Genomic DNA, 60948 nt, shown 5'->3' with positions numbered 1-60948 from the left:
CTAATGTCATGCTTCCGAAAGGACAATTCGAAGGCTAGTTGTCAGTTGTCAATATACTATTCGTAATTCAGTTGATTTTAATGACGTCAGATTCACTCCCTCATTACTGTTCAGGTCAGCCTGATCTGTATTAACTATTTATAATAAAGGAAAAATAAATTAAACACGCAACAAATGCCATGGAGTTAGAATTCTAAACTCTTTCCCGTTCCAATTTTATTTATTTATTTTGACCAACTAAATGTATTTTAAATTTGGTGTTTTAGAAAAATAAGAAACTATAATTACTTATTCTTCATTCTATCCTTATTATTAGTGGAGGATTAGTAATATGCTATTTAAGGATAGATTAAAAATAATCTTACCAAATATTTTTATGATTAATATCATTAGTATTAATATTTTATTTAAATAGATACAAAAATTGTAAAATTAAATAATATGAACCCAAAAGTATTTAAGAAAGTGAGAAATAAAAAATGTAATGGACGGTAGATGTGGAAAGTGAGAAAGGCTCCCAATTTGCACAGGCGCATTAAATTATTTTAAAATAAACTTTTGTTAACAATATATATAAACGAAAGTTAGAAATGGAAATGCTCTTGTGCGAATTGGAGGTCCTCCATCTTCCCCCTTCTATATATATCTCCTCTTTTAGTCAAATTACTGTTCGATACTTTCATTGATAGGAACCAATTCTTTTTGTAGAGCCGTTTTGAGCTTCAAGTTTTGGATTGCTACCAATCAGAGAAAGGAAAAGTTGCAAAGGAGTAAAGAGAGCTAAGGAGCTAAGCTCAACATTAATACTAGATGAAACCAGTCCACGGTACTCTCACCTTCCCTTGTATGGAATTCAGAAAATAGCATTTATTGACAAACAATGAACTAACTCCCCACCAACGTCAACTGCACCCCCTTTAATTCCCTCAATAAATTGTCAAACTCTCCAACTTTTTTTCTTCTTCCTTTTTCATGTCTAATTAGTTCATTTTCATTTCCTCTTTGCTTGCAGAAGCCCATGATTGCTCTCTTTAATTCAATTTCCAACCATGGTATTTGATCATCAGATAAATATTATATTCGTCTTCTCTATTTTATTGGTATCTGCTGGGGCTACTAATTCAACTCAGTGTAATCAGCACTGTGGATTTGGTTCTAATGGTCCGCGTGTTCCTTATCCATTTGGGTTCTCAGAGGGTTGTGGGATTCCATTAAATTGTACTGAAAGTACCGGAGAGATCAAACTCGGAGAATATCTAATACAGAATGTTACTTCAGATACTCTAATGCTCCATTTTCCGATAAATTGTAGCCGTCGGATTGAGGATCTTCACCAATTGAATGGAGTCAACTATGTTATGACTTGGAGAAATGGACTTGTTCTACAAAATTGTAAAGCCCGTAGAAGCGAGTGTACAATACCATCGGAACTTCCAAACACGCGTTTGAACATACAGTTATGTGATATGAAGAAAGAGAATGCTAGTTGTTATTCACAGGGGATTGCTGATTATTTGGATTACAATAAGCTGAGGAAGACAGGGTGTGGAGTTGTGGTTTCTTCTATATTGATCGGTGTGGATAATGATACAAAGAACACTTCTCCCATGTTTCTGGAATTTCAAACGATGGAATTGTCTTGGGGATTGCAAGGAAATTGTGCATGTGATGATGATGCAAATTGTACTAGCATTTCACTTCCAGAGAATCGAAACGGTTTCCGGTGCCGGTGTAAAGATGGATTTACCGGTGACGGTTTTCGCGACGGTGATGGGTGCCGGAAAGGTTAGTTGTTCAATTTTCCGTTTTAAAAAATAAAAATAAAAATAAATTCCTCTTATTTTTAGTCAAATGTTACTTAAAACAATTATCTGCAACATTATTCACTGTCTATGGTTTTGAATTTTGTGGATTATCTATACTAGATGGTCAAACGCTAGAGATAGCACACCTTTATTTATTATGAACAAGTAGAGATAGATTTAGAATTTAAAACAGATGAGCTCAATATTTAATTTCTTCGGGATGGTTTGGTATGATGGATAAGTAAAAATAGTGATGGGATAAAAATTTAGTATCACCTTATCCTTTGTTTGGTTACTAATCGTGGAATAAGTTATCCCAGGATTAAAAATAGTGTTGGGATAACTTATACCCATCAGAGAGTGGAATAGTAATCTTGGGATAACTTATCCCAGGATAAAACAGTGAAATTGACTAAAATAGCCCTGAGGTTCTCAAAATCCTTTTTCTACTACATAAGGTGGAGGGTATTTTTATAAACAAATAACTTTTTCTTAAAAGTTATGCAATGCATATTACTTTTAATCAACAAACCAAACAATCAATAAGAAATAATATCAGGATAACTAATCCCAACATAATAATTCTCAGTATAACTTATTCCAATATAATTAATCCCATCATAACTTGTGTTCAAACCAAACAATCCCTTAATGTTAAATTCAATGACCATTGAAATTATAGGTTCAATATTTAATACATATTGAAATTTTAATTTTATTTCACATAACATATGTACTTTTCATGTCAAAAATACTAGGTTAAGATGAATCCGGTAAATTGAGCTCCATCCACCTTGAGGTATAGGTCGATATTTTAGACTTTAAGTACCTCGACATATATATAGCATTAATGGATAATGTTGAAAGTAGAACTCAAAATGTCTACTAAATTTGGTACTATGGCAATTCAATAGAGACGATGTTTATCAAATTAGGGTTAAAATTCAAAGTTAATTGCTAGATGGCCTAATTGTTGTTTGACTATAGGCAAGATGTGACGTGAGATATGATAAGACGACTAGTAGTTTTTAAATTTGGTTTGACCAGTAGCGACACGCCAAAGAAGAAAGGCTGTTGTTGATTTCAATGGAGGCTATGGGTATTCATTGATACAATCATGGATTTACATGAATAGACTATGATTAAACTAGTGATTAAGTTTGCTAGGAAATCCAAATATTCCACAAGTTGCGTTTAAAAGTAGTGCATACGCGGCTGGTGTAGTCAATAAAGGATTTTGATTTGGTCGAATTTGCCTTGTAAGCTGTCGACCGTTGAATGTCTCCTCAATGACTTGCACACTTGTTTCTTTTTCTTTTTCTTTTTCTTTTTTTGGTTAAGGGACTTGTTTGGTCTCACTTACTTTTTCCTCACCAGGTTCCTAACTTCAGCTGCCACTTTCCTTTCTTCTTCCTGCACATGGACATAGGACAACTATATTCTTATTTGATTGGAAGATACTCCCTCCGTCCCATAATAAGTGTCCTCTTACCCAAATTTTTTTATCCCATAATAAGTGTCACCTTAGGAAACCAAGACATAAAATGACTAATTTTTTCCAATTCTACCCTTGGACAATAAAATAGCATCTAAATGATGATTGGAAAAGTCACATAGTAACTTGGTATTGTTGGATTCCCAATGTCAAAAGGTTTACTTCTTGTGCATGTTCTAATCAAGAGGTAAAAGTAATTTGTTTTTATTATATAGGGGTAATTTGGTAAATATCACATTGCATTATTTGTTCTTAATATGCGTATTTTTGGCTAAGATGACACTTATTATGGGACTGAGGGAATATTTGATCAGCCACGAATTAAAAGAAATGAAATTTATTATCTTAAATATATATATTTTTGTGGCTATAAAATCATGTTAGTAAGAGTGAAGTGAGGATTCTAATGACCTATTTGGACATAAATCTTTTTTGCTCCTTTTCAAAAAAAAAAATCAACAACCTGTTTAGTTATACATTAATCAGACAGTTTTTCAAGTTAAAAGAAAAGTCCTCACAAGACTTTACCTTTTTTTCAAGTGAAATGCATGTCCGAACACAACTTTCAACTTCCAACTTCCAACTTCCAAATAACTTTAACTTCAAAGACTACTTTTTTCAAATATCACGCTCATGTCCAAACGCCTACCAAGATTATATTTTTCCAAAATTTGTCGTTCTTTCTTGGACAAATAAAAAAAAAAAAAGTATCACATAAAATGGGCGTGTAGAACAATGAAGTGACATAGGTTTCATTACCCTCAATATAGAGTAGTTGTGTCCTTGTGGGTATAATGATATTTTCTCTCCCTCCACTAATTTTAAATTATGAGTTTGCCTCTAACATAGACCCTAGTCATGAAAGAAGGATATGATGGAGTCTTTATGAGATTGCGTATTCGAAGTGGTATTGTAACTTAGTCTACTTCAATTTAAATGACAAGTTTGTGCTCGATGACCTAAAATTATGTTATTTAGCTGGATTGAGCTCTCTACCTCCACTTAAAACGGAATTTGCTTCTCTTGAAGAGTTGAACTATAATTAGTTACCTTACCCAATTGCATATATATCAGAAAGAGGATTTCTTGGTTATTATATGACACGAATTAAGATCTTACTAGAAAAAAGAAAAAGAAAAAGAGGAAATAAAGCCTTCTCTGACTCCAAGACGGTGAATGTGATTGCTGACGAGGTTTGAATTATTCTACTCCTAAATTTTCAAATGGATAATCCCCAGAGTCAACAGCTCTCAATGATTTTATTGCCTTTTAAATTTATTGTAAGGGACAGCACATGGTCACTGGATGTCCACAAGTTTGAACGGGCGAAAGTAGGAGGATGAAGCGGACCTGGATTGTTGATTAAATTCATATTGTATTGTTGAGTAAGCATCATAGTAAAAGGGACTTGAGTCAATGCCAAGTCTAAACTAAACCTTTCTAGATTAGACAAGCTAGTACTTCACCTGAATCAAGCTTTAATTTGAAGGGATGAAAGTTGAAACTGATTCATTTTACCAATTGATTCAATGTCCAGGAAATTCTGTTAAAAAAAACATCTTGACTTGGAGATTTAACCTTAACTGAGCACTTAAGAAAAAAACCTTAATTGAGCTATGCTTACCACCAAGGGCTGTGGTGGGATGGATGAGATCTCTCAACCCTTAATCATAGGTCTCGCATTCGAGCCTTGAGAATGGAGAAACTCCTCATAGGGAGCACTTCCTAATCTTACACTACGCGAATTTGGATTAGTCTGCTAGGGGGTTCCGAATATTTGAGGTTATACCGATAAAGAAAGCTGACTAGTGCTTGTGAGATTCCATGCTTTTGGAAAATTGGTTTCATTTGTTGATCATGTACTTACTTCATAACTATGGAAGGGCATAAATTTTCATTCTAATGTTGTTCTAAAATACTTTACCTATATATGCAATCAATTCTATTTCCAGAAAAGAAATAATTTTGCCCCAACCCTCCATATATTCCTTCTACCTCTTTCTCTATGATTATCTTCAGTTTTCATTTTTATACTAACTTCCTCTTTATGTTTGTCTCTCCATCAGTTTCTAAATGCAATCCTTCAAAATACCTCTCCGGCCGATGTGGTGGAACTACAAAAATTGGTGTGCTCGTTGGAGGTAATTTTTTATTTTTTTTGCTCAACTTCTCCAGATAATGTTGGTAACTCAATTCCTGTGATGTGTGGAAACCATTACTTCTCCACTCGTTTAATGTACTAGTGTTATCTCCTGCTTCATTTTGGCAACACCTTCTCAATTACCAAATGTGCACTCTTCAATTTTCTTTAAACGAGCTTGATAGCCAGCAGATATTGGTTTTGTAATTTATTTATTTTTTCAAAGTTTTGTAACCTTATTATGTAAGAGATTTGATGTTGCAATATTGCAAAAGAGTTGCTGAACTTGCTAACTGATAAGTAAACTTCTGAGCTTGCTTTACACCCTTTTGATTTACTTTACTGGATTTAATATAAATAGTGAGTTGATCTCTTCCTAGTCTAATGAAATTGTCGATCACTTAACAGGGATTATTGCTGGAGCTGGTTTAATGGCTGCTTTGGCTATTCTCCGCTACTGCATTCGAAGACGTTCAGCATCTCTGAAGAAAAGGACGAGCGCAAAACGCCTTCTCTGTGAAGCTGCAGGTAGCAACAGTGTATCTGTATTTCAATACAAAGAAATTGAGAGAGCAACAAATAGTTTCTCTGAGAATCAAAGGCTGGGAATAGGTGCTTATGGCACAGTTTATGCTGGAAAGCTCCACAGTGATGAATGGGTTGCAATTAAGAAACTAAGACATCGAGATCCAGATGGTGTTGAACAAGTGATGAATGAGATTAAGCTTTTGTCCTCTGTAAGCCATCCAAATTTAGTCCGACTCTTAGGTTGTTGTATCGAAAATGGTGAACAAATTCTTGTTTATGAATTCATGCCCAACGGAACTCTAGCTCAGCATCTACAGAGAGAAAGGGGTTCAGGACTTCCATGGACAATACGTCTCACTATTGCAACAGAAACTGCTCGTGCAATTGCTCACCTTCACTCAGCAATGAATCCACCAATATACCACAGGGATATCAAATCCAGCAACATACTTTTAGATTATAGCTTCAACTCAAAGGTTGCAGACTTTGGTCTTTCCAGATTTGGCATGATGGATGATTCCCACATTTCTACAGCACCGCAAGGTACTCCAGGTTATGTGGATCCTCAGTACCATCAGAATTACCATCTTTCCGATAAGAGTGATGTGTACAGCTTCGGGGTGGTTCTTGTAGAAATCATTACAGCAAAGAAGGTGGTAGATTTCTCTAGAGCTCACAGTGAGATTAACTTGGCTGCACTTGCAATCGACAGAATAGGGAAGGGTCTTGTGGACGAGATAATCGATCCATTTCTTGAGCCACACAGAGATGCATGGACTCTATCATCAGTCCATAGAGTTGCAGAGCTTGCTTTCAGATGCCTTGCATTTCATAGGGATATGAGGCCTTCAATGACAGAAGTGGCAGATGAGCTAGAACAGATCAGGCTCAGCAGTTGGGCATCATTGGAGGACAATGTATGTATGACTTCATCAGTGAATTCGTCTTGCTCGTCTCCGCGTAGTATGAGCGAGACATCTTTTCGTAGTACAACAACTAAGAAAGGAGTTGGAAGTAGGAGATTGATCCTTCCACAGCAGATAGCAAATTCACTGACAACCATGGAGGAAATAAAGGATAGTTCCCCTGTTTCTGTGCAGGACCCTTGGTTAAGTGAAGACAGTCCCCCTTCAACAAACAAATTATTAGGTAGTGCTGGTCGATGATGACTTGAAAACAAAGTCTGCTTTAGGTAGAAAACAGAGGTGATCACCTGTAATCTATTAGTGCCACCTTTTCTTGTCTTCTGATCTGGTGACTATGAGTCTATGACCAAAGAGTAATACAACAGCTCTTTCTGTCAAAATTTGTATTCGTTCTGCCGCTTTATAGGCAGAATTATACATTATGAAGGATGTGAAATAGTGATTGGAAATGTCACAACAAGATAGGTCAGTAGCTAAGCAGTCGCAATTTGTATTGCAGTGCCATGAATATGAATCGTCTTTACCCAGTTGCGTGTTCCTTATTTTTCTGTTATTTATGTGTGATAACAACAATAATAACAACATACCAAGTGTAATCTCACATGTGGGTGTTTCAGGAGGATAGAGTGTATGCAGACTTTACCCCTACTCGTAGAGATATAGAGGTTGATTGCGATAGACCCTCGGCTTGAGTAAAGCATTTCTGTTATTTATGTGTGATGTGGCCAAAAGATAAACTAGTGATTGGTGGCAGATTTTCTTTTTACTAGTTGAAAGGCGCCTGTAAACAAAAAAATCATCTAGCTACCTAAGACCTATAGCACAATTTGCTTCAACATTGATCTTTTTAATTAATAAAAAATATCAGAAATTTTATGTACTCCTTACAAATTAATTATATACTATGAGGAATTTTTTTTCTTAAAACTCCCAGAAAAATATGAACAAGTTGAAAAGGCACTGATTTAATTTTCATTTGAGGACTTTCTCAATTTCATCTCTAAATTCAAGAAAAACTCTCCTGCATCAATTCCATCATACATCATCTTCAAGACTAATGCTACACGAGATATATTAAAACAATTATCTACATATAACTTTATTAGAATGCCATTCTTTGAATTTAGCTAAACACAGATCAAATTTAATTTGCAAATAACATTTAGGAAAAATTACATGAAAAGCAGGTTTCAGGATTTTTGAGCTTCAGGTCCTAAAATGCCATTAACAACAGCTCCAGCCACCAAAACTCCAACTAATTCAGCTCCAACCACCGCTCCAGCTTGCGCTAACCCACCAAAACTCATGCTACTCTCAATCTTCTCCTCAGCTGCTTCTATCCCCTTCTCAGCCGTCACCAATCCTTTCTCAGCCGCTTCAATTCCCTTGTCTGCCGCATCGAATCCTTCCTTGACTAATTCTTCAGCCTCCTCCTCTACTTTCTTAATCTTCTTTCTCAGCCCGAAGAGCCCAATGTCCTCAGCCTTGGACGGCATTTCCAGCGCTTTCAGAACTGTTGTTGCCGTCACCAGAGATATCAACTGTCTCCGCCCTGGGAGAGCCATCCACGCCTGCTTGGTGGACGGAGTTGTGTTTGCATTTAACACACAACGGAGTGGGGAAGTCCGGACTGTAAGTGAGGTAGTGATGGAAGCCATGGCCTTGCTCTCTCAGTTTCGCAAAGCTGCCTCTATACCACAATCAAGCTAAATGTGTGGTCTGATATTTTTTTGAACAGACACGAGGAAATATAAATAAATATAAACTCGGACCAGAAAAGGATTATTTAAAAAAAAAAAAAATGCTATTGGCTTCTTTTCTAATAAGTACGCACATTTTTTTTTTGTTTTTCTTTTTCCTTTTGTTTCTTCTTTTCCCGTTTTAATATTTTTTAGAGTGTGATTGTATTATTTGTAGGTGTAACATAAATTTTCGCATCTGAAAATTAAGACAAAAGAAAAGTAAACCAGTTATGATGTCGGATTTCAAGTAAATAATGAGATTTATGATCTTTGGAATATCTTAAATTTAAAGAGAGACTCTTCCCATTTTACTCTTCAAAATTAGTATAGTAGATACTCCGATTTGAGTTGAATCTCTTAAAACTTTCTTAATGTGAGGTAGACTAATGAATAACGGGGAAAAGTAATTAATAACATGCACTTAAGTAAGCATTAAGTAGAATTGAATATTTATCCACTCCTTATTATTAATACGTGACATTTATCTTTTACATGAACTTTGTTATTTAACTAGTGTTAACTATTACTATGTATGATCTTAATTTATTATTTATCATGATAAAATTAACATAATTTGATACATGCATCATATCCGAATAACTCTTTTATGCCAAATTATTACCATGAAATTATATACTCCCTCCGTTTATCTAGTTTTAACTTGATACGAAGCTTAAGAAAGTAAATAAGATTTTTGAATCTTGTCATTATTAAATAAATGTAGAATGTACTAAAATGTCTTTTAATTTTGTGATCTTAAACATGTCATGTGAAATATTGGAATTGAAGAGTTGCGAAAAAAAGACACTTTTTTTAAAGTTGAAAAAAAAAAAAGTAAAATAAACATTTTGAAATAGAGGGATTACCTCAACTTCCCATCAAGAGTATACATGCTGAACCATTATTTGAGCATATTGTGGTAAAATTTCGAAATCCATAAATTAAATTTAAAGAGCAAATCAATTTAATTTGATTTAATTAAAAAATGATCAAATGACAGTCCTAAGAAGAGTGCATACAAATTGGTAGGTTTCAGAAAAATAAAAAAGGCGAAGAAGACTGAGTAGCCGTTTGGCCATAGATACCAAACAAATTCACTTTTTTTTGGAATTTTTGAAGTTGGAGTTGTGTTTGATCATAATTTTTTAAATGGTAGTTTTTGGTGAAATATAATTGTAAAAAAGTAAAAAAAGTGATTTTTTTTTTAAAAACAAGTTTTTTGAATTTTTGGTATTCCGGAATACAACTTCTTCAAGTTGTATTCGGAATATTTATGGCCAAACGATACCTGAGTTGATTTCATATACAATTACTCAACTTTTATTTTACTGTACTAAAATAATTAAATTATTTTTTGTAACAAAGAACTTATTCAACTTTGTCTAAATATTACGAAAGTCCCTAAATTATATTTTTCACCAAAAAGTCACTCAACTTTACTTAAGAATCATAAAAAGTCATTAGGAGGAATAAATATAACATTTTAGATGATAATTATTATTTAAACAAACTTGAATGATCTCTAAATAACAATTTTTTTCTTAATGACGTAATGTGATTTTTTAGATAAAATAGTCGGGAGTATTTTTTTCACTCGGGTCATTGACATAAAAACGTCGTCGTTACTTCACAACATGAAATTTATAACGGGTTTTTGGGGGTTCAAAAGAGAGGGAAAACACGAGGGCTTACAAAATTTCTAACCAAAGGAGACAATGGCAGAGGAAGCAGCAAATTCAGAAATAACAAGCCCTCCTATGGCTGAGCAAAACCAGAACTCAGTGAATGCCACAATTGAATCAGGGTTTCAAGGAGGAGGCACAGAATCAACTTGCAACAACATAGACAACAGTAATAATGCTGAGAGTTCTGTGGTTACTTCTGATGGTGACCGTGAAAAATCCCTGGAGTTTGCTGATGAGTTAATGGTGAAAGGCTCCCAGGCAAGTAAAGATGGAGATTATGGAGAAGCCGTTGAATGTTATAGCCGTGCCCTCGAAATCCGGTTAGGGTTTCATTTCCTTAATTTTATTTTGTTTTTGTATTTCTTTTGTATCAAGGATATTTAGCTGCCTGTTTGTTTTCTTTTGTTTGAGACTGTTTGATTAGATTCTTTCGAGATGGAAATGTAAAATAGGAGATCGTTAGGTACGAGTGTTTAGGGTTTAATGTACTCCAGGTAAATGAGTTGTTCATCTTTCGAGTGATTTTTTTTTTGAGATTTCTTGTGATTTAGAGTAGTTGAGCAGAATATCGTGTTAATATGGGACTGATACACAGTACGCACTCTTTAAGTGATTATCAGAGAAATGTTTTTGCATATACTTACTTTACTTATCTTATGAAATTCACTGTGAAAAAAAATTCTTTTTTGTGCTGTTCAAATTCTTTACATTTGGGAATGAGCTGTAAAATGAAGAACCACTGTGTATATGGTTGAAATTTACGTGCTTTCCTGGACTCTGGGATTTTGCAAGTACATTCTTCAATAGCCATCTAAAGGCATCATTAGCATTGGTTTCCAAGCTGTTCAGTTGATTAATTGAAATAGGACTTGTCAGTCTCTGCACATGACGAACCTTCATTTTCTTTCTTTTGTCTCTTCTGGTGCAATTGCACCGCTGCTGGTTTACTTGGATAGTTGGATTTAACATTCTTTGTTACATGAATGTGTGTATAAGGGAAAGATTTGAAGAGTTCTTTAAGTTGCCCTATAGCTCTTTTCATCATACAGCATGCATAGTTTTAGAGTTTCTCTCCCTATATATTAGCTTTTGATGTAATTGAGCCATTTCTGGTAATTCTCGTTTCACATGGACTTATCTTGCAAATATTCAGGGTTGCACATTATGGTGAACTTGCTCCTGAATGTATCAATGCATACTATAAATATGGGTGTGCTTTGTTGTACAAAGCTCAGGAGGAGGCTGATCCTTTGGTTGCTTTGCCAAAAAAGGAGAGCGTGTCTGAACAGGATTCTAACAGAGATGGTTCTGTTAAAAGTGCTATTAGTTGTGAGTCTTCTATCTCAAGTACTGCTGAACCAGGCGGAAGCTCAAATGGAAAGGAAAAGGTGGAAGATGATGGTTAGATTCTTTTACATTATTTTCTCATTTGATTTCTTAATAACATTTCTCGTGCTTTCTATTAGCGACATCATTCATTCTCAAACCTTCATAAATGAATTGAAGAGTTTGCTAAGTAATTAACAAAATTAGCACAGATGCAGAAAGTGTCATTAAAATCTATTGTTTCATCGTATAGTAATGTGAAGCAAGGACTTTAGCATCTCATGGATGAAGCAATAAGCTTCATTGAAGACCATCATGAGGAACATAGTGATCACAAAAGAAAAGTTTATCACTTCATAGGTGAAGCAATTAGCTTCTTCGAAGTCCATCACTTTAGAAGTGAGGAACATAGTGATTACAAAAGAAAAGTCTATCACTTCATAGGTGAAGAATAAGCTTCTTTGAAGACCATCACTTTAGAAGTGAGGAACATAGTGATCACAAAAGAAAAGTTTATCACTTCATAGGTGAAGCAATTAGCTTCTTCGAAGTCCATCACTTTAGAAGTGAGGAGCATAGTGATTACAAAAGAAAAGTCTATCACTTCACAGGTGAAGCAATTAGCATCTTCGAAGTCCATCACTTTAGAAGTGAGGAGCATAGTGATTACAAAAGAAAATTCTATCACTTCATAGGTGAAGCAATTAGCATCTTCGAAGTCCATCACTTTAGAAGTGAGGAACATAGTGATTACAAAAGAAAAGTCTATCACTCCATAGGTGAAGCAATTAGCATCTTCGAAGTCCATCACTTTAGAAGTGAGGAAGAAAGTGATAAAAGGAAAAGTGAATCTCTGAGAGCTATAGCTATGTTAGTGAGCAGGTACTTCGCGGAATTAGTCGAGATGTGCGCAAGCTAGCCCGAGACCATGGTTATAGATAAAAAAAAAAGTGAGGAGCAAACTGATCCAGCAAGAGCAGTTAATTTTGCATTTTACTTTAAAGGTTAAATAGAAGAGAGAGAGAGAAAGAAGGAAAAAGTATCCTGCTATTTGAGTAATAGTATAGTAGTATTCCTTCCATCAGCAGTTGGCATTCTCCTTGTCCGTTATCTTCTTCATTTATAGAGTTTGTAAAATCTCTTTTTTTACTGCTTCAATTTCCTTGTTTCTTTTTCTCAAACTAATGACCTTTCTTTCTTCGTCCAGTATTTGAGTTCTATTCTTCCATAACTTATCACTTTGAGCTTCTCTCTTTGACTCTCCTATTGCATTCTAAAAGTAACTAATTGTGAATTGGATGGTGCATATTAATTCTTTTTTTTACTCAACATTATTGAGTAATTGAAATTTGAAATCAATTATGCGAGCAAAGTTATGTTTCTGTGACCTTGTTTACATAATAGCGTAAAGATGTTTAATTTAGTTGGATTAGTAGTGTCAATTGTACACTGGACATTGAAAGTAGCAATTGTAATGGCAATACAATGTTATGTGCAATGTTACAAGTACTAAATTCATATATCCTTATAAAAAAAAAAGGATTACTAGATTCATATATGTTTGGTAATATTTATATTTTCTGTAAACGTGCACTTCATTCCGAAGAGGCAGGCTCTTAGCTTCTCATTTCGGTTAAAAGGCCCATGGCCCTGTTTCTTACTGCATATTTTGCTTTAAAGACACAGGACACAAAGTCTCTTCCAATTTTTTTCTCTTTATCTTTTTGGGGATGTGGGGTGCGGAGAGGAAATTCAGTCTACCTGGTTAAATCACAGAAATCTCTGAATTGCAATAGAACCATATGCAATTGCCTTCGATGTTTGCCATTTTTAGTTTGTTACTGATTACTGCTGCGTCCTTTATTTAGTAGTTTTGGGAAAGATGTATGTTAGAAATGTTTTCCTACTACTAGACATCAGTTATCTGCAAACTATTTGTTTCTGGCGTTCTAATTATAAGAAATGGGTATGTCCTATCGTTTTTGCTAGTCTTCTTCTGAGGATTATGTTAGTTAGGTTGTCAAAATATAACCTGGGAAATTTTGTAAAGATATCTTCTTTAGATATGATAATTCTTGTTACTGTTATGGGACAGCTGCAGAGGAAAAAGAGGATGAAGGAGATGAAGAAGAAAGTGATGATGAGGACCTGGCTGAAGCTGATGAGGATGAAACTGACCTGGATTTGGCCTGGAAACTGTTAGATGTTGCAAGGGCAATTGCTGAAAAGCACTCTGGTGACACAATGGAAAAAGTGGATGTATTATCAGCTTTGGCTGAGGTAGCCTTGGAAAGAGGTTTGTCCCTCCATTGAACAATACTTCCATTACCTTAATTAGAATAGTCTGGTCAGACTCCTTTTATGTTCTGTGTGGGAAGTTGAAATGCCCATTGGGCTATCAACCACCATTTGTCTTGTTGACTAAAATATATACTGTCAACAGGACTTGTAATTAGGTTATCATCTCAACTGGAAAACTCAGTTTATTTATTCCATTATTTTGTTTGTTTGAATTGCAATTCCATGCTGCACAGTTTCTCTAACTCAAACTGTAAAAGTCAACGGAGACAACCGTGGAAACTAGATATGAGAATGATTGTTAAAAGCATTAAAATGCGTGGCCTAGCAGTCAATGAAGTTGCAATAGATCATGGAGATCTGGGTGCAAATTCTGCCTAGGTAAAAATGATAGGTGAGTTCTTTCCTTCCATCTATGTTTTGGTGGATAGAGTTATCTGATACGTGTGCTGGTGGGAGGTAGCATGTATCCGGTGAATTAGTTGATGTGCAAGCAAGTTGGCCCAGAACCACCATTATCAAGAGAGTGAGAGATAGATAGAGAGCGGCTGTATTTTAATTCTTATGTACAAGTGCAAAGAGACAGGGTAATCCGACTACTCAGACTTATGAGTTATGAAATGGAGGTGAATTTTTCTGGGATGATTTATCAAGACCATAATCTAGTTATATACCAGTGAGTTATAGATGTTGTGGAACATGCTGCGCTGAGAGGTGTTTCTCCGTGGTGATTATGGGACTGAGGATGAGGGAGTGGACCAGCAGATTAAGGAGTGTCAGTGGCAAATATTGGGGCGATCAAGGGTGGAAATGTGATGTTAGTCGCTTGACATAATTGTGGAACTCCATGCTGAGTCGAAGAGATAAGAGGGACATGACATGCTGCTCGGATCCTTCAAAATTGCCATCGCCCCTATTTCTGATCCTCCAAAAATAGTGCAGATGGGTAACAAGTTTAGAGGATTCGGGCAACATCACATGACCATGAGTAACGAAGCCCCTTTTCCTCCTATTAAAATATAATTCAAAAACTTGCTAGTATTGTTAGCTGGAATCTTGTATCTATGTTTTAGATGTTTACTTGCTACCTGTTTCGTGAATTGCTTTTGAAAATCCTAGCCGACTGGAGATGGATTAAATGCTTGAAAAAAACATGACCTAAACTGAACTGATCAAACCAAGTGCAAATGATTTGGGACATTGGGTTTACCTTTTTAACACTACCAAAATGTTTATTTGTCTACTTCACATGCTATAGGATTTGTAAATTTTATTATTTTCCTTTTGCAGAGGATGTTGAAACATCTCTTAGTGATTACCTGAAGGCATTATCCATTTTGGAACGCTTGGTTGAACCAGATAGTCGCCATATTGCTGAGCTGTATCCTTAATAAACATCTAACTTCCCTCAAATTAAGGGGATTTTTTTCTGTCCTACATTTAAGTATTAAGTTCTTTATGAGGTTTCTTTAAGTGCCAACTTCTAGGTGTTGCTTCCTCTTCCTCGCCATGTGATCTTAACCGTATTACAGCAACTTTAGGATATGCTTATGTCTGGAAATTGGTTCCAAGCCTGAGGAAGCCATACCATACTGCCAAAAAGCTATTTCAACTTGCAAGTCGCGGCTACAGAGGCTCACCGATGAAATAAAGCTTTTGTCAGAATCAGCAGAAAAATCAACTACTCCTAATGTAGATCAGATCGCGAGACAGTCTTCCAGTGCATCACAGTCTGATTCTGTAACTGCAAAAGAAGCTGAGGTTGAAACACTCACTGGTCTATCTACAGAATTGGAGAAGAAGGCAAGTATTACCAGTGGAGGTTTGATTAATGTCTTAGTTCTTTCTTCTTTTTTCATTGTGACTCTTCCACTTGCAGCTCGAAGATTTACAGCAGTGCATGTCAAATCCATCATCTATCCTCTCAGATATTTTGGGAATGGTTTCTGCAAAAGCAAGAAGTATGGAGAAAGCTGAAGCTTCTGTAGCTGTGAGCTCTTCACAGATGGGTGCTGCTACAAGTGGTAGTGGAAGTTTTGACTCTCCAACTGTTTCCACTGCCCACACAAATGGTGCATCTGCAGTTACTAATCTTGGTGTAGTTGGAAGAGGAGTCAAGAGGGTCCATCTAAACACAACTACAGAGTCTAGTCCAGCGAAAAAACCTGCATCTGAGCTGCCGTCAAATAATGGAGATGGCAGTGCCTCATAAGGGATGTATTGTTGCTGCTTCGATTAAGTAATCTTTAACATACAAATTTACCCTATTGTCAACACTACTGGTGATTTCCTTAGTTTGTTGCACTATGTTGGTTAGCTGGGAAGTCTGTTGTCACAGATATGTGTCCTTTCCTTGATTACTTGTATGACTTAGTAACTATTCTGTATGTGTTGCTTAATTCTTCTGCATTATGTGTTTTAGATAATCTACTTAGACTCAGAAGTTGACCACTTGTTTGAATGAGATGATAGCTCTGTTGGCAAACTAGTAACTGAACTAGTAATTACTGTCTAGACTAATTGGTGTGTTGATTAACCGTCATGGCAAGCATCGAGTTTCTTATCCACTTGGTTTTGAAATTAATGGTCGTTCACCTATTTTCACTTTCGGCTTCCAGTAAACTTATGGTTATCAGTGAATACTAATTCGTTCTTTCTTCATATCATCTAACAGGCATATACGCTTCAAATTATGATGACCTTTTCCGAGGCTTTGTTTGCTGCTCATCGTTGCTTAAACTGCGAAATTTCTTACCTGTTAAAAGAGCTTTGACAATAGTCCATGTACTACCATGTTTTCTTGGAAACCGAAGTTTGAATTCAGCAGAGGTGACATTAGGTAAATCGTTGCCTATGGCTTCGTGGGTAGAGTTACCTAGTTATTGTGTTGGTAGGAACGCTAGGTGTGCATAGGTTGATCTGGAAACCACCATTACCCCGAACCAAGTAAAAAAGATCATTATACCATATTTTGCTGTAATGCTGTGGGATCTTTTATTCTATTATTCGTCCAAACCTTTCTCATAGGAAACTTCTGGTCTCTAACCAGCTTGGTGAATCTAGTGCTGTTGTCTCCAAAGAATATTCTTGCATAGGGAAAATAAAAGATAAAATTCAGTGCTAGGATATCTTAGTAAGACAATTCAATCCAACATTATTCTGGCAGCTAAGACGACGTACGAATGTTTCTGAAATTGAGCGCACTTCCATGTGAAGCATACCTGCTCTGTGTCGTTTATACACTTCCAAAGATTCTCTTAAGCATTACTATGAGTTAGTGCTAACCGTACTATAGCATGTTTTGTCTGATTATAGTTGGATTAGTATGGATTCTCTGTGGAACCAGACAAACACGAAATGCCAATTTAGTATCTTACGGATAATAAAGTCCCTAGTAACTTTGTCTACAGGGATATTTGACAAGATATTAAAAGTAACGCAGCAAGAAAAGCATAGTTGGTGAATCTTTCCGTGGCCGAAGAACCTATCCGACACAATCAAAGGAACTTCGTGACCACTCACACTATATGGGAGTTAACGATTGGTCGTTGAGATCAAAGTTGATGGCATTCCTATAAATGAGCTCAATGGATAAAGTAAACAAAACAACACCATCAACTTAGGATCGAAGTATTCCAAGAAAAGAAATAGAGAAAAAAATGTGCTATAGAGTGGATTGTAAGAAATGTGGGAAATACTCATGGGGTGGGTGCGGTAAACATTTGAGCACCCTCTATGCTAGTATCGAACAAGGCAAACACTGCAATTGTCATCCTTGGCCCGGGGTTGTCATCCCCCCTTCTCAGACCACAGCCCAAAACAAATGTGTTCCGACCACTCAAAACAACTGTGTTGCGACCACTGCAGGTATATATCACTATAGTCGGATCTAAAATTTAAATTGTGGACGCACCTAAAAACTAACCCGTATAAAATTTATTCGCACCTGGTGTTTGTATCAGCCCCATGGATACATGACACGTCTTTACATACAATTTAATTTATGAGCCTATTTGGATTGGCTTATTTTAGGCGCTTTAAGTAAAAATACTCTTGTAGTGTTAGAAAAAGATAAAAAAGTGATTTAAACACTTGTTTTTAAATCAAAATAACAAAAATTAAATAAGCCAAAAACCGTAACTTAAGGCTTATAAGCATAACCCATAAGTTATATGCCCTTCCAAAAGGCTCTTAATCATGGTTAATTAGAATGATTTAGTATAAACACCAGGAGGTGTAGATACAATTCTACTCTTCTTAATAAATGAACATACTTCTTAAAAAAAATTGCTTAATCTTTTTATATACAGTCTGAGATGGGCATCACTTTGTAGATCTGCCTCTATATTATCGGCTTTTCCCCCTACATATTGGCAGATTAGTTAAGATGAATGGAAATGGAGTGAACCTAGACGTCGAATAGACACACTAGGTTAAGCTAGAGAAAGAAGAAAAGTTGTGACCTTTGCTTTAAACTAAAATTAAGGTATCAACTTGGACGAAAAAAAGGATAATTAAGATCTATTAGCGCTCCGATAAGTAATTAAGTAGTACTCTTTCTTTTCGTTGTTCTTTCTCGAATTTTGTAGACCTTTAATTTGTGATTAGAAGCCGATCAAAGAAAATGAAAGAAATTAAGCAGATGGTCATGATCAAAGAAAATGAAAGAAATTAAGCAGATGGTCCCATTATATGTCTAGTGCCAACCCAAAAGGGAAAGTGGAAATTCTCCCCTAAGCAATTTAAAAAAAAAAAAAAAATCCGAAGAAACCAGAAAATTCTCCACCATCAACAATTGCTTTGCGTTTACAACTTTTGACAATTTTTCATACTAAATTTTGAACGATTGAAACGATTCAAAAGTATAAGCTATAATTTTCTTTCTTCATTTCTCTACAAATTCACATCCCAAGAAAGTGATTTATTAGTTGGATTGGAGACACATGCAATAAATCAAAGGTGGTGGGACTGGACAAAGAAGGATGGTGCTAATATAATTAATCTTTTCAATCCTTGGATTGATTTCAAAATAATTGTTGTTTTGTAGGTACTCAATGAGGCGATGATGCCGTTGGGCACGAGGTACACTGCTTCAAGAGACCAATAAAGTATATTATAATATAATATAGTCGTAGTTATCTGTAATAAGGTAATAATAATGTGATAGGGTGTTGTAAATTTTGAGGTCAATACACATTGACCGAACCACTCTATTTTGCTTCCATAGTTCTAATTTATGTGCAAGAAAAGTAAATCGATTTCGAGAATTGAGTGCTCTTTTAACCTTGTGCAGGGTGTTTGTAATATTTATTCTATATATTCAATTAATCACGGGTTATGTGCCCCTTTTGGGTTTTTCTTTATTATTCTGAAGGAGGTAGAATGGTTTGATGTTTGTGCCCTCAATTTTTCCTCCAATATCAGTTTTGCGATAAAGGATTGAAATAGTCTGAGTTCGAATATAAAATTCTATCATCGCTTATATCATTTATTTGGTTTATAATCTACACATATTACACAAAATTTGAGTCAAAATCACCGAGTTCGGATGAACTTATAGATTACTTTCTAGACTCGCCTTTGCTCGTACAATACTTGCAGATTTAGTTCAAAAACATATTTGACAGTATTGAGATATTTGACAGGTTTGTGCTGACATAATATGAACTTCAATAAAGAAATAAAATTTATATAACTGATCTCAATTTATTTGAAATTAAAACGTAATTATTATTGTCGTAAAGATTTAGTCGAAAATAATGTGTGTCCGCATCTAGTGCCAAATATTACTTTCACCTCAACCTCAAGGATTCTTACACGTGGGATGATATGAATATTTCGCCATCCTGGGACCGGTTTGATAAATTGAGTGTCAGATTATCATCTTCCTTGAAGACAAATGTCAACTAATAGTCCTGTAATTAGTCATTAAGTATTAAAGAATGTCCACTTAATATGGCTATAATCATGGCATTTCATTGTCCTCCGCTTTGGAACATGAATAACTTTAAGGGAGGACATTTCATAGATGCTCTTGTATGATTGTATCCAATAATGTATCTTTTTGAACTAGTCACATTTTAATGATATGATTACAGATGTTAAATTTATGGGTTGGGCTGATTTTAACCGGTTAAAGTAGTTGAGTTAATAAATGGTTAGTCATTAATCCGTAAAAAAATTCTTTTCACTGAAATAAGCTAGGTTAAAATGAACTAAATAATGGGTCATAGATCAATCCCTCTAACTCTTATTAATTTATTTTTTATAATTTATTTTATTACCTAACAAAACCTTTCTGTTATAATGATTATATGTTAAAAAAAACAACAACATATTTTTCTTAGGATATTTTGCAAAATTTATCATGGGTCAATCAAGATTACATATTTAGCCCAAATCAATCAATTTTTAGATGAGTTAAATTTGGCAGGACAAAATAAGTTGAATCAATAAACTGGTAGAACATTAACTTGCCTAAACTTAAACTTAGGGGTGTTCATGATTCGGTTTGAGTTTGCTATCTTCCAAAAGATGTCCAAATCAACATAGTCGGTTATTCAAATGTTAGAATCAAATCAAATCAATTAAGTCGGTTTTTTATTGCTTCGGTTTTTGTCTTTTTTTTTCCCCAATTTTTTGTCAGTTTTTATTTAAATATATGACAATATACGTCCAAGCACATATTAAATTGACTATTTTCTAGCATAACACTATCAAATCAATTACTCCTATTTGAGAAAAGAAAGAAATATAAGCCTAATCAAGTCATATATGTACTTTCTCAAAAAAATTGTATGCATCATCTAAGAATTTAACCATTTTCAAGGAACATAAACAAAAGTTCTTACAATGAATTTATTTTTTTGCAATAAATTAAAGATCTAGTTGTGATATACAAAGATATCTTGATGAGTAATTAAAGGACTCAAAAACAAGTTAGTTTGAACAAGAAATAGATTCTTAGAATTATCAAAATATAAATTAACAAATCAAACTAGAAACTAAATTAGAAAAAGTTTGAAATTTTATGATATTAATCTTTTGCACTCTTGATTCATAATCTGTGTTTTTACCTTTGTAGTAATCCAATTTTATTATTTACGATATACATGGATATTTATAATTTTTACCTTTATAGTAATCCAATGGTTTAGATAGATATTTATATTATCGGTTTGATTCGGTTATTTCAGTTATTTTTTGCTTAAAATCAAAATCAAATCAAATTTTATCGGTTTATAAAATGAAAAACTAAAATAAAATCAAAGCAGAAAATGTCGATTTTTTTCTTCGGTTTGATTCGACTTTCAATTTGGTTTGATTTTTCAGTTTTCCGTAAACACCCCTACTTAAACTGATAAAGCGGGTCATATTTTCATACACTAGTTTTACTACCCCTATGGCCTACCTATGGTATAAAATTAAACCTTCAACATCTTGAGTCTATAAGAGTCATTTCTTTTATAGTTCGCCGAAACAGAGAATGTTTAGCAAGCGTCTGCAATTTGCACATTCAAAATTAGCACCATCTGCAGTGAAATCAAACTAATTACTATAATCTAGAAATTAGATCTCATGCCTTCATTATTTTTTAATTTCTATATCATCGTTGTACTATTTATTTTGAATTTGAAATGTTAGATAGAACAATAAATATTTAGCAACCTCTCTTTGCGTGGACCTCATAAAGACGACACCATTTATTGCCCTACAAATAAAGGTTGGTATGTTTTAATTAATAATGGCAGGCAGTGTTGGCCATTTTTCTAAATTTCTTGTTTCAGATTTCCGACCAGACTTTTATTTCCACATCGACGATAGTTGTAGACTTGTAGTATGCAGTGTGAATTTATTTATTTTTTAATTAACTTTTTTTTTTCTATATTTTGTTTTTGTATTTCCACGTTTTGGTGAAGTCAAATCTCTTTTTAATCAGAGAAATCTGGTCGGAAATTATAGGTGTCATCACTTGTACATTCTAATAATCACGGTCTCTGTGAGATGAGTTTGCTTAATTTTCCTTTTTAAAGATATTATAATGACTAATATTTGGATTAATTTACTCGAAAAAACAATATATAGCAAAAATGATTGATGAACGGGAATATTGTTGTGGTGTGAGAGAAATAAAAATAATCATCAAAAATTGTGTTGGAATATAAGATTCCTTTACTCTTAACCAAATACTTCGAATTCGAGTTTTGAATATAGAAAAATTTCCTGATAAGAAGTGCTTCCCACTTTAATATCTTGTGCTACGAATCAAATTAATCAAAATTTCAGCGCAAATACCTAATACCAGGTAAGAAATCAAAATAAATGAAATTGAAATATTTCATGGTATAGGTGTGAACTATCCAACTCTGGACTGTCAGATTGCTCTCAAGCTGTTATTATAAATTTAATTTAATAAGAAAATAAATGTCGCTGTGCTATTACCTTTAAAAATATATATATATATATTCGTGTGGTGTGTAGCAGGAAAAGTGGACTTCATATTGAGTAGAATTCAAATTTTCATGGATCCTTAAAAGGTACGATATCTGGACACAGCCCTGATGGGCTACCTTTTAGCTGGAGGCCCCCTTTTGGGACCATCCATATTCATGTCACTATAACCCCATAATCTTGAAATCATTTGTTCCATTAGTCTCTTTTTCTCTTTTTGACTCCATTAACTTAAAGAACGATAGAGTCTTGGTGATTGAACCTTGCAAAATTTAAGTTGTATATGCATAATATCCACCATCAGTAAATATTGTATGAAACTTGTCCAATACAATATGAAAAGATATATCAATCTTACTTTCCCTCTAACAAGGAATAGTAACGTCCCTTTGTAAATTCCAGTGATGATTTTTCATTTTTGTAGTTCATTTTTAGGTTAAAGGTGGTTTATGTTTCCATTAAAAAGGTGGTGAGGTATTGTTTCCCTGTCTTAAAAGGTTAATCTGAAAATAATAAAATTAGGACGAGTGCTTTCTCATGAATTGAGATACTGTATATGTAATTTATAAAATTGCTTCAATTAATTTCAGAATGAGATATAATTAATTGTATAATAAAATACTTCCTAGTTCCTCCAAAGAAACAAAGCAAATCAAATGTTGATTATGACAATAACGTGAATACTCCTTTCTGCCACTACACACTCCTCTAATCAAGTTGGGTATGATTGTAATCTCAAATTAAACTTTAGGTTCACCCAAATAATAATAGAAAATTAGAAATGCTAGTCATTTTATAATAGGGTAGCATTGATGCCAAAAAGCAATAACAGTAGTTGGCAAGCAAAGTGTTTTTTTGGTGCTTATAAGCACGAAAAAAAGGAAAAATTGATGGTGACGACAATAATTTCTCCTACATCTGTGTATTCTTACAGAGTAAATTTCCAAGTCTCTGTGATTTACTTTTTGAATCCTCCACCCAGCCTTCTTCTTCCCTTCAAACCCTAGACCTAGAGAGAGAGAGAAGAAGATTCTGGTCTGATTCATCAAAAGGAAAGGACAGAAATTTTGGAAAAGAAAACCCATCTCTTTTTTTCAACCTACATAATCATTTCGCAGAGACAAATCTGACTTTCTTTCAAACACCTTAACTTCATGGATCTATTTTAGCACTTACTAAAGTTTCCACTTTCTTGTTACATTGAAGAAAAATGGCGCCCCCTGACCAACCCACATCCAAAGGCCAAGCATGGTGAGAAACAATGTCGATTACCTCCTTGTTATTTACTTATTTTAAACTCAGATTTACTGATTTTTCTTGTCGTACATTTTTCAGGTTTTGTACTACAGGATTACCCAGCGACATCATCATTGAAGTTGAAGATATGACCTTCCATCTTCACAAGGTTGGTTACAGTTACCTGTTTAATGAATAGATTCTGAAGTACTAATATTATGTTTCTTATGTGTTTGTTTATGTCTCGGTTGTTTCAGTTTCCTCTGATGTCAAAGAGTAGAAAGCTTCATGAGATGATAACAGAGCAAGAGACAAATGCAAGTAACAATAAAATCCATAAACCTGCTGAACAAGACAACGAGGAGATTGAAGAAGAAGAGGAGGACCTGCAGCAATGTTGTATTTCTCTCCCTGATTTCCCTGGCGGTTCAGAGACATTCGAGATAGCTGCCAAGTTCTGCTACGGTGTAAAAATCGAGCTATCTGCATCGAATGTTGCTCCACTTCGCTGTGCTGGTGAGTACTTGGAAATGACTGAAGAGTACTCTGAAGATAACCTCACTTCCAAGACAGAGAGGTTTCTTTCACAGACAGTGCTAAAGAGTATTAAGGACTCAATTAGAACCCTGAACTCTTGCAAGAACATCTTGTTATTAGCTGAAACACTCGGCATTGTTCAAAGATGTATTGAGGCCGTTGCTGTTAGAGCTTCATCTGCTGATCCGTCTCTCTTTGGCTGGCCAGTGAATGACGGATCAGTCGAAACAAATACTCGCCGTAAAGGTGTCAATAGAGGTGGTATGGATTCATGGTTCGAAGAGCTAGGCCACTTGAGTTTGCCTTTGTTCAAGCGTTTGATCTCCGCGATGAAAGCCAGAGATTTGAGTTCGGAGATTATCGAGAGCTGTCTAATGTATTACGCGAAGAAGTACATTCCAGGAATTTCACGCTCGAGTAGAAAGACATCATCGTCGTCTTCGATACCTTCAGAGAATGAACAGAGAGAACTTTTGGAGACTATAATTACTAATCTTCCTGAAGAAACTAGCTCAAGAACTTCAACAGCAACAAGGATTCTCTTCGGGTTATTAAGAACAGCGAATATACTGAATGCTTCGGAAGCTTCTAGAGCCGCATTGGAGAGGAAAATCGGATCTCAATTGGAACAAGCGACATTGGATGATCTTCTCATTCCGAGCTATTCGTATCTGAATGAAACGTTATATGATGTCGCTTGTGTGGAGAGAATATTAGGATATTTTTTGAACGGATTGGAAGAGAGATCGACGGCTAGAATTCAAGGTGAAGAAGAGAACATCAGTGTCAGATCCGCAGCGTTAATGTTAGTCGGAAAGTTAATCGATGGTTACTTATCAGAAATCGCTTCCGATAATAACTTATTGCCGGAGAAATTCTGTGAATTAGCTGTTGCAATGCCGGACCAAGCAAGATTATTTGATGACGGCCTTTACAGAGCTGTCGATGTGTATCTCAAGGTAATGACATTTTCTTAATTAAAGAAAGGGCCACTTATTCACTTAGTTCAATAATTTGTGTTTAACTTTGTTAATTAAATTCATTATGTAGGCGCATCCATGGATATCGGAAGCGGATAGGGAGAATATTTGTGGAGTAATGGATTGCCAGAAGCTAACACTAGAAGCGTGTACACACGCAGCTCAGAACGAACGGCTTCCGCTTAGAGCCGTAGTTCAGGTGTTGTTCTTCGAACAACTCCAGCTCCGGCAAGCAATTGCCGGAACTCTTATGGTCGCAGACGTGGCCCCAGGAGAAATCCCGCGGCTTATGGACGGCCGCGGAGAAGGGGAGGGGGAAGGTGGAGAGGAGGAAGAGGAAACGACAGGAGTAGTTGGGGTGGCACATGCACAGGAAGGGAGTAGCACGTGGAGGAAAACAGTGAGGGAGAATCAGGTGCTACGCTTGGATATGGATAGCATGAGGACTCGAGTACAGGAACTGGAACGAGAATGCTCCACAATGAAGAAAGCGATCCAGAAGATCGATAAGGTAGGCAAACACGGCGGCGGTGAAGAAGGAGGAGGAGGGTGGAGAAAGAAGTTAGGGTGTAAATTCAAGACACAAGTGTGTGACTCGCATGAGCCAACGGTTGTGGAGGCCAGGAAAGGACGGGGTCATCGTCATCATCATCAATAGAGCCAAATAAGAAACAAATCAACTTCTTTCTTCTACCTAATGGTTTCTACTTTTAGTTTTAAATTATACATCTGTTGTGCTGTAATTGAGAAATTGTTTGTTTTCCAACTTATTCTTTAGTGGACAGATTCTTTTTTGTTTGTAAGTTGCTGTTTTCTATATTTAGATGTCAAGGATAAGTTCGGAGAAACACGGTGGTGAAGAAGTTGCAGTTGAACGGTAATGTAAGGAATTTGAATTTACCACTTATAATATCCAGTTAAACATTTTTTAATCAGCTCTTAATTAGGTGGGAAACTGTTTATAGTATTCCACCTGTATAATAATCTGCAGAAGTCTGAATAAGAGGGTCTAATTAAACATCTGAAACATAAAAAGAATGAAAATCTGAAGTGTCTCTTCTCTGGATGAGAAAGTGAGTTATCATGATGAACTACTTTTTATTTTGATGAATTCAAAGTAGCTTTAGATACCAGAGTTGTCAATGTCGCCTTGTTGGCTTGGTAGGAGCATCACTTGCCCTGGGAATTTGGAGTATTAATTGGACATCAAACTCTGCAACAATAAGGGGTCGTTTGGTAGATAGTCGAAATTATCCCGGGATTATAATCTCGGGACTAATTTATTCCATTTATTGGGATTATTTTATACCATCTTTTAGATGGTATAAAATAATCCCAGTATAAGTGGGATAAGAAGGTATAAGCTGGTGTTTTACCATGTTTGTACAAGGTATATAAATTTATTCCATGATAAATTTATACCTTCTACCAAACATGATATAAAAATGAGTGCTGGGATATCCCAGCTTATACCTTCTACCAAACGACCCCTAATAGTATTATTTGTTGCTTAGTGTTCAACTTAGATGGTGTTTTACTGAGGGAAATTGTTTTTGGACTATTCAATCATTTCATGGTCCAGTAGTCCCCAAAAATTGCCATCACATAATGCACTAAAACGGAACATTGCTGGTTTGAAAAGAACTGTCGAATCCCCTTTTATTAAAAGAAGGGAAGGATTAAGTCTCAGTCTACTTCTTCTCCTTTAGAAACAATTTCTCTTTCTCATTGCCTTTGCCTTTGCCAATGGGAAAGCTGCTCAATCATTTTATCATGCACCACTGAGAACCAATGAAAACTGAATAACAGACAGATAAAGTGAATCCTTTGTGCATTGAACTAAAGGACTAGCGACTTGTACAGAGAAACTCACTCTTGCCCATTCAATCAAGAAAAATATTTACAAATAAGTAACAAGTCAGCTGTTAAGTATGTGTTTTGCACCCTTAAGCTGTTAAATGTCAAAAAAATGTGGAAAAAATCGTACTGCCTTTATCAGAACATAATCATTCTTTTCGTTCCTTTTAGATCCCTTTCTGGGTGGAAATAATTTTTCTTGGAAGGATCCGATTACTTGTTCAATACTAGTCATTTCTTTGACAATGTGGTTCATTGTCAAGTTAAGGGCCAGATTGTATCCCTATTTCACGTGACATGAGTACTCTTTGTCAAAAGAAGACTTAATAATAAAGGAAAATTGGATGAGTATAGACAAAAGAGATAACTTTACTCTTTGAAATTCAGTAATATCTGCACCAAATTTGGGGGGTTACCTCAGTAGTTGAATGCGATATACATATGCAATTATTGCAATATCGCAGCAACTGTGATCCCACACCGATCTTAATTAAATTAGTGGATTTGTTTTAATTAAAGAAGTCTACATTTAGTGCAGCAGTTAGGTGGTATTTGGTGATTACATTATTGAGCCACCCACCATGGGTGCGTTGCAACTGAACTCAAGACTGCAGGATTGTGTTGTGCAACCTAGACATGCCCAATGGGTGCGCAGCATGGCAATTGAGATTATAACTATCCTTGTGCAACCAGCCACCCACCATGGATGATCTAATTTTTTTAGTTTTAAAATATTTCTTGGAAACAAAAGTGTGGTGTCTTTTTAATTATTTTTTTTGCCAGAGAAGTATTATATAAACTTTTACTCTTGCAAACTAGAATTTAAAACCAAAAAAGTGATTTTAATTTTCGAAACTGAAATCTTACACTTCTTAAAACAGTTGTTTAAGACTTATGATAAAAATTTATTTTGCTTGAAGTTGAAATATCGCATAAGTATTGAAGTTCAATTTTTCTTCATGAGAAATGCTACATAGGCTTTTTGCTCACTCAAAAAATAAAATCTCTTATACCTTTGGATTGTCATTTAAATTGAAAATCTCCACTTCTTAAGGGAAATGTCTAAACTACTTGTCATAAATTTGTTGAGTGTATAAAAAGGTTCTCTCTTCTGGTTATATTCTGCTGCGCACTACAACTGGCATGAGGAGGCACTAGCGTTGATTTGGTGATTTGGCATGTCATTTTAGCTAAAATGGATGATGTTTAAATAGGAAAGGCAAATTTAAGCCATTTTTATAACTTTACAGAAGTATATGGATTGATAGTATAATATTAATTATATACGTGAACTGATAGCATAACTGAGTGTTATATTAAACTTTTTTTCAATTGTAGAGGGCAAATATGATTCTTCTCCCTTGTTAGTATAAGTATTACTTATTCCGCCTACTATTTCGTATAAAATAATGTATAATTTTTCGCATAATACTTAAGTATGGAGATTGCAATATCAATAATCAAATATAACATAAAGCTATATCTATCTCTTCCACCGAGATCTTGTCTTATGCCTCAAACCAAACTCCTTGTTACTTTTCCTCACCTCCGAAGGACAATATTTAAGGAGTCATTTGCACGATTATCCTTCAAAGGCACTGGTCTTTAATTTTTTCCCCTCAAATTGGTGGTGTTTAATTTTTATCCTTCGCCTAATACCATAAGGTTTGAGGTTCGAACTCCGACTCAGTTGAAAAAAAAAATCGCAAGACAGAATTTCGTAACAAAGTTAAGCCTCAGACGGAGTTTTGAATGCAAAACTCTGTCTTTCGAATCCAAACTTCTGCCTTGCAATTTTTTTTTCTTTTTTTATTGAGCTGGGGTTCGAATACAGAACCTCGAATATTAAGCGATGGTAAAAAATTAAAGACCACCAATTTGAGGGACAAAAAGTAAAGACCAGCGCCTTTGAAGGGTATTACTTAGTTCAGTTTAAGTGCTTAAACTGGACCAGGACAACAAAAAAGCCCAGTACTCAATCGCGGCCCAGGATATTTCCGCAAGTGTTGTTGTTAATTTAGGCAGATTTTCTCGGCTGCCAAAACCCTAACGCCAAACCTAACCTACAGACGCTATAAGTACAACAACTTCAATCTAAGCTTTACTTACTCTTGCTGTGGAGGTAATCGTTGTTCACTGTAGTGCACATATATATTAGGGATATGAATTATTATCTTTGACTTTGTTCTTTTTGTGTTGAAATAGACAAGGTTGAAGTAGTAGTAGTTCCTCAGTGATGAACAAAACAGATGACGAGTCTGATAATCCATTCTTTAAAAATAATGAAGACAATCGAGGCATTTGTCTGAGAGGAAATACTATCTGCTACTTCTACCTCATTACTTTACTCAGTATTACCTTTAGTTTCGGTTTTTGGTTATTTATTATACTTGGTATATCTTCATAATGCTGAATACAATCGATTGTTTTCAATCTCTGATTAATTGAGTCGATGCCTTGTTTATATCACTAAATTTTCATTTTCTAGAAAGAAATTTGAGAGTTTGATTTGTACTTTCCCTGTTTTTTCGATTTTTGAGTCTTACCTCGAATATTTTTTGTCTATGACTTTGTTAAAGATTAAGTTTTGGGCTTCAAAAACCTTGGTCATAGTTTGGTCACGTTTGTTTCAAAATGTTGCAAAAATATTTTCCAAAAGATGTTTTTTTGGTGAAATCTGTGTTTTCAGGTTTTGATTCTAGGTAAGGTGTTTGTTAAAAAATGATTTTCACTCACAAAGGAGTAAATGTTTAAGAAAACCATAATTATTCGAACATGTTTTCATTTTCCACCAACATTTTATTCCAAAGTTAATTAACTTGTGCCTCCATGGCCAATTTTGTGCATACTTATGACCTCGATTAGCACAAGGACATATATCTTTATCTACCAAAGTGGATGACCGATTTAGATCGTCTTGGCTATGGCGTGGCGAAATTTGTTGGCTATCGCTGCTACTTATAGTTTTAGACGAGTAAGAAGAAGATAACAAGTGATCTAGATAGGAAAGATAAAAGCAAAAACAGGCCCGGCTGCTCTCTTTCGAAGAAGCTTATGGATGTTGCTAATAATTTTATACAAGAAGAAAAAAATGAAAAAGGGAAAAGTGATCTAAATAGAAATAGTATATAATTGGAAATGAATTGGTAAACAGAAGCCCCTGTCTATTGAAATCGTCTGTACCAAATAATCAAAGGAAAAGAGGTTACATTTTTTTTTTCTGTTTTTTTTTCTTTTTTTTTTCTCAAGATCTCATCTGCAATAATTCATCCAACACCCATCACTGCAACTCAGTGGCGGAGTTAGGATTTTCAGTAAGGGGGTTCAAAAATATGAAGAGGTAAACATACGAAGAAGCCAAGGAGTTCAACACCTACCATATATACATAAAAAAATAATTTTAACTTTCAATATACACTGTAATTTTCTGTCGAGGGGGTTCGGATGAACCCCTTCGGTTACACTTGGCTCCGCCCCAGTGCCACTACCCTCCTTTTCCATCTCCACTAGCAGAACCATAAGAAGACTTGTTCGTTCAGAAATTCAAAGACTTCAACAATTAGGTCTTAATTTCTCAAATCACCATTAAATTATAAGTGCCGAGGCGAAACCACCAGTAACATTGGTAAGGAGATGCTTCATTCTTTAACTGAAAATTTAAAATTAATTGAAGTTGATAATTTTGTATTGGTGGCAGAGACGGAGGAGTGGGTTACTCATGTGATGATTGACATTTTGCCATTGAAGGCAGCATGGTAAAAGTAGTGAACAAGCAAAACAAAAAAATAAATAAAATTAATACATACATGAGAAAATGCTCACAGTACGGTTATTTTTGTTTGCAATATATAACGAAGGTTGAGTGTAAACCATTTTTGAATGTAGAGGGATAAATTTGGCCCTTTTCTCTCTAATCAACTGCAGTCCTGATAAAATTAGATCATATACATAATCTGTTATGTAATTAAATAGAAACAAGTTTTATAATTGGGAAAAAGGTCAAAAATAGCCCTCTACTTTGTTTTAATGGCTAAAAATATCTTTCGATACAATTTTAGATCATTTATGCCTTTGCTATTATAAAAGTTAACAAATATACTTTTCATTTGACGGAATCCTCAAATTGATCCAAACAGTCCGATTTCAATTGAATTTATCCGATTTTAACCCGACCCGACCCTACCCTCATCATTATTGAACACTGTCCATCTCCTGCTGCTCCCCCAGTTTTATACTCCATTTTAAAGGGGGTGTGCTTGAAACATCTTGAATTGGCAACCCATTTGAAATACTCTAAAGCAGTTGAAATATTTACTTCGTATTGTAGTCTCTTCAATACATCAGATTCCTTGAGCTCAACTGGGTTTTTATCGTTTTGGCCATTAAGTTGATCAACTGGGTTTACATTGAGGATTAAAGGAACAGATTTTTTGTGGACCTTCAACAGCAAAGAACATCCTTCTTTCAAGTACATGGTACAATCAAAGACAATTTTTATCACGTTACAAGCAAGAAGAACTCAAAAGAGGAATTAAGCAGCAACTGGGTATTGAAAAGAATCCGAGTGACTCAAACCAGGTTTTCAAAACCACAACATGAACTAATAGTAAAGGAAGCAGTTGGGGGAATAATTAGGAGAGTAATTTAACTAGGGCAAAGTAGAAGAAGAGAGATGAAGTTTGTGGGTACAAGGAACGAGAACACTGATTTTGTGGGTCGGGTCGGGTTAAAATCGGATAATTTCAATTAAAATCGTGTTAATTGAATCAATTTAGGAATTTTCATAAAATGAAGGGTATATTCGTTAACTTTCATAACGGCAGGGGCATACATGATTCAAAATTGTAACGGATGATATTTTTAACCATTAAAACAAAATAAAGAGATATTTTTAACTTTTTCCCTTTATAATTTGAACCAAAATGGCACGAATAAGAAACTCTCCTTAGGACCTGAACTGCTGTTGACCTTATGGAGCTAAGTTATTTTAAATGGATTATTCGTTTTTCTTAAAGCTAGTGAGAAAGTGGGAAGGTATTCGTTTAGCACATCTGGCCCATTAGCTCAGTTGGTTAGAGCGTCGTGCTAATAACGCGAAGGTCGCAGGTTCGAGACCTGCATGGGCCAGAACATGGATTTTTTTGCCCCTCCTTTTTTGGCCGTCATTTCCCACTACTTTTTAGCTACTTGTTAAGATCCTGTAACAATATCCAAATGTAACATGGCAAAACAAATACAATCGTAGACCTACTCATAGCTATTTATTTGTTTATCTAAATTTTCGTAATATCAAATAAAATAAAAACGCCGCTGTCAATCAATTTTATTGCAAGATTGGAGGAGTGGGTATATTACTAAGATCCACATGGCAAGCTAAGAAACCAGAGACATTAATCAAGCTAACCAATGAAAGAAAACCTTATCCTATATCTTATCTTACTCACAGCAAAGCCACCAAAAATTATTTCTGCAATCTCACCATCCAACTGCCACACTTCTTAGTTTCTAATAAACAGAAACAAAGAGCAGCAGAAAACTGATCAGACAAAAAAAAAAATGGCAGCCTCTCTACAAGCAGCTGCTACTCTTATGCAACCAACTAAGGTTGGTATTAGAAACAACTTGCAGTTGAGATCTGCTCAAAGTTTGAACAAAGCATTCGGTGTTGAACCATCTGCAGCTAGGCTTACTTGCTCTTTGCAATCTGATCTTAAAGATTTGGCTCAGAAGTGCACTGATGCTGCCAAGATTGCTGGATTTGCTCTTGCCACTTCCGCCCTTGTTGTCTCAGTGAGTTAATTTCGTAGTTCTACTAAAAGTTTAAGCCGTTAGATAGAGCACACTTTCATCGTATACACCTCATTCTTTTTCATGGGTCTAGCATGTGAAAGAACATTTCGTCTTTGAGAAAGAACATTTTTTATCTACTAAATTATATCTTAATGAACTTTGCATTTCCTGTTTATTACAACTCTATATAATTAAGAGTCATCAATCCTAGATAGTACCTTTCAGGTATATGATGAAGACTGATATTCGGTTGATCTTAATTCTTAATGATTTGTTAGTGAAATATACTCCAATGTTGTATGGAAAGGCTCTAGTAAATATAAGTACATTTTATCAGTTAGGAACTCTCTGCCAGAGTCTCTAACTAGTAAAAATATCTTATTCAGGAAATCCATCATTTTCTCATGTTTTTTGGTGAGCTGATTGATCTCAAAGATTCCTTATAACAACCAACACAATTAGTAGATGAATCAAACCTTACTAGTGACTAATTGTCAATTTTACAGCAAATAAAACATCCTTCAAGCGTCCATGCCTTATAATCACTATGCATTCATCTTCCTGGAAGAAACAATAGTTGCTAAAAATTCTATATCTGGTGCAAAGGATTTTGATGTCTTTGAAGGTCCACAGAATAACTTAAAGCTTCTGTTGATGAATGTTCAACAACAAGCTTCTCCTGTTCTAATGGTCAACTGTTTTATGTTTGTATCTTATTTTTCTTTTGACGTCTTTGTGTCAAGTGAGAAAATTTCTAACAGTTGTGCAACTTGGTTGTATAGGGAGCAAATGCAGAAGGAGCTCCAAAACGCCTAACCTTTGATGAAATTCAGAGCAAGACATACATGGAAGTAAAGGGAACTGGAACTGCCAACCAGTGCCCTACCATAGATGGTGGTGTTGAGAGTTTTGCCTTCAAGCCAGGCAAATACAATGCCAAAAAGTTCTGCTTAGAGCCCACATCATTCACCGTCAAGGCAGAAGGTGTAAGCAAGAATTCATCCCCAGAATTCCAAAAGACCAAGCTCATGACCCGTTTAACCTACACCCTCGACGAGATTGAGGGACCCTTTGAAGTATCTCCTGATGGCACAGTTAAGTTTGAGGAGAAGGATGGAATTGATTATGCTGCTGTTACTGTACAGCTTCCTGGTGGCGAGCGTGTTCCCTTCCTCTTCACCATCAAACAGCTTGTGGCATCTGGAAAGCCCGACAGCTTTAGTGGTGAATACCTTGTGCCATCATACAGAGGTTCATCATTCCTTGACCCAAAGGGAAGGGGTGGATCTACTGGTTACGACAATGCTGTTGCATTGCCAGCTGGAGGGAGAGGAGACGAAGAGGAACTCGAGAAGGAGAACGTAAAGAATGCTGCGTCTTCAATAGGAAAGATCACATTGAGTGTTACCAAGAGCAAGCCAGAGACTGGTGAGGTGATTGGAGTGTTTGAGAGCATTCAGCCATCTGATACTGATTTGGGGGCAAAGACACCTAAGGATGTAAAAATCCAGGGTGTCTGGTATGCCCAGCTTGATGAATAGAGAGATCTTAATTAGACCTTGTGAATGATATCTTGGTTTTTAATTTTGTTTTCAAGTTACAAGGTTTGATCTTTCTGTGACCCAATTGGACAAGTAATGAGACAACTATCTTGCTGTATAGTATCAAGCATAAGTAATAATCCATTCAGATAGTGAGTTGCAAAATGCTTCTGATGCCGATATTTACTTAAATTGCACAGTATTATTCATCTAAAATAAAGTCGAATGCAATGTATATTGCCATACTCGGATATAATCGTTGAATCTGTCTCTGGTGTTTGGCCAAGGCAAGTTTGGTTGAGTGATACATGTAATGAATCTCCATTTACCTGGAACACCAATGCACTCGAGAAATGTCAAACACTACAATATCCAGGTAAGGCACAGAAATGGTGATTCATGCCAAGTACCAATCTGACAATTGCCAAACAGCATGGTTGAATACACAGTTTGTGCATTGGTAAGAGAGATAAAAGTTGCATCTAGAATAGCTTATGTGAATTAAATGAAACCACCTTGATATGCCAAGCAACACCAATAGGTCTGCCTTGGTGTCGATAATCTCAAAGATGAGAGAAGGTAAGAGTACTAAAAGGCAAAAACCTGAAGATGGGTTTCCATGAAACAGTCATCTCATTAGTTTCAAATTGAACACCATTTAGATACAAGCGAATACTTTAGATACAGCTTATCGTTTTTTATATCTTTTAGGATTCCAGAAAATGCCTTTTATCTAAAGTTTCACTTATGAATTTCTCATGTTCTCAAAGAAGATAATCATTTATAAATATTTATTTATTTCCACTAAATAATGGTATCATGAACAAAGTCGGTCATGTCAATAACGAGAGAATGACAATGAAAAGGAACACAGGAAACAAGGAAAGAATAAGCGATCTGGTGTTACTGCATCTTTATCGAACAAGGTCCTGTGAAGGAAGAATTATGACGAGAAACAGTAACATAACTTCACTTTCACTCAAAAGATCACTTAATAAAGAGAATACAGGAGTACAATATAGGGGATATCAGGAATTATATGATGGATCTTAAGAAATATGAAGCTACAAATCGTCATCGCTAATGGATTTCTCTATAGTGTCAATGCAAACACCCACAGATTTCCCTTGAGTCATTGCCTCTGCAAGCTTTGCTCGTGCCTTCTCATGGCGTCGCAAAATAAGGATTGTGTTCAGTACAGCCCATCTCACTTGAGAATCTGCTTTCTTCTGTGTAAATCCCAGGCTTCTCAGTAATGCATCCAACTGTCAAGCAGGTAATTTTATTAGCCTTTGTTTAACAATTAGTATAGAATCAATCATTTTGGTGAAAACTGCAAGATTGCACAATATCTAGCTAGGTGATGTAGGAATTTCAGTCTTATACAATTTCATCAACAAAACAAGCTTGCCCCTTAAATTTTAATAACTATTAAAAAAAAAAAAAAAAACACAGTGGGGGATATTCTCTTTTTATTGGAGTCCAAGAGTTGTGAGCCAAAGCTCATTTTGAATCATTTAGGTTCCTATGAAAGAATGACAAGAAGTTGTACAATTAAGTGTCAGTTAAAAAAAACCAGTTTGCTCGAATTGCAAAATCTTTTGACAAGAAGTTGTACAATTAAGTGTCAGTTAAACAAAACCAGTTTGCTCGAATTGCAAAATCTTTTGCATTTTCTGTTATTTCAACTGCATGTACTGTCACAGTAGGTGGAAGAATAAAACTCTATAATGCATGAAAGTGAGTGGTAGTCTACGATAAATCTAGGTGGGAGCACTGTTGTTTAATGGAAGTATAGCAGTTTTCATATTTATAGCTCTTGTTCTTCTTAGAGGAAGAGTATCTAAGGACTGCAGTTATGATATCATGTCCTAATTTAGATGTCCCGCTCAGTTGAGATACGAACTGAGCAAACTAAACTGAGAAGGTCGGATTTTCTTGCAGAGTATAGGAGGCAGAGGAATGATAAAAACCTGATTAATGTCAGTCAGGCCTCCCTCAGCGTACCCGAACAAAAGATACTCGGTTGCTACACCTGCTAGTGCGATACATGAAAACCTGTTCAGCATCTGTTAGAAGTGCTTTATTAGTGAAGGAATCATATAACAGGTCAAAGAAATAAACATAAATGATATTTATGATGATGATAAATACCGTGGCTGTTACTTTTCCTCTATTTACCTGCACGACAATAAATCAGGGTCAAACTAGACAAAACTAATTATACTCTTACATGATTATTGCCCAGCCAGAAATCTTGCAGCAGAAAGCTTAAAGGAGGAACAAAGAGCATTATTAAAGGAACAACCAACACTGAAAAGCTTTACTGGAGGTAAAAAATTGGTAGGAGACTACCTACTTCCTCAGTAAACTCAAAGTCCACAAAGGCTGTTCCTGCTTGGATGTTTAACGACCCTTCCTTCTTCAAAGCATCCAAACTGGTAAGTGTATACCCCTTAGGAAGAATACCCAGCAAGTAGGCAATCAAGAAATGCCCAGCTTCATGCTAGATCAGAATTTGGGGAATGAACAGCTTGTTACAAGACAGGTCACGGAAATGAAAGGCCAAATTAATGAAGACTTTCTGAGAGGAAATTAAATACTTGTGTAGTAAAGGCATGTCAAGCAGGAACATGAAAATGAAGAACTAAATTCTGAATATCAGTTAAGTCGTAAGTTTTTTGCAAGATGTTCCAATCAAGGAGAGTTGGAAACTAAAGCCTTCTTAGTTTTTCTTTTCTCTAGAGAGAAGTTGAAACTAAAGCCTCTTTAGTGTTCTGCATTTGTATGTGTAGGTGAGAGAGAGAGAGATGAATCTCACTTGAATAACCCTGTTATGGTACTTCTGACTGAAAGTATGGCCAATTGTGTCAAGGACCAAAGCACCAACTCCTCCATTGAAAGAAACCTATGCATAAATATGGATAACTCAGCAATTATGCATGAAATATCTCAGATCACATAACTCCGTCTTGTAGGCTTCTTACTTTCATCTCTGTTGAATTGATTAAGTCATTAACAGTCAAATATACATAAACAAGAGTGTAAACTGTTATCACAAGGTCAAGATTATTATCCTTTATATTCCCGAAAGATGACATAACATGTAAAAAAATATCACGAGCATGGCACCAATGTGATTTTTAAAAGTTCAGAAAAGGCAGCACGAGGAAAACAAAAGTGTTATTTTTCTGGAAATGTGTCAAGCTAGCAACTTTTCATGAAAGCTTAAATATGCATGTGACAAAATTAGTCTTTAACAACCCTTTTGGAGTAACTATAGGAGATTATATTGGAGATTTTGGTCATATTGGTGATTGCAGTTGGTATTCAGTTCTTGTCCTCTTCTGTTGTAGATCTTCTTTCTAACCTCTCTGTTGTATATTTATCTCTTTCAGCATATCTTCTATAAACGAAAATTGAAGCAGGTAACTACTACAAATGTGGTTCTTTGTTCCTAGCAATTTGTTTCAAGTAAAACTAAATTATGTCAATCTTGCAAAACTTGCAGCAAACCAATTGCTCAGTGAATAATATCGCTCTGACCATTGCGACAAATTTTCAAGAAATTTCTAAAAGAAGAGATATAAAAACTGCTCTATGAACAGCCATAGAGGAATTTCAGAAGACAAATTGACAGGTATCTAAAGAGTTTACCAAGTCAAGAGTCCACAGAAACAGAACGCCGAGAGAAACAAAAAGGAGCTGTTGTGGGCTCAAATCAAGCGCATACCATGCAGCAGAACCACTTAATATGGCAGCAACTTGCAGATTTCTTTCAATGGCACCAAGGGTGGTGTCAATTGGTGATAGAAGAGATGCGGGTTCTATTCCATTCAGCCTCAATTCATCCAAGGAATATAGCCTCTGTGGTACCTGCATGAACCTACACATAATTTTAAAGCAGTTTTCCTACATAAGCTCAGAGAAGTACAAGCCTAATGTTTCTTCTATAAACTTGTAAGGTTAAAGCAGATTTCTAACATAAGTTCAGAGAATAACATGGCCAATGCGTGTCCTATAAAATTGAAATGATTAACTTAACTATTCAACAACCTAGCTAGATATAGTTTACCACTAACTCCAGCTAACCGCTAATAACTAAGTAAGCTTTCACTCTTTCTCGTTGGTTTCTCAGATTGTTACTCAGCTAATAGTTATTATCTCAGAAAGTCACTTTCTTTGAACGAAGAGAAGATTGCAAAAATGAACCTGTCTAGCGGCGCCGAAACACCTAAGACCACCAGGTTTACCCTGCAAATCCTTGACAAGAGATAAAGCAGCCCTTTCATCCCCCTTCATTAACTCCTTATCCACCTGTGATAAACTCGACACTATCCTTGAATTTCTCAAACGCAACTGGGAACAACATAGCAATCCACCACAGTATGCAGAACTACTCCCCATTCAATTATCACTATGTCAACTAACTAACTGCAAACTATAGAATGATTTTTAATTAATTAAAAACAAAGAGTGAAACGGAGAAGGTCTATGCAATTTCAGCCACACAAAGATGAGGCTAACTTTGGAAATTCACCTAACCCGTCCGTCCCCTCCTGGCTAAGGCTTTATTTTTTATTTATTATGGAGAATATGAAGTGCTGATACACCTTATTTAAAAATCACAAGTAACAGAGGTTAAATAATTTCTATTGAAAATTGTATTTATATTTTTAATTAAAAAAGAAGAATATATTTTTCAACTCTCTTACGTAAGAAATGACCACATTATACTTAATTAAATATATAAAATTAACACAATAATAATTTTATTGCACTTCAAACGTGAAAGTTATTATGATAATAAAATAAATTATAATACGTACTTCATAGTTGAGACAAAAAAAAAAAATTATAATATGGAATGGAAAAAGATTGGAACATTGAGGCATTAAGCATTTCCTTCCCCTAGCGATTTTTCTCCCCTCTTTTCAATTTCCCCACTCCTTCCCTTCACATGCTTCTGCAATTTTTTTTTTGAAACAATCGGGAATTAGGGCTAAGGATTTGGCCTTATTCTTCAAGAGCTGTGCTTCTCCCACTTGTATTTTTGGGTCAGGTATGTTCCAGTTTCTGTAACTCTTCTTATGTGAAGACAGTTTTTTTAGTTTTGGGTGAATTCCAGCTTTCTAAAAAATGCTCATATCAATATATGAATTGACCAATCCTAGCCATGAAAATTGACTCTTGACCAAATCAAGTGGATTGAGTTACATGTTCCAGATACCTGGGGAATACAAAGTAGTCACACAGACCTGTTTGTGGAATGAACTTGAATCTATTTTCCAGTTTCAGACAAAAACTCAAAGAAAATTAGAAAAAAAGGCAGCCCGGTGCACTAAGCTTCCGCTATGCGCGGGGTCCGGGGAAGGGCAGACGACAAGGGTCTATTGTACGCAGTCTTACCTTGCATTTCTGCAAGAGGCTGTTTCCACGCCTCGAACCCGTGACCTCCTGGTCACATGGCAGCAACTTTACCAGTTACGCCTAGGCTCCCCTTCAAAGAAAACTAGAAATTGAAAGGAAAATCATTAGACTAGAACACAAATTTCCTAGGTAGCTGTGTGAATGTTTTAACAGATAAACATACATCTATATTCAGTTTTTTCTTGAGTGTAGATCTACCAATAGTAACAGCTTCCTCTCTATCACACTAGGAGGGAATAAACTTGACACCTGAGGCCAAATGATGATTGATCAATTATCTTAAATTTCTTTTAGTTTATGTCATATAAGTAGTAGTAAAAGTGAATACTATTAAAGAATAGGGCAAACATTAGTTCGATGGGAGAAAAGGTTACATCAAAGTTTAAAATTGATTTGGTAAGCGTATTTCACTTGTTGAAGCTCATGATAGCTGTATTAATAATGTCATTTGTGGAACACATAATGGGCATCGTTGGGTGTAATGCTTTTTCGCCTACATCTGATTGATATATTAACAGTGATATCTTAGAATGAAGCAAACTATACATGTCTTCTATTGATCCAATAGCCTATTCCAAATTATTCTCAAATTAGTTTGGAAACTGTATTTGGAATTCGACAAGTTAATGGATTGGTATGTGTGTGAAGTCTGGATGTGTAGTTTGATTGTATCTATAACTTACCATACTAGGTTGTATCTATATCCTATCTACTTCCGTTATGTGGTTGGCTGGTTGCTTTGCTTTTTCCTTCTTTTTTTGGGGGTGGGGGAGGGGGGGTGTTTCAACTGACCCTTCTAATTGATCTTAAGTTCGAAAAGAATATGAATTAGTCTGTGTCATTTTTCTCGTTTCCTTTTTATATAAGTTTGTCACCTTTTGTCGTAACTAGGAAATCCAACACTTCTATACTCATTACAAGCTTATCTTAACCATAATGTATGTACATGGATGTAGTGGACATGGCTTGAGTTTGCCCTTTCTTTTTAGTTCTCTTCAGTTTTCTTAAATGACTTTGTTAATTCTGCACGGTACTTGATGTTGTGAAAGAAGGAACATCGTCTTCTTTCATTGTGAAGTGTGTGGACTGAGTTAATGGTTTTGGCCAATTGCAGATTCGTTATTTCAATTTCATAAGATGTTGGTCAGTTTTGGCCGTGCTAGCGAAGTTCTAAGGTCAATACTGTTTTTAAGTCGTTAGTTAGTCTACTAGTTAAGTCTTTTAACTTATTTTTAGATTTCAACTTGTTGTAGAAGTTAAGTTCTGTATTTGGTTGATTATGTAGTTGTAATTTGTTAGGAAACAGAAAGAGATCCTTTCAGATATGCAGCAGCTTCATGTATACCATCACATTGCAAGATGGCTACGCTGTCTTTTTTATATTGATAACTGAGAATTCTTTTACTCCCATCTTCAAGATGGCTTAGTTGTCTTTATTATTCATAAAAGCAAGCTTAATTTCTAGTTCCACAGCTCTCGTCCTTTAGAAAACTGTTGTTATTTATGTCGTCAATTTTGATTTCTCAAAAACCATGACTTTGGAGTTGGAGCTTAACTGATAGATGCTATCCCTGCTGTTGAATATGCTGGACAGGTTATTTGCAATAGTCATGATTGATAAACAAATTGACAGTAAAGATGTGGAAACTTTGCAGAATGGAGATGAGAGTAGATCTCTTCAGATAAAGTTTCTGTTTTTTGCTCGTGCTAGAGATCTGACCGGCATGACTGAAATGCCATTGGAAGTTTCTTATGGTAGTACTGCTGGTGATTGCTTGAATAAGGTCATTTCTCACTTCCCACGCTTGGAAGAGATTCGTGGGTGCATGCTTCTTGCACGGAATGAGGAATACACACCTGAGTCCACCACTGTCAAAGATGGAGATGAATTGGCCATTATACCTCCTATTAGTGGAGGCTAACTCAGTTTCTGAACTGCAAAACGGGGGAGTCAAACTCTGTTATACTTGTATCCATGTAATCATTTTACTAAATTATGTTGTTTTATTCCCTAATACAAGAACCAATTTTTTCACTGTATGTTCTGTTAAAATCATTGAATCTGCAATCTAAGAATAGACTCCCTTGATCTTCTGTTACGGAACTGATGTCCACTTGGTAATTTTTGTGTGGTAATTTCTTACTCATAACCCTGGGAATATTTAGTTTCATAATCGTAAGTCATAAGTCATAACGCAGTGAATACGTAAGATCTTCTCTTTCACTTCTTCTGTAAGCTTTTACAGTTACTAGTCAAATGGAATTCTACACTAGCTTCATTTCCCCCCTTTTTCTTTTTGTTTATTTTATCTTTTGACCGAGCGGGTGTAGGATTAAAATCACTTAGGCCTCACTTGTTTGCACTGGTCTGAATCTGCCTTAGATCATTAAGTGCATTTATTTACATTAAAATCTAAGCACTTATCTGGTCTGAATAGGTCTTAATCATTAAGATTTAGAATAAAGTTTTAATACTATTAAAAGGTATTTTATATAGATAATTTTTACCATCGGCTTCACTCCACCACCACCCTCTCCCTCCATCAATCCCAACCCCCCAACCCACCCCGCAACCCATACCCCTACCCCCTACTCACCACCACCTCCAACACCACCCTAACCCCCCGCTCTCCACCTACGCAGTCCACCCGAAACCCCCCATCTCCCCACCCAGTGGCTTGATTCAGGATTTTAAGGTCGTGGGTGCTGACTTTCCTTTAACGTGAAGTTGCTACCAATCATAAAATGTAAGTGCAAAACTTTTCGAACACAAAAACAATACAGGAAAAAATAGTTAAAAACTAAATGAAAAAGCGAACAAAGAAAGTAAAAATAAAACAAGAAGAAGAAGAGAAGTAGAATATATTGTTGGAGAAAAATAAGGAAAAGTCAGTGGGAACACGTATTTTTTAAGTTAAAACCAATAAAGAAAGTAAAGGAGAAATTGACGGAAAACTGGAAAAGTCAAAAGAAAGAAAAGAAGACAGGAATTCTTAAAAAAAATGTGTTACCAAGAATCGAACCTATACATTTTGTCGACTAAACACCTTAAACTCAGACTCTAAACCAAAGCATCCATCACAGTTTTTGCACAGTGGATGCTATTCAGCCAATATATCCAAATTTTAAGAAATTTCTATATAATAATATATAGTAACGTTCGGGTTAACGGGTGCTCGAGCACTTGGAGCACTATATGTGGGTCCGCCCCTCCACCCCACCCCACAAACCCCCCATCACGATCAGCCAACCCCTCACCTCATTCACTCTCCCTCCTCCCTCCCCATCCCCCCCCCCCAAACCTATCTTACCCCCAACCACCCCTAACCTCAGACCCATTGCACCACCACCTCCCACCCCGCCCCCAAAAACCCCACCCATCACCAGTACAAACATCTTCACCATTACTAGCAAACATAAATGTTTCATCTTTTTTATCAAATAATATTTTTATTTTGTTAAATTTGTATTTGTTTACTAATATTACGTTACTTTTTTATTTGAAATGTACATTTATTATGTTTAAATAAATACATTATGCACATTCAGATGTTGAAAAACAAATAGTCTTAATCATTCAGTGTTTAAATTTAGAGACAACATCTTAATCATTCATATGTGCATTCAGATTCAGATGTCTTAATCTTAATGAAAACAAATGAAGCCTAAGCACTCGTAAGATGTAGAATCCATTTTAGAGTATTTATTTAATTTAACAATCAATTATAATGTATTTTTTGGAAGAAATTCCGACTCTAATGTGAAACTGTAAGGTGTAATAATAATTGTAATTAGTGACGCAAGACAAACATATCAAAGTTCAAAGCACCTAATTATCCATAGGGAGTAGATAAATTAGCTTCTCAATACTTATTTTAATTTCATTTTCGTAACAAGGAAGATTTATCAATACCAACTATATTCCCTCGTCATGTACCTATTTAAGAAGAAGCATTCTCCATTCCAATGTGTAGGTTGTTAATAATGAGAATTTAAATATCCTATAAAATAAGGAAAGGAAAAAGTGGTGTGGGGAAATAAGTATTAAAATGATCAAATAATTATTGGTGAAAAAGAAATCTATATATAATATAAAGCTAGGCATAGACAAGATGATGTGGCACATCTCTATGACTTTCATTCCTATTTATCTTTTTTTGAATTTTTTTGAATTTTTCTGTTTAACATATCTATTTAATTTTCTCTTTCCCAACATAAATAATACAACCGTTAACAATATATTGAACTAAAACTAATGAAACATACGGTTACAACCATTTAGTCGACATAGTATTAAGCTGCAAACGTGCCTTTTCGGATGCATATAACATTAAGCTGCAATTGTATTTCCTTATTCCAAGTTAAAAGTTTTAACTTCCCCACATCTTTCAAGTAATTTATAAAGGCTGCAAGTTCATAAGCATCCTATTTCTGATCTAATTCATTTTATGTCGTTTGACACAATGATTTTACTTTCTGCTTGATCAGTTTTGATGTACTAAAACTGCTTCTATTTTATTTTCTAAAATATAGGTGACTGAACTTTCTTCAGGAGAGGCCGAGAGCGTGGCTGGTGGATATGAGAAAAGCATCAATCATATTATAGTTGGTTTAAAAACTGTTTAAGGAACCAAAAAGTTGAAGCTTGAGCCTACTATATATGATGCCTTGATTAAAGAAAAGGTAAGCGTTTGTGACATACCTGTCAATAGAGGCAATTTTCCCCTTCGATAAGAATGATTATGAATATTCTTCCCTTCGTAGCATCAAAATGTTACATCTAAGTTGCACCATTTCTTTATGGTGTCATTTTATTTAATCATTCTCTGCCGCGTGTTCTAAGAAGGCCTTTTTTTTTTTTGTGAGAGAAATGCACATTTTCCATATTTTAATGTGGCACAGTCTATGTTTATGATGCTTTAAGTGCAAATGCCTGAGAAGATCAGTACAACACTCAATGATGGTGATATTATGCTGGCTGTTTTCAAAATTGGTGGTGAGAATTTCTATTTTTTTGATGCATACACTTTCCGATAGAAACATATTAATAAATGACATGGTTGTCTATGAAATGTGAACTATGAACTATGAACTACGATTTTATATTTTACAGGGGTAAAGGTAACTTGCCTTATTGATTTCATCAAGAAACTTACATCAACATAGATTCTTCACATTGCTAATTTTATGTAAAAGTGCTCAGTGTAATATTTTTTTACTCCCAAAAATGAGAATATTTTGATGTCTCTTCTTCCTTCTCTCAGATTATCTTCTTTAATGGAAGTTGTATTATTTTTGCGCTAAATAAGAAAAAAAAAACTTAGTTTTATTACTCGAATTGATTATGCGTTAAATAAGAAAAGAAAAAAACTTAGTTTTATCACTCGTAGTGCTAGAGAAAAAGGAAGTGAGAGAGAGAACGTGAATTTGCAGAGAAAAAGAAAAATGTGGATAGTTGGAAAATAATAGGATATCTATTTCCTCCGAGTCTTCGATATGGATTAATTATTTTATTTATTTTCCTTCTTCTTTTCATTCTTAGTTCTACTTGACTTGAATTATGAGAAAACTAAAAAAATTCCTTTGTGTATAGTTTATTATCCATGTAATTTCCATGCATAATTTACGTTTTGCAAATTTCAACAAAACCACAAAAAAAAAAAAATCGAACGAATTAAGGGTAATCTATTTCCTCTAACAAATTATAGTATAAGGTTTTTTTGAATGAATTCTAATGTAATGTTTAGTTCCTTATCTTCTTTTTTTCAAATTTAGTTAAGTTACCTAAACTTAAATGCTAAGATGGACAAGATAAAGGTGTAACACTGACAAGTTGATTATTACACAATAAGCTAAAGAAGCAAAACCACTCTTTTTACATGTAAAAATAATTATTAGCCACCATATATCCTGCAACTTTTCATTATTATATTTTTTTATTTTATGTTTTGTTTTTCAATTTTAAATAGTTAATTATAAAGAGTTGTTTCGTATTTATATTGAAATGTTTTCCGTACAAACACTTTAGGCTAAATTTTATATCGGATGTTAGATTAGTATTTTCTTTCATTGAAGATATGACGCTAAAATGATTATTTATATACATGATAATTTATTTCTTCGACTTTATCTAGATTTACAAACAAAATACATACTCTATTAATTTTTAATGACTGCGCGAAGTGCGGAGTACTAGTATATTCCCAAAAGAGAAGATGGAGGAAAAAGTCACAAAGTCCACTGCCAGCACATCAATTCTGTATTAGCATTTAGCGCAAGCAACCACTGGACCTGTTTCTTTTGCGAGCCAGACCGATCAAATTCCTCAAATTAAAGCTCAAACAAAAAGACATTAGAGAAGAGCATGTAAGAACACGTTATTTTTCTGAATTACATACGTCACAAACATCTCTTGTCATTAACTCTTCCAAAATCCCTAACCTCTTTTTCTCTGTTCGGTTGTTTCTTCCGCTTTGATTGAAACGTGGCATGGCCTTGGAAGAAAGCTAAAATTGGATATGACAAACAACTCGGATTATAAATTTAGCAAAATTGTACAAGTCTCTGGCATGTCTCTGAAGACATGGATGAGCTTCCAGGGACTATGGGTACAAGTGCTAGTTTGGCTTTGAGATTTGGACAGTGTCTTTTCTCGATTGCTTCACTTCTTTTCATGTTTTTGGGTGTTCCTTTCTATAGCTTCTCTGCTTTATGGTGAGTTCTCTTTCGTGGTTTCTTTTATTCTTTGTTACTGACATGAATGATCACCGATTAGATTAATCAGGCAGTTCTTGAAGTCTTTGTTTTTTTTAGTTTTAGGAGAATTTTGATTGTTAACCGTCGATGCTTTCTATTTTTATGTGTTTGTGTGTTCCATATGCATCTGTATAAATTTGGTGATCATCAAGCTGAAATATAACGGAATAGCCTTCAATTTTTTACCTACCATGCAATTTCTATTGATCATTTTTAACAAGTTGGGTAATATTTGAGAAAACTAGGTGGAAAGCTCAATTGCCACTTTTGACAGGGAACTTTTTGTTTAAATTAGAAGGTGAATTGAGGTAGAGTAGACGGATGATCTTGTAGTCATTTTGCAGCTTCAACTGAGTATACGGCTGAAATGGGAACAGGAAGAACATACTTGAATTTTATGTTAAAAGTCTTTCTAGTTCGAAGGCTTGGGGGTTTTCCTAAAAAGCTCGCCAATTGTTACATCGTGACAAGTCAATGGCCGCAAATTGAGTGGCGGCAGATTGCCTTTTAGATTGAGTAGCTAGAAGAAACTATTAAATAGATAAGGAGTAGGTGAATGAGAATTGGAAGGAGAACACTAGGAGAAATAAATAAATAAAGAACAAGGTGAGAGAAAGTAGAATAGGTCAATGAGATAATAATCTACAAGAGGTTATCTGGCTGATGTTGTTCGTGGTACGGAAGAATGATTTGCTGTTGGAATGTCAGCTGTTCTTTCTACTGCAAACGTTCGTGTTACTTTGTAACACACGTGTTGATCCATGTATGACCAAGAAAGTCTAGTTTTTAATTCGGCGGTGACAAATGGTATGCATTTATAGACGAGCTTGATATTTCAACTTTATTAAGCATGAGATATATCCACCGCTTTCTCCTACTAGTCATCATCATTTATGTTTCTGTCGTAACGGATGTTAACTTGATTTGTCGGGTTGCGACGAGACACAAGACGCGTTGATTTTTAGCGGATGTTAACTTGATTTGTCGGGTGGCGACGAGACACAAGACGCGTTGATTTTTAGTGTATATTAACCATTTGTCGCATATGTGATCTGTGTATTTGTCGTTTTATTGTTTTGTCTATCGTATTTTTCTTTAATTTTATACATTAATGCATTAACAAATTCTGGGTGGACGGTTATTCGTAAAGCAACTTTGCCAAAAGAAATAGTCACATTGGTGGAACGGCAGCCAAATGTTTTTGGTTGCAAGTTTCCAAGATAAACAGATGAAAGAACTGTCAGCTATTAAGTGGTGCTTTGCATGACAAAGGATCTGTGGCTGAAGCTAGTCAAATGTAAATATTGTGGTTGATTTTCAATGTTAACAGTGTGGGAAGCTGGGAACAAATAGTTACACCTACTTTAAATCTTATGGAGTTGAGTGTATATACAGCTTTGTTGTTTCATCTGTGCAGTTTAGTCATTAGTGAGTGTGGTGGTGTTGTGGAAGTGAGGGCAGAATATTTCCTAGCACTCTGTTGATAGTTAATATTTGTTAGCTCTCTAATCTTCTGAAGAACATTCGGATGTAGAGCTAGTAACAGGCCATACAATTCTTCGTCTCTTTCGTTTGTAAGATGTAAATCCTGCATTCTTTTTCCTTTTTGTTCTTCCAGAAATTGGGGTTTCTTGCACATAGTCCCTACAACTGTTTGGTCATAGTAGTAGTAGGTATAACCAAACAAATTATAACTGATGTAATGAGTCATTTGCCGATATGTGGTTGGGATGGCGCTTTATGATCTCATTATCTGCGCCTTTTCTCTCTTTTTGAAGTTCTATAAACAAGATTTGCCAACAGATATGTGATTAGGATCAATTGGCTATTTATGGTTATTCTCTGAAAACAGAATGTGAGTAAAATAGATATGTGAATTTGACATTATTACTGATAAACATAATTTGCTTTTAGTTCCACCAAATAAGAACTTTTTGACTCCAGTATTGAAGTATGCAAAGCATTGGAACTTGTGGTTGAGAACAGAAATGAAAAGCATTGAGCTATAGCATTAGGAAGTTGAAGGATGTGTTCTTCATCCAGATGATGAAGAGCTATTGTAGTTAATTTGCATATCTACTACTACATCTTTTCTCTTTTTTGATCCACTATCTACTATCTTCTTAACAACACGACCGATTAACCACTTGGAAGCATCACATACAGTTCCCGGAGTATATTGAGTGCGCTCATACAAATATATCTAAACGTCAAGGAGTATCAGAACATTAATCTTCTAGCTGTGAAGGGGCAAATTTATATGCTTAATTTACATACTTCAACTTTTATTTTTGCTTGCAGCTTTATGATGACAGTGATGGGTTTGGTTATGGCATGGAGCTTGACACTAGTAATGGTGGATGTATTCTCAGTTCTTATTCAACGGCCATATCATCAGCCTGGAATAATCTCAGTTGTTGTATTAGGAGATTGGGTATGTGCCTTGTTCAATACACTGAAAAATCTGCCTTATATAATAATCTTCTTCTAATGATATTTTATCTGGTTCTCGCATCTAACAGGTCCTGTCATTTCTATCACTTGCTGCATCATGTTCAACAGCTAGTGTGGCTGAATACCTGATCCGTTCTAGTAGCCCAAACTGCTCTGGAAATTTGTGCACCCGTTATCAACTCTCTGCTTGCATGGGTTTCTTTGCTTGGTTTTTGACATTGGCGTCAGCCCTCTTCCATCTTTGGCTTCTTCCCAAATTATTTCCAGAAGAATAACCTGGAGGGAATTTATGTGGCTTTGTATATGGCACTAATAGCTTCCGTATAGTCTTGCGGAGTTCATTATTAATTGTAGATGGCACACAAAGTTCAGAATAAAATATGTAATGCTGTAGAAGGGAAGTCATTGCAGTGATCCATTGCAGGACAAAATGTATCAAAATCTACCTTGATCCTTGTTGCGTTACAATTAATGGTGAAGGCGTAGTTAAAATAAAGTTTCATGATTCTCTTCTAAATATTATTTAGGTGTCCTTTGTTCACCATCGTTAATCACGTACTGCAGTTTGAGGACTAGAGTGAACTGCTGACAAAAACTTGATGTTAGAAGTTAATTGGCTCCTGTAAAGAAATTTAAATTTATTGTATACTCTACAGTTTATTCTTTCTTTAGATTTCTTTACCGGGGTATGAATAAAGAATTAAAGATTAAAGAACTGGTCGACGTAGGATTTCCTAGTAATTTCTAAACATGAGATAGAACGTTTCCTAATTTGTTCTGAACATAGTTCCCAAATTCATGTAGGAAAGGGTCACTCCTCCATTGTGACTATGAAAAGGATTAATAAACACTATATATGCCAATACTACTACTTTTTTTTCTTTATAGCTTCTCCCTCAAATAAATCAAGAAATGAAAATTACCAACAACCCTGGCAGCGTTGCTGTCAGCTTTGGTACAAACTAAGAAAGAGGGTCATAGAAATAGTAATTTAACATATTTTTGTAAGAACTGCATGAGCACATTGGATAGAGTCCGAGGAAACTGACCATAAAGATCAGAGCTATTTGCAGGTAATTTCTTTCTCTAAACTTTTGGAACTAGTTTTGTCGCAGTTGTTTTTTTTTTTTTTTTGGTAAATATATATATTTTTTTTTACAAAATCTTGCATAAGAAAGGAATCTTGGAGCAACGATAAAATTGTCTGTGTGACCTATGAGTCACAGCTTCGAGCCGTGAAATCTGCAAATTGATGCTTTTGTAAAGTAGACTTCATACATTACATGCAGTCCTTCCCAAAACCTTACGTGAACGCGAAATGCTTCATGCACCGTACTGTCTTTTTACAAATTCTTTTGCAGGTATTTAAAGTTTCTGAAAGAGCTGGGGTTCGCAAGCATGACATAAAAGAGCTAGTGTTTGACAATACTCAAACTTACAAGATCAATAATTGTGATGTTCTACTTCTAAAACCTAATGGAAGACGTGTGAAAGATCCTAAATGTGAGGTATGTAAGGAAATTTAATAGACTCAAAGTATAGATTTTGTTCAATTAACTGTAAGTTGGAGAGTGGTAAAATACGCTCCTCCCTGAAGAGTAAGAGAAGGAGAAAGGGTATACCTATGAGATCCCATTTGTATTAGGTAAATTAAGTAGATTATGTTGGAGTTAAAACAACTTCATCGAAAAAATTTGCTTCATGGAAAAACATTCATGATAATATCTAGGCAATATATGGTGTCAATATACTTCTTTTTCCCTCTATTCTTCAAATGTGTACAAATTATTATTTGCAAATATCTTCTCTATTTCGCACGTATCTTTCTTGGTTACGCATCGCTAACTTGATGTTTTCTTTTCATATGTTTCAATGAGAAGGTGCTAGGAAAACCGCAGAAGCAAATGCCTTCGACAGTGTATATGATGTCGTAACGTTATTTAATCTTTCAGCTTTGTTGCTGATAAGATTGTGGTTTAATTCTTCCAGAATTTTTCAAAAGCAACAAAATTCAAGTTTCAACAATAATTTGGAAATCTTCACAACAATAAAATTTGTGAATTATAGAGAGCAATAAGAAAGTAAGAAAGAAACAATCGTCTTTAATTTGTTAGGGGGCGTTTTGCCTCCCAACCTAGAATTTTCCAGCGCGAATTCATATTTAGTCGGACCTCGATGCGGATGGAAAACAAAAAAGGAAATAAAGAAACAAGAGTTCTGATATGTATCCGTTAACAGGTACTATTTAAGTAATTTAATCGTGTGTTGAAATTAGTAGTAATAGGCTAACATTTTCCCAACAGGCACTTTACCTTTTCCAAGCAGTCACCTGTTTAAATTCAAAATATATTTAAAGTAGGATTATTCAATTATTTCGTGACAAGATTAATGAATTGTTATATATATATATATATACTAGTGTCATTTGGCCCGTGCTAAGTCCAGGCTCAAACTACATTGGAATTTATATGGATAAATTACGTATATATACATATTAAAGAGAATATTTACGAAACGTGATGATAATTTTCTATTTACAAAACATAACATTACAAACCCTATAACAAATATACCTTTTTAAAAATTAAAAAAAATGTTTTTTTTTTTAATTTTTTTTCGCTGAAAATTTATGTATGAAATGTGTATATCTCGCTCAAGGCTTAAAAAGTTCGCTCAAAACTATGTATATGAAAACTGTATGAAATGTGTATATCTCGTTCAAGGCTTAAAAAATCACCTCAAAATTATATGTATGAAAACGGTATGAAATTTTTATCTCGCTCAAGGCTTAGAATTTCGTTCACATTTTCATGTATAAAGTTCATGCTAGATTTCTCTAAAATTAATAGAACTACAACAATATTGTAAACAACTTTGATACAACATTCAAGACTTAAAATAATTGCTTAAATTTTTGTATATGAAATGTGTATATCTTACTCAAGGCTTAAAAAAATCGCTCAAATTTTGTGCATGAAAAACATATGAAATGTGTATATCTCGATCAAGGCTTAAACATTACGCTCAAAATTTTATGTATGAGAATGGTATGAAATGTATATATCTCGCTCAAGACTTACAATTTCATTCACATTTTGTGTATAAAAAAGTATATTAAAAATTTCGCTTACACATACACATTTCATACGTTTTTCATACAGCTTTCATACACAAAAGTTTGAGGTAATTTTTTAACCCTTTGAGCAAAAAAAAAAATTAAATTGTTTTTTTTAAGTTTAAAATAAAAAAAAAATCTGAAAATAAAATTAAAAAACGAAAAATATATGAAAATCCGTCATGTTTCGTAAAATATCGTTATGTTTTGTAAATAAGGAAAACTATCGTCATGTTTCGTAAATATTTCTCCTTAACATGTATATATACGTAATTTTCCCAATTTATATTTACATTCATTTTCGTGTGTGTTTTTGCTATTCTTACTTTTTGTTTTGTTTTTATAACACTATATCAGTTGTAAAGGCAGTTCGACAAATTTCTCAAGATCTCTAAAATATTAAATCATATAAAAGTTTTTGTAAGTTAGAAAATAACATTTTTCATAAAGTACTTCATTTTTACAAACAAATGCATGCACTGATATTCTTTTCCTTGTTATTATACTGAAATTTTAGGGGCCGAAGTCTTTAATGATTCAAATTGAGTTTTACCTTATGTTGGATTACCTAATTATTTTTTTCTCAGTTAAATTTATATTGGCTAAACCATTTTTGATTAAAAAAAAAATACAGTATTCAAGTAATATAAATAATATTTGATGCTACAAATTGTTGTATGATGACATCAATGAAGTTAACTTATTAATAAAGATAGCATTTAAAATTAAACAAATAAAACTTATTAACAAAGATATCATTTAAAATTAAATAAATAAAAGTCTATAATGACGAAATGGTTTTGTAGACGTTCCTTCAAATTAAATCGTACAAAATAAATTGAAAATTTAATGAACTTATTTGTTTTTCTTACTTTAATCTTCCCTTTCCTTAAAAAAAAAAAAAACATGTTAAGAAATGACGTATTTTTTTAAAATTTTTTCTTAATTTAGTTTATTCTTATAGAAATTCATATTGTAATTTCTTAAACGTGTATGTAGTTTAGCCATCTCATGTTTAACTAACTATTTGTTCTAAATTATATAAAACGCTAATTATCTCCTCTTTTGTAAAATATTTCAATAATCAAAAAATCACTCTCGTTTGCAATTATTTAGTATTTTCAATATTTGGAGAGCTAAACTGTAATTTTTAATTACCTTTTTCAAATATTTTTAGCTATATATAAAAAATAACTTTTAATTTGATAATTCAGCATATACTAAGGTAGAAAGAGAACGTTAAGATATTTTTTTTTACTTTTCTATAATAAATTTTATAGGAAAAAAATAATTTGAAACAAGTTTAATAATCATTTTCACATAAAAGAAAGACAACAAACTTTTAGATCAATTTAAATTTGGTTGACTAAACAGATTTTTTGTAGTGTCACTATCACCTTTTCCACATATCATCACTCATTGTAGAATTAAAAAAGCCCATAATAGATATTCAAATTTACCAAAATATGTGAGAACTTGCAATATCATTAAAGCGTCCATTAAGGGTAAAATTGACAAAAAATCATGTGAGGACTACAAAAGTTGGGGATTCTCCCTTATACTAGTTTCACGAGGCCCGTGCTAAGCTCGAGCCCAACTCCAGATATAAAAAATAATATTTTAATTAAAGAAATATAATTTATGTTGGTAATAATTAAACTTCAAATAAGTATATTTCAATATATAAAAGCAAAACTTTCATTTCACTCCTTTAATATCTTAACTTTCATTTTCGATGAAATTATTTACTTCAAATTAAATGCGGAGCCATAATTTGAAATATATGAGTTTCGAATCCTATTTTTTTAAGTTATTTAGTTCTAAATTAATACTTTGTACATATTTAATGAACTTTTAAGACAAATACATAATTTGGACCAAAGTGCTACCGAATCCAGTCAAATGAGTAGCTAACACTCTAACTTCGCCCTACTTCAAACTCATTTTGTGTTTAAAAGATTAATTTTAGTTAATCAAATAAGAGATTTTAAAGATAACCCGATCTTAACTGATAATATTATCTTTATTTTAAAATTATATGGCATTATTTAATAATTTTTAAAAATATCTGAAAATTATTTTTGTACTAAAGTAAAAGAAATGCTTACATGTAAAAATCTATAATAAGCAACAAATGAAAACGAAGAAAACAAATAGCAACAAGCAAGAATATCTAGCGAAGAAATGACTATGTTTTAGGTTAATAGATAAGATCAATAGAAGGAAGCAATAGGGAAAATAAAGTGCAGCGGATGGGGTTGTTCTTCCCTTAACCAGGGGTCTCGAGTTCGAGCCTGGGTATGAAAAAATCCTTGATAGGGAGCGCTTCCCCTGATTGGGTCCTATGCGACACTAATCTGTATTAGGCGAGCTCCAATGCGGGTACCGGATAGAAAACAAGTAAATAAGGCAGAATGTTCGACAGTTTTTAAAAAGTAGACCACAAGAACAAAAAATTAATTTGACTTTAAAAAATAAGATTATGTAATTAATTGAAAAGTTTGACATTTTTTGAGAAAGTTTTGTAAGGTACAAAAGTCATTTTGTTGTCCCTTATATACAGTATTAATATTGAAACTTTAAATTATCCACTCATTTTGGACTTAAAATATCTTTCAAAGTTCCAAATTTTCTCTTTATTCGATAATTAATTGTTTTATTCTAACTTAGGGAATTTCTCCATTATAGTAAATTAAAGATGCTCTAATGAAATTCTTATTTGACGTCGAAAATTAAAAAAAGAAATACACAACAATGAAATATATAGACAACTATTTCTTATTTAAATCCAAAATCTCACTATTTTTTGCACAAATAAATAATTAGATAGCGTATTCACAAATCATGATCTTGTATATATTATCATAACTAATGCATTCACTTATAATTAAAAATTAATTTAAAGGATTTTTGCTTTTAGTCAAGTCTTTTGTAAGGAGAAGATCGAAGCAAATCCTTCTCCAAACTAAGTACATAATAGCTGGGCCAATGAGAATAATGCAGAAGATTCCATGCGTTATAGTTCAAACTTCTTTGCATTATTCTCATGAAGAAATCATAAACGCAGAAGAATTTAGAGTGGCTGGAATTTAGGCCCACTCAAAATCTCAAACAAGTGCACAATTAATTAACGGAAAAGGGCCAAAATTACCCCGAACTTTGGGAAATAGTTCATTCATACCCTTCGTTATACTTTAGGGCCAATTATACCCTTACCGTTATACTATGAGGTCAATTATACCCTTATGTCTAACAGCTGCCACGTGACATCATCCCAGCCCTTCAAAATTATTTTCCCCTCAAATAATTTTTTACCCACTAAAATAACCCAACTCGACCTGAAATTTTTTTTTCCAGCCAAGGGTAATGGGTTCGGTCCGGATCAGTTTGGATGGAAAAAAAAATCGGGTTGGGTTGGGTTATTTTAGTGGGTAAAAAATTATTTGAGGGGAAAATAATTTTGAAAGGCTGGGATAATGCCACGTGGCAGCTGTTAGACATAAGGGTATAATTGACCCTATAGTATAACGGTAAGGGTATAATTGGCCCTAAAGTATAACGAAGGGTATGGATAAACTATTTCCCAACGTTCAGGGGTAATTTTGGCCCTTTTCCGATTAATTAATTCCGTGTTCAATGGATACGTTAATAATACAGAAAGTGTTATTTTGCCGGTTGCTAGCAGCTTCTTACTCCCTTTTCATTTTATCAATGCCAGCTTTTATCAATCCAAAATTGAATTTCACGCTCTATTTAAAAGAACATATACATATAATGTTCCCATTTATTATTATTGCAGTTGAATATTGCACCTCTACAATTGATAACTCTACTATATTTGCAGTTGAATATTGTACCTCTAGAATTAATTAACTCTACTATATTTGCAGTTGAATATTGTACCTCTAGAATTAATTAACTCTACTATATTTCTTATTAAGTTTGTGGTGTCAAACAGAAGATTCGCAGATATGCAGCTTCATCAAATCTATATTTGCAGTTGAATATTGTACCTCTAGAATTAATTAACTCTACTATATTTCTTATTAAGTTTGTGGTGTCAAACAGAAGATTCGCAGATATGCAGCTTCATCAAATCTAAATACCAATTAATAGACAGCTCGATGAGATGCACGTGCATTGCATCGTTCCTTTTCTGTCACACAGAGAAAAATTATCGGTTTGAGAAAAAATAATACAAGCATCACATTGTCATGCACATATATATATGGATAGAATGTCTATATGTTAAATATATGAATCAATGCTAAGTTGATTTGGTGTCATGTTTTTAGTTTTCAATATTGACAAGCTGGGCACGGTGCATGGTTTCTTTCTCAGTGGGCATATAGTCCACCTGCTATCTAAAAGGATTAGTATAATTTGTTCAATATTTACAAATTGCATGTTAGCGTTCTATATTTTTCAACTGACACTGCAGAACGGAACATTTCTTTCAATAAGTATACTTTGATTCTGTAACTCTCTACTATAGGCACGGCCGGACTCTTTCAGTATTTGTAAATTGCCGCTTTTGCCCTCGTGGAAAATTTTAAAAAAGAGTGATTTTATGGTTCTGCAAGAAAATAAATAGATTGGGAGGCAAATCATTAAAAAATATAGGACATGAAGCAAATTAAAAAATAAAACATACATTAGGGGTGCAATACGCAAAGAACTCAGGGAAATGAGTGTCCCTTGTTGATTAGAATTTTTTTTTTTTTTTTTGTTTACTTCATAAAGAGCAAGACAAAGAATTAAGCTCGCGCACAAGAAAGTTGAAACGCAAGGCAAAATGAGTTTGAGCCCGTTTGGATTGGCTTATAAGTTGCTTATAAGTTGTTTTCAGCTTTTTTGAGTGTTTGACTGGCCAGCTTAAAGTCATTTTGTGCTTAAAATAAGCTCAAAAAAATAATTGAGCCCATTTGACTTAACTTATCTAAAGTGTCTTATAAGCTGAAAACAGCTTATAAGCCAAAAAAAATAAGTTAGATTACCCCAACTTTTTTTTTTAGCTTATAAGCTGTTTATAGGCATAAGCTCATCCAAACAGGCTCTTTATCTAGCCCCCTTCTCGCAATATAGACGTGAAGTACATCTATGACAAACCACATATATCGATCAACTACGGTCAAGAGATAATTGAGGTGAAAATCGATCAACTATAACTAAACGACAGAAATGTTTATTTTTTTTCCTCGACAATCTCTCTAGCCTCAACTAACACTTCAAAACCAGCCACTTTCAATTTCTTCCTTAGTATTTTGTTTTGCACATATTATTTTCTTGTTGGTGACGGTGGGTTTGTGGGGGCGGAGTTGGTGGGAGAGGTCTTAAAAGTCTAAAATCAAAGAGGCAACATCATGTGGAATTTGGCACTACTACGAAATGGGGACCTAAAAAGCGAATAGGTGATGGACTATATTATGTCCAAAAGAAGACGATTGCTTTTAGAGTCTACATGGACTGTTTCGGTGGCTAAGGTATGTGCATGGAAGCTTCATAGGCCCAACTTACTATTGTCATTGTATGACACTAATGATTATCAAATCACTTCTCCAATCTTTGGGATCTCCCTGATTGAATTTTATTTAAGTTTATGGGACCAAAAGGGAAATCCCCACATCTAATTGCAAATAACTTAATTAAAAGAACAGAGTTTAGGACGGTTAAATATTAATTAAGCAAAAAGAAAGTTAAAAAAAACACTGCTAAAAGCTATACGCATCAAGTATCTTCATTAGTTAGCTCAAAAAGTCGGGAGGGAGATGTTTCCCCACTAGTAAATTACTCTTTTTTCCCATTTATGTTTGTCATAAGAATAAGAATGTCATATTTATATATATAAAAATAATTATACATTAGTGAGATAATATTTTATCAATACACAAATACTTAAAATTTATTTTAGATTAAAATTTTAAAAGTCTTCACTTTCTTTTCAAAATACGTACACAGTTAAATTGTGTCACGTAAATTAAAATAAAAGGACTATATTCGTTGTCTCAATTTCTTTGTACTTCTTTTTAGTCCGTCCAAAACCTTAATACCTGTTTATATCTGAAAACACTTCAATGTTCATTTGTAACGAAGTGTTCTTCTAAGAGTTGGCATGATCTTTCTTACTTAAATTTTATGTTAACCTTCAAATGAGGCCAACCAACTAAGGAGGAGAAAAGCATTTCTTAAGCAAGAGGGGGGAGGAAAAAGGGTAAAACGAATCTCTTTTTAAGTGTGCACTACGAATGTGTTTCTTAAGAATGAAGGACAAAGTAGGATGAAAGGCGACTCTTTTTCTTTTTATATTCATGAACTTAAATAATACTACTTGGTATTTTGTTTTTTAAATTGATCCTAGTCAACCCAACTGAAATTAGTGGATTTTACTTGGTATAATTTTGTTTTCGTCTTTACTAGTATTAGGAAATCATACCAGTTTCGTTTTCGGCTAGTTGTTTCCTTTTTAATTGAAATGTTGATTAGGATGAAAACTATTTGGACCTATAAGTCCAGCTACAATAAGTTCAATAAGTCTAGTAATAAATTTTTATACTTAAACTCATCAAATTAAATTATATGTCCGCCTTTATAATTGATTATAATTTAATATCAAATCTTATACATAGTCAAAGGACCCAATAATTGGAACATTTAAAAAGAAGGAAACAGAAACTACGATACATAAAATAATTAAGAAAGTATAATATTTTTCCAAGGTGCAAGGAAATTGAAGTAAATATAGAAAAAGGGAAGAAAACAAAAGAAAGAAGTGATGGAAGAGTGATACTATATATTTTTGTTAGGTGGACGGCTTCAACACAACAAAAAACCAGATCATAATACGTAAGCGGTTGTCGGGTTGTTGGTAGTATGACGGGTCTCCACTCTCCTTCCTTCCTTCATCCACGTGTCTTTTATTCATCCTCCTTGTATCCCCTCCACATTGCCACGTCCCCTTTCTTTTCTTCCCTATTTTACCCTTCTCACCTTTCAATAATTTGATCTTCGCCCCTACAGATTTTCGTTTGACATCCTTTTTTGTTGTTTCCCTCTGCTAGTATTTTCCTATTTTGACTAAAGCAGTTACTCGATCTACATTGATTGATTAAAATAAAATAAAGTAAACATATATGTTCTTGTAAAATTATCCAGTTAAACATATAGTTCAAATCAGAGAGCGTGATCACATGAGTCATTGTTGATCATTCCATTTAATGTCGGTGAACACAATATCCATACAGAAAATCCAATTGGACCTAATGTATGAATCAAATTGTACTAATTTATTATGATTATGTAACGTACAAAGTAACATTATATATTATTGAATAATTAAAAGATAAAAATACATGTAATACATTCATTGTTGAGATGATGCATGAAATGCATCATTGTCAATGCGTGATAATCAGTTCAAAGATATTGTATTGTTGAATTCTCAATTCATAAAAATCAGGATAAGCTATCGCTGTCCCGATCTTTACATCGTTGATACTTCAAGTAACATGTACTAATATATAAAGTATGACCAATTTGCCAAAAGCAATTAAAAGACTAAAAGAAAAGGGAAAAGCGTCATGATGATATCTTTGAAATATTAATAGCTAGCCTCCAAAAGTCACTATCAAGAGGCACAGGTTGCTCGTCGGTTTGTAGTCATCCCAGTAAGAACTAAGAAACTTCCGTTGCTACTGTTCAGATAACACTTAATTTGGCTTATCAAAGCCCCTGCAGATACGTTATTCTAGAATGGGTAGTGGTTAGATGTTACCGTCCGTTTTTAATTCTACACTCTTTCGCAATCCTTTTCTTCAACAAGTCTCAGCTTCCTTGATTAACCTCTCGTGATTCCTCTGCATAGTGTATTGACTTATGACTACTGACCGTACCCCGTTTACTTTGATCTTCCATTCTTTTTATTTTGGATATTGTATTGGGATCGGATTAAATTTAGATGTGTGCCGGAAATTCTACATATATTGAAGGTAAAACGTCTCCTAACGAAAGCGATTTCATACTCAAAATTTGACCCGACAACTCTAATTAAAAAATTAAAAGTACTTACCACCCCACCACAGTTCTCGTTAGGTTATCTTGCAATGAATATAAACTTCATCCGGAGTTACTACTAGTTTGACTAGTGCCTCTACCACTTGAATCAATGTGGGTAGAATACTAACACTACAATCACATGAATTTAGGTTTGTTTTAACTGTCCAAATAAGGTAGTACAAGAATTCAAAGACTATAATTGTTTATTCCGTATTAAATCTACGTGAAATAAAAATACATCTATAGCCAATTTTTAGATAATAATATGTAAAAGAAAATTTAAATTGGTGTAATTTTTAATATTCAGAACTCACTGATTCTGATGCGAATTTAGTGACGTGATAATAAATCTAAAGACAACTTTTTTATGTTGGTATAATCCTCAGTATTCAAAACACATTAATCTGAAGATTTAAATTTGCGAGGCGAAAGAGAAAGCACTCATAAAAAATAAAAAAAAAATAAAAAACTTAATCTGAGACCCCTGAGTAAAAAATATTTTATCGATCATACCACAATCTTTGGTGGGATACAACATTGCTCTTGGACTATTGTATAGTTTCTAAATATTTCATTTAAAATTAATTAAATCAATCCTAGATAATACTCACGAGTCACGAATGAGTGAGAAAAAATGACACGAGCTCAAAATCGGAGTCCCCTGGCCTGCTGCTGTAATTTCAAGGAGAGAAGAGGGTTAGAATTTAAACGACACAGTACTCTCCTAATACAACCTGTCACCCATAATTTTACAGGTTGGCAATGCAGTGCCCTATGCTACTATAATGCCAAATCAAAATTCAA

The 60948-nt window shown here is 34.4% G+C and overlaps 9 protein-coding genes, 1 long non-coding RNA gene and 2 other non-coding genes across 15 annotated transcripts in view; 10 read left to right on the top strand and 2 right to left on the bottom strand.

Moving 5' to 3' along the window:
* Positions 1–590: 590 nt before the first annotated feature.
* LOC132621221 (wall-associated receptor kinase-like 14) lies at positions 591–7421 on the top strand. The gene is made up of 4 exons (XM_060335398.1): positions 591–826; positions 1013–1785; positions 5367–5441; positions 5849–7421. The coding sequence occupies exons 2-4, from the start codon at positions 1050–1052 to the stop codon at positions 7132–7134; spliced, it is 2097 nt and encodes a 698-aa protein (XP_060191381.1). The 5' UTR covers positions 591–826; positions 1013–1049; the 3' UTR covers positions 7135–7421.
* A 545-nt stretch (positions 7422–7966) lies between these two features.
* Positions 7967–8639, bottom strand: LOC132621223 (uncharacterized). Its single transcript, XM_060335400.1, has one exon. It carries the CDS (start codon positions 8550–8552, stop codon positions 8085–8087), a length of 468 nt encoding a protein of 155 aa, XP_060191383.1. The 5' UTR covers positions 8553–8639; the 3' UTR covers positions 7967–8084.
* A 1650-nt stretch (positions 8640–10289) lies between these two features.
* LOC132621697 (NASP-related protein sim3) lies at positions 10290–16431 on the top strand. Of its 2 annotated transcripts, none has more exons than XM_060336051.1 (6): positions 10290–10641; positions 11475–11722; positions 13749–13943; positions 15236–15326; positions 15478–15748; positions 15825–16431. In XM_060336051.1, the coding sequence occupies exons 1-6, from the start codon at positions 10352–10354 to the stop codon at positions 16155–16157; spliced, it is 1428 nt and encodes a 475-aa protein (XP_060192034.1). In that variant the 5' UTR covers positions 10290–10351; the 3' UTR covers positions 16158–16431. The 2 variants fall into 2 exon arrangements, with proteins under 2 accessions (XP_060192034.1, XP_060192033.1); XM_060336050.1 differs by having other exon boundaries at positions 13743–13943.
* Positions 16432–17396: 965 nt separating this feature from the next.
* LOC132623433 (uncharacterized) lies at positions 17397–19289 on the top strand. The gene is made up of 2 exons (XR_009576235.1): positions 17397–17812; positions 18993–19289. It is a non-coding gene; the product is annotated as an uncharacterized LOC132623433 (long non-coding RNA).
* Positions 19290–23145: 3856 nt separating this feature from the next.
* On the top strand, positions 23146–26081 carry LOC132622312 (BTB/POZ domain-containing protein At5g66560). The gene is made up of 4 exons (XM_060336897.1): positions 23146–23647; positions 23732–23801; positions 23890–25128; positions 25220–26081. The coding sequence occupies exons 1-4, from the start codon at positions 23607–23609 to the stop codon at positions 25805–25807; spliced, it is 1938 nt and encodes a 645-aa protein (XP_060192880.1). The 5' UTR covers positions 23146–23606; the 3' UTR covers positions 25808–26081.
* A 3153-nt stretch (positions 26082–29234) lies between these two features.
* LOC132625385 (small nucleolar RNA SNOR75) lies at positions 29235–29320 on the top strand. The gene has a single exon (XR_009576817.1). It is a non-coding gene; the product is annotated as a small nucleolar RNA SNOR75 (small nucleolar RNA).
* A 2739-nt stretch (positions 29321–32059) lies between these two features.
* On the top strand, positions 32060–32133 carry TRNAI-AAU (transfer RNA isoleucine (anticodon AAU)). Its single transcript has one exon. It is a non-coding gene; the product is annotated as a tRNA-Ile (tRNA).
* A 345-nt stretch (positions 32134–32478) lies between these two features.
* LOC132623880 (oxygen-evolving enhancer protein 1, chloroplastic-like) lies at positions 32479–34455 on the top strand. The gene is made up of 2 exons (XM_060338692.1): positions 32479–32796; positions 33579–34455. The coding sequence occupies exons 1-2, from the start codon at positions 32563–32565 to the stop codon at positions 34335–34337; spliced, it is 993 nt and encodes a 330-aa protein (XP_060194675.1). The 5' UTR covers positions 32479–32562; the 3' UTR covers positions 34338–34455.
* A 764-nt stretch (positions 34456–35219) lies between these two features.
* On the bottom strand, positions 35220–38911 carry LOC132623881 (uncharacterized). 2 transcript variants are annotated; one of them, XM_060338694.1, is made up of 7 exons: positions 38550–38911; positions 37995–38223; positions 37159–37245; positions 36697–36843; positions 36492–36518; positions 36311–36406; positions 35220–35602 (listed from the first exon to the last, which is right to left on the bottom strand). In XM_060338694.1, exons 1-7 carry the CDS (start codon positions 38627–38629, stop codon positions 35402–35404), a joined length of 867 nt encoding a protein of 288 aa, XP_060194677.1. In that variant the 5' UTR covers positions 38630–38911; the 3' UTR covers positions 35220–35401. The 2 variants fall into 2 exon arrangements, with proteins under 2 accessions (XP_060194677.1, XP_060194676.1); XM_060338693.1 differs by having other exon boundaries at positions 37995–38213; positions 38550–38909.
* Positions 38912–39179: 268 nt separating this feature from the next.
* Positions 39180–41866, top strand: LOC132623882 (molybdopterin synthase sulfur carrier subunit). Its single transcript, XM_060338695.1, has 2 exons — positions 39180–39399; positions 41362–41866. Exon 2 carries the CDS (start codon positions 41378–41380, stop codon positions 41687–41689), a length of 312 nt encoding a protein of 103 aa, XP_060194678.1. The 5' UTR covers positions 39180–39399; positions 41362–41377; the 3' UTR covers positions 41690–41866.
* Positions 41867–45975: 4109 nt separating this feature from the next.
* Positions 45976–49473, top strand: LOC132622783 (CASP-like protein 5C3). Of its 2 annotated transcripts, XM_060337447.1 has the most exons (4): positions 45977–46133; positions 46270–46481; positions 48825–48957; positions 49046–49473. In XM_060337447.1, the coding sequence occupies exons 2-4, from the start codon at positions 46351–46353 to the stop codon at positions 49250–49252; spliced, it is 471 nt and encodes a 156-aa protein (XP_060193430.1). In that variant the 5' UTR covers positions 45977–46133; positions 46270–46350; the 3' UTR covers positions 49253–49473. The 2 variants fall into 2 exon arrangements, with proteins under 2 accessions (XP_060193429.1, XP_060193430.1); XM_060337446.1 differs by having other exon boundaries at positions 45976–46481.
* An 11401-nt stretch (positions 49474–60874) lies between these two features.
* Positions 60875–60948, top strand: part of LOC132622116 (uncharacterized) — a 1024-nt gene continuing 950 nt past the window's right edge. The window contains exon 1 of the mRNA XM_060336651.1: positions 60875–60948. This exon is cut by the window's right edge and continues 950 nt beyond it. The gene's annotated coding sequence lies outside the window, so the exon portion shown is untranslated.

This window comes from Lycium barbarum, chromosome 12, assembly GCF_019175385.1.
Source record: "Lycium barbarum isolate Lr01 chromosome 12, ASM1917538v2, whole genome shotgun sequence".
In the NCBI taxonomy this organism is placed as follows: domain Eukaryota; kingdom Viridiplantae; phylum Streptophyta; class Magnoliopsida; order Solanales; family Solanaceae; genus Lycium; species Lycium barbarum.
The sequence above is the reverse complement of the archived record's forward strand: the minus strand, read 5'-3'. Positions and strand labels throughout refer to the sequence as shown.

Excerpts from the sequence above, each read along its gene's own strand:
- LOC132621221 (XM_060335398.1), top strand. The coding sequence starts at position 1,050 with ATGGTATTTGATCATCAGATAAATATTATATTCGTCTTCTCTATTTTA. Across the intron at positions 1,786-5,366 it reads CGGTGATGGGTGCCGGAAAG|TTTCTAAATGCAATCCTTCA; the intron begins GTTAGTTGTTCA and ends TCTCTCCATCAG. Across the intron at positions 5,442-5,848 it reads AATTGGTGTGCTCGTTGGAG|GGATTATTGCTGGAGCTGGT; the intron begins GTAATTTTTTAT and ends ATCACTTAACAG.
- LOC132621223 (XM_060335400.1), bottom strand. The coding sequence starts at position 8,552 with ATGGCTTCCATCACTACCTCACTTACAGTCCGGACTTCCCCACTCCGT.
- LOC132621697 (XM_060336050.1), top strand. The coding sequence starts at position 10,352 with ATGGCAGAGGAAGCAGCAAATTCAGAAATAACAAGCCCTCCTATGGCT. Across the intron at positions 11,723-13,742 it reads GGAAAAGGTGGAAGATGATG|CTGCAGAGGAAAAAGAGGAT; the intron begins GTTAGATTCTTT and ends GTTATGGGACAG. Across the intron at positions 13,944-15,235 it reads TGAGGTAGCCTTGGAAAGAG|AGGATGTTGAAACATCTCTT; the intron begins GTTTGTCCCTCC and ends TTCCTTTTGCAG.
- LOC132622312 (XM_060336897.1), top strand. The coding sequence starts at position 23,607 with ATGGCGCCCCCTGACCAACCCACATCCAAAGGCCAAGCATG. Across the intron at positions 23,802-23,889 it reads TGACCTTCCATCTTCACAAG|TTTCCTCTGATGTCAAAGAG; the intron begins GTTGGTTACAGT and ends CGGTTGTTTCAG. Across the intron at positions 25,129-25,219 it reads CTGTCGATGTGTATCTCAAG|GCGCATCCATGGATATCGGA; the intron begins GTAATGACATTT and ends TTCATTATGTAG.
- LOC132623880 (XM_060338692.1), top strand. The coding sequence starts at position 32,563 with ATGGCAGCCTCTCTACAAGCAGCTGCTACTCTTATGCAACCAACTAAG. Across the intron at positions 32,797-33,578 it reads CTTCCGCCCTTGTTGTCTCA|GGAGCAAATGCAGAAGGAGC; the intron begins GTGAGTTAATTT and ends TTGGTTGTATAG.
- LOC132623881 (XM_060338693.1), bottom strand. The coding sequence starts at position 38,744 with ATGGGGAGTAGTTCTGCATACTGTGGTGGATTGCTATGTTGTTCCCAG. Across the intron at positions 38,214-38,549 it reads GTTTCGGCGCCGCTAGACAG|GTACCACAGAGGCTATATTC; the intron begins GTTCATTTTTGC and ends AGGTTCATGCAG. Across the intron at positions 37,246-37,994 it reads TTCTGTGGACTCTTGACTTG|GTTTCTTTCAATGGAGGAGT; the intron begins GTAAACTCTTTA and ends ATTTATGCATAG.
- LOC132623882 (XM_060338695.1), top strand. The coding sequence starts at position 41,378 with ATGATTGATAAACAAATTGACAGTAAAGATGTGGAAACTTTGCAGAAT.
- LOC132622783 (XM_060337446.1), top strand. The coding sequence starts at position 46,351 with ATGGATGAGCTTCCAGGGACTATGGGTACAAGTGCTAGTTTGGCTTTG. Across the intron at positions 46,482-48,824 it reads TATAGCTTCTCTGCTTTATG|CTTTATGATGACAGTGATGG; the intron begins GTGAGTTCTCTT and ends TTTTGCTTGCAG. Across the intron at positions 48,958-49,045 it reads TTGTTGTATTAGGAGATTGG|GTCCTGTCATTTCTATCACT; the intron begins GTATGTGCCTTG and ends CGCATCTAACAG.